A 69,701-nucleotide genomic window follows, 5' to 3' on the forward strand; every position below is an offset into this window, starting at 1 on the left:
ATATTCATTTAATTAAATGTATTTATTACTTTAATTTGCTCAACAGAAGCTGGCAAGAATTATTTCATTTAATCTCTAGGCTGCACACCCACACACACTTTGCTGCAAGAATTTTAGATTTAATGTCAGAAATCTGAGATCTTTTTAATTGCAGAGGGTCATGAATATTGTTTCTCCCCTTTAACTGGCTCCCGTCATCAAAGAAGTGTTGAGGGAAGCAGCTGGGACTGTGAATCTCTCAGGAATAGAAAAGCAGTACTAGGGAGTTGTAGTGAATTTATATTTCTGAGTGATTTGGGGGTAGTAAAGACCTTCCTTTTAAGACAGCATGCATACATAGCTACATCCAGAATTTGATTTCTGAAATGGATTTTTTCATTGCACAGTCATGAAAAATTTTGACCTCTACTGTTTAAAGGTTCTGGCACAGGGACCATTTTGCTCTTCTGATCATTCCTTGCACAGATACTGTAATGTCTGTCATTTTCTGAAACATGAATTTTCTTTGTGTTCCTGAATATTGTCTTTAGGCACTTAAAATGTGAATCCATCAATGCTGTTCTACTTCATAGATACATTTTGAGAGGATTTTTTTAACATTATTAGAACTTTCTACAATGCAAGTGTTTATGTTCATTTATTAATTAGTTTGACTCTGTCCATACCATGGCATTTTAACAGCCTGTTCTCAAAGCTGTGGTATTACATTATTGGCTGATATTTCTACCAGTTGTAGAAAGCTGGTAGAAATGAATCCTCAGTTAATTTTTAAATACACTTGCTAAAAGCCTTGCTTTATTTGCAATTTAGAAGACAGATTTGCATCTGACAATTAGACAGGTCAGGTACCTGTAAATGCCTAATAAACATCCTTATGGCTCCCAGAGGAAGATCCATTATCAAAGAACCTTAAAAAGAACATTCAAAGGGCTCTGTCAGTGACCTAGGGTGGATTTCACCAGACTGTGCTCTGCTTAGTGCTCCTGGGAGGCTGTGCAGTAACCTTGACAGAGAAGCAAAAAATATAAGCAACAATTCCTTTTGTGCCATGGGAAGTAACTATGGCCCATCTGATCAAAGGGAGTCCATAGGACTGCTGCTTCTTACATGTCATAACACAGGCAACGAAGGGGTTACATGTCATATTTTTTCCTAGTTGCTGTAAATGCGGTTGGCTAAGGATTCAGGAAATATCTGCTATAGTTCTATGCCAGCACCTGATTGTGAAAATCTGATTAGATTGAATTACAGAATGTATTGTCTGATTTTCATAATAAAACAAAGAAAGGACACACCCTTCTAATCCTATACACACTTCTGGGGCTGTGCTGCATTTCTACACTGAACAGATTTGCAGGTCTTCTACTTTCATTTTCTGCCCTTATTCGGTGAAAATATAAGTTGTACTTAAAAAGCATGTCACCTTATTAAGTATGACTTTAGCTCTAGTGCTATTTTCTTCTAGCCAATCCTAAGGTTATCTACCCCCAAGCTATCATGTTCTTACACATCAGTGCACGATTTACCAACAACAGTGTAAAACATCATTCTCCCAGCCTAGACAAACCACAGCAACCCAAGAACACCTAACTAAACTTCAGCCTGGTTTTATTTTACCATGACAATATTAAATATAGCTCAAGAAGAAATCTGAATTTTGTCAGCTATGGGGAAGTCAGAAATAAATTGTGAAAAGACTTTACTTTCTGGTTGCTTTCAGCCTCTCATTCTCTCTTGCATGAGCACAGTTGGAATATGTTTTCACAGACAGGTTTTCTGTTTGGAGTCAGTTACATGTGAATGTATTGCACCAGTCATTGCAGACATGTGTGACGCTCTGGGGAGTTGGGCTACAGTGTAAAAATGGTGCTCTTTGGGACATAAACCTATCAGCTATTTGATGAATATACTGAGCCTGTTAGTTCATCTTGTAGTTTCTGCTGCAAAGTGCCGTGCTATCTCAGTGAAGCTGCTACTTTTGTCCCTCTCATTTGTTTAATGTTTCTTGCTTCCTGTCTCGTAAAGGCAGAGCTGTGTCTGCTGTGATAACACAGATCAAACATCTTTGAGACAATGAAGAAACCTAAATGTGCAATGATTTATTTTCAATATATGTGATTCATAATCAAATAACTAGGAAGTGGCAGGTACAACTGTCAAACTGTAAGATTTGAAGTGTAGTCTGCTTTATGTAAATTGAATACAAATAACAAATGAAGCTGGGAAGCTGCGGCATCCTGGAATAAGTACCACAAAGCCAGTCACTTACAAAAGACAGCAGTAAAAACCATAAATGGGTGGAGACAGGAAGAAAATCCACTGATGTGAACAGAAGAATGATGTGCTTTGGGGCACTGAGGTCATTTCATCAGTTCAACAGGACAGAATCAAACCAGCGTGAGAAACCTTGCAGGAAACTCATCATAACTGTAAAAATAGGAGCTCCTGTAATGAAGACTGATACAGTCCAAATTACATCAGGGAGGGAGGAAAGCAAATGGGATTGGTGTCACCTGTTGTCAGTCAGCTCTACAATAGAATCAATAATTTTATTTTTTTTTTTTTTTTCCAATGGACTGCAAGTTAAAATAACCATAGAAGGTCTGACACACTTACAGACAATAGAGCTGTACTCTATGGTCATAATTGCTCGGTTACCATATAATACTCATTTTTAAGGTTCAAATCAAAAACTTACAGGATAAGCAACTTCTAACATTCCATTGCAAAACTTGTAAGGGCACAATGGTTAGAAAGAATCACAGAATGATTCAGACTGGAAGGGACCTCCTGAAGTCATCTAGTTCAACTTTCTGCTTAAAATAAGTCCACTTAAAGCAGGTTGTTCATGTTCTTGCCTAGCTGAATCAATCTCTGAAAAAATGGAGATTCCACAGATGTTTTGGGCAACTTGTTCCAGTGTTTGACCACCCTCATGATTAAAAATAAATAACCATTTTTCTCACATAGAATCATATCTTACATATAATGATATCTTACAATCCTCACATCTAGAAGAAAATTCTCATCTACCAACGTGTGCCTCTCATCTCAAAACCCACGTGTCTTCAAGAGGAGTCTCACTCCATCTTCTCTGCAAGACATCTGCTCCAGATAGCATTAAGAACTCCTCGGTATTTTCTACTCAGAGCTTTCAGCTCACAGTTGGATTTGTTCAAGCCCAGACCTCTCAGCTTTTCCTCATATATTTTGTGCTCCATCCCCTTGAGCATCTCACTGGTGAGCCCAAAATGGGTGCAGTACTACAGAATTGATTACACAATCAATTCTTCACTTGGTTTGCTGGCTACAGTCATGCTAATACAGCCCACATGCAAACGGCCTTCTTCAGTGTAAAGACACTGGCTGGTTGATGGTCAATTTGTTGTTCAACACAATACCCAGGGCCTTTCCTCTAAAGCTGTATTCCAGCTAGTCAGCCCCAAACTGTATTGGTGGACAGCATTATTCCATCCCACATGCAGGACTCCGCACCTGGTAATGTTCGACTTCTTGCGGTACCTGCATTTCTCCAGCCCACAAATATCATTCTGAAGAGCAGCTCTGCCTGCTGTCATTTGCTGAGAGCACAGCAAATGTCCTATCTCTGCCTCATCATTCAGTTGATTAAGGCTGTATTACGCAGAATCAGCCTTAGAACTGCCCCCCAAAGGACATGTTTTGTAAGCAGCTGTCAGATGGACTCTGTCCCATCGATTCCTCTGAGACGAGAATGACAGGCCTAAATGAAAAAACGGGCAATTATGGCTCTTTCACTGGCTGTGACTTGTGAGAGCGGATGATCACATTGGCAGTTTGTAACGCTGACAGCAGCAGACTGTCCCAGGGCAGGAGCTGCTGGACAGTCCTAGTCCCCAGCTGTGTGTGAGGGAATGAATCACCCAAGAATGATGAGAACCACACTAATCATTCATACGATGCCACACTATTCATTCAAAAAAACTAGCCCCAGCTGAAGCAGGGAAGCTTTCTGCAAGCTGTTACCATTTCCCAGCAGAGACCCACTTCTGGGTTACATCATGTAATGCAGCCCTGCAAGTTGCAAGTGTAACACCTCCGAGCAGAGAGCGTGCTGGTAGCATGGTCATTCCCATGGAATTCTAGGGGAGCACTGCTGCGGTAACACTGATCACAGGAAAAGGGATACATCAGTACCTGAGATACCCACATCCTAGGGGTATGCACAGGGAAAACAACAATGTTTTACATAAAATGGTCTTACAAGACCCTGGACAGAGGCCACCTAAGGAGGAGCTAGACAATGGTCTAGGTGTAACAATTTCATAGTTATGATAAAGTCCTGCACTTCGGAGAGATGTTTGTGAATTGTAACACACTTACTCTTTGTCAAAAATAGTGAAATAAAGGACCAAATAATTCATTGCATGAAGAAGAGGGAATTGTTTTACTACAACAGACCCACAAAACAGGGAATCTGAGTTCTGTCCCCAGTTTTATAGTAGACTTCCTATGTAACATTAATCAAGCCTCTCCTGAACCATATACTCTGTAAAAATCTGTCTAAAAATGCTATCATGACTTTATTGAGAATTCCAGAAAGAGAGAGAAAAATAGAAAATAGGATTACTTCTTTCGTTGCATGTTCCACATTTATTAAATTCTATTTATTCTTATTAGGGAACACTTGTGAGTCTAATGGTATTTGCAAGCGTTTTGACATATTTGGCAGAAAATGCAAAGTGTTACTATTGTTTCTTCATCAAGTAATGTCAATTCTTTCATAGGGTATTTAGATAGAGGCATTGACAAATCTCCAAACCAACTTCCTCCACACCCCAGCTCTTCCCCTGATGGTGCAGGGCTTACAGTGCTCCCATCAACTAGGCGGATCCTCTCACCAATAATACGATTGAAGCCATCCAACATTTCACTTTGAAAAAGGAAATGCATTTTCCTGAATATGCGCCAGAATCTACTCCACCCCTAACTCTCTGCACTGCTTAGTTACATATAGTTAAATAGCATGAAAGCTGCAGAATTAGTGATTCATTACTACTATATCAGTGCATTTTCAGTGACAATGACTCACTTTATTGCATTATAAATGAAAGTATGAGAATGGGTGCAGCAGTGAACCGTGTACATAAATGAGCCCATGAATCCTAGGAGATTCTAAAACTTTTGTTTGCACCTGAAAAATAGAGAACCAATAACTGAAATGAGATAGGTTGTGTTCTAAATATGAAGTATTCAAAATAATGTGTGGAAGAACCACAGAAAACATGCTTTCTATATAATTGTATATAACTTATCTATGATGACAGCTTTGTAAGTTCTACAAAACTAAATTAGTAGATACAGTAGCTAAGATGAATATTATTATATCCAGGGTAGACCCTGTAAATGGCATACAGCAATGAAGTACTTATACAGATCCATGATAACATCTAGTAAATGAGAGACATAAATGCATCTGTCATAATTCCTCTATGTTAGAAACCTTCCAAAAAAAACCTCAGTAAATCTGGAGGAGTTATTCAAAGAAATTATAAGAATAAGTAGCAAAGGAAGTTACCACCATTTCTGAATTTACCTCTCTTGTTTACCTAACAACTAAGCCAGAAGCTTTCTGAAAATATCAATTACTTGTACAACAAGAGTGGTCATTATTCATCAATAATGAATACTATTGATGACTACATTTTATTTCACATCAAACCAAAGTGCCTGCTCATTCTCAATTATTTCAGAATGATTAAAAAAAAAGAATACTTCCCCAAACATTTAATTGAATGTGCTATTCACCCTATTTTTAAAACAGGACCAAACTAAGTTTCAAAATGAGAAGGTTAAAAATTTCATTTGGAGAAGAATGACAAAAAAAAATTTTATATTCTGAATTTCTTCCCCTCTGCCACAGTGTTTTTCAGATAAAACTGCATGCCAGATTCAAAATTCCTGAAAATACAGCCAGAACTCTTTTACCATCTGGTTTTTGCCCTCTGCTGAGGTAACATCCTTTATGCAAATTTCTGTCAGCAAAGATTATATTAAGACATATGCTGAAAAATGTAATAGCTAATTTTTTGGAGATGCTAATCTTTAAAACATTTAGTCGTAAGAGTAAAATTTAAGTTAAAAGAGGTAGGTTGTATTTTGAGGTCTCCATATAAATAGAAAAGGATTAGTATGGCACTATCCATCTGGGGCACTATTGTGAAGTTCCGCTGACTGGGTGTTAGGAACATTATCTTATGAGCTGTATATTTCCTCCTATAAGTAAGGTTTCTAAAGAATAATTGCATGGGAGAAAAATAAGAGAGGCTAAAAATAACTTTTTTAGTAAAATATCCTTAAGCTAAGCACACACCAAAAGGTTAGCTGTGTTTATATCTTAGGTATATTTTAAATTACAAAAACAAATTCCAGGTTTTTCTACCAATTATTTATGAATTCAGAAAATTTTCTATTGATTGAAAACTATTTTCTCTAGGCTTTCTCACCAGATGCATAAGTATGTCTTGTCTTAAGGCTACGTGATTTAATCAGGAACTGTGTGTAATACGCTTCACAGAAGTAATTAATGCGTGATCAATTTTGTGATTCAAGACTTCAGCTCAGTAATCCATAACACAAGAGAATCTAAAAGAAGGCACTTGTAAATGAATTCTTTGCTTGGAACACACCTGAAATTACCACATTGTTCAGCATCTTTTTTTGTGGAAGAAAGACCAAGAGGGTTCATTTGAATTTTGATGAGCACTTTGTTGTTAATTTTCATGCACAGACATTTTGCTCATGAGTTTAAGACTCAAAAAGTATCGGACTGGAGTTTTCTAGTGGTTTAAATTCCTTTAGCCCCCTGGACAAGATCCCGCTTTCAATCATCGGGGCATGGATACAATGAAATTTAATTGATTTTCTCTTTCGTTCAGAAGATACAAGGCTACTACTACCTATTTATGTTTCCGCAGATGTGTCCTCTTCTTCAGTCCGTATGGGATTGGAGGAGTCTGGACACTTCAGGTATTTTTTTCTGGCATCAAGTAATGCCATCATATCATGTGTTTGAAAAATCATAGAATGTCTCTTAGATTCACCTTGGTGCAGTGAAAATCTGCCCACGCTTTTATCTCTGGAAGCAGACATTCTCAGTGATTCAGGCTACAGTTAACACAAATCATCTCAGGACTGAAAGCAGTAACATTTTATGTACATGGCAGTGGACTGCATGAGCTTTGCACAGATCCTGCATTTCTTAACTTCATTTACATTGGTTTGTATTATCTGTGCTTTTCTCTTGGGCACGAAAATCCTCCATTACCCAGAAAACTGAGTGTTAATTACAATTGGTTCTCAAAGGAGATTTGGTTTTCCAGCTCACAGGCACACCAGTGGCAGATCACCACCTCCATCTCCCAGAGCCTTCATCTCCTCTGACCTTTGCATCCCAGGGATCCTAACTAAGCATCAACATTTTCAGCCCAAAGCAAATTATAAATTTGGTCTTGTTGCTGCAAATTTTACACATTTAGATCATTTCACAGCTATTACTACTTTCAAGGAAGTTGACAGCTGTCATTGTCCCTTAGTAGCACAGACAAGGCCTGAGAGACTCCAAGACTCAGATACCACAGGTTGGAGGCAACTCTGAAAGTGACTGAAAGCAGTAAGTCACTTTGCAGAGTACAGAATACCATTGCAGCTACTAATGTAAAGATAAAGCATGTGGTTTGCTATAGCTGCAAGACTCCTGCCACATAAAGACATTTGCTGTTCTTCTCATGTCACCAATAACAGGAGACAGGTATATGACAGCACTTACCGCTGGTTGAGGGGACAGGTAAAAAGAGGTAAAAGGGAGAAAGACCAAAAAATGCAGCTATGTAAGCAATGCTTGAAAGAGGTAGAACTGCAACACTCTTCTTTCTCAGAATTTATCTTCTTTGCTTAGAAAAAAATGTAGTAGCAGCAAACAAAACTAAAATAATTCATAGTCTACTTTTTTTCTAGTTTTGCAGTTTTCTTACTCTTCCATATTCCCTCTGAACAAAACCTACATAAAACCCCCAAGAAACATTAGTGACAGTCTTTGATGGATGCAGTTATGAATTATAATGAATAATTATGAAGCAGTCTAGATTTGAAGGTTTTATGTACACAATCACTGCAGAATACCAACAAGGTCATTATTAAGGTCCTATTTAATTTGATGTTTTCATTAAGGACTTCAGAGAAAGAGAGCATCCCACACAAATGTAGGGTTAGCTAAAGGCCAACGTATGAAAGCATCTGGGGAAAGTGATCCAAAGAGTAAAAATGACATTTCTTTCAAAGAAGGAATGAGAATCAATTCTACTGAGCAAGTCCGATTTGAACCTCATCAAGTCAAACAGCTTTTGTCTTAACTTCATACCCCTCTTTAAAAGACTATGCCAAAGTTTTTATTTTCTTTCTGTTTCTTTCTCCCAGATTTCGATATTTGCATACAGTCCCATTAGGAACATTTTCCCTAAAATTTATAGGGACAATTTAAGAATGAACAGAAGTTTATGCTGGATCTTTGACAAACCTTTTCCTTATGATGCAACAAATAGCCAGAATATCAGTCTCACATTTCATTCTGCCAGCACTCAGAGTTGTTAATAATTAAGGGAAGAAGGATAAAGGAGGCAGAGTTAATCTTCTCTTTGATATGAAGTAAGTTTTATTCTGATTTCTCCTTGCACTTAGCAATGGAGACATTGTCTTGTTCAGTCACTTAATCCAGGGACTGGTCCCAGCTACCCTTCATAACACTTTAGGTGTGTCCCCTAAGCCTGTTATTCTACTTCTGCGCACAGGGTATGAAGAACTGACATATTTAATTAAAAAGTTACAAATTCCTCTTTGCTGTCATTTCAGCCAATTTCCTGCCTGATGATAACTCCTCTTTCTTCCACAGCCTATGCAAGTGCAGTAACAAAAATATGTTTTTTAAGATATGTTTGTGAACTTTAAAAAAAAAGATATTTTTCCCCAGAGAGCATGGGTTGTGTTATTGCTGCATCAGCAGGTGCTTACTTCCTGTGATCACCAGGCAAGAGGCAGCAGCCACAGGCAGAGTAGCTCCCAAAATCAACAAACAGTTAAGCTGATGGTTAGGATCTGGTCCGTCTGGTTTTAAACTAAGAGCAAAGAATGGAATTGTGATTTAAATCAGAACTAGCAATAAAAACGTGGAAGATCAAAGGGGGATGGGAATAGACTCAAATATCTGGGGACCACTATAATAGCTTTCATTCTAGTGTGTATTGAAAAGTACCAGGTCAGCTGATAACAAGAAAATATATTCTAATCTCATTATTGCTGCTGAATATTGAAGTGGGAATAAACTAGGTAAGCCTGTCTCAACCTTCTCATTTTGTGTCATCTTAACATGTCGAAGACAGAAGAATTAAAGGCTTGTCCTTGAATAAATTACCTCTTCTGCACATAAAGAAATGCTGTATAGGTTACTGTCTGTCTCATTTTCTCTTCCAACCATTCTTCATCACAATCACAAATCTATGGCTAATCTATAGATAATTGTCAAATGACATCCTCCATGACTAATTAACTACCAGGGAAGCTAACATTCCCAGAAATAAAATGTTTGATGGGGTGTTTCCCTCTATTTCACATTCAAACAGCCTGTTATAAATTGATGATACCACAGCTGACTTTTCCTTCAAATGCCAAAGCCTTTCCTATGTAATGGAACGTGAATTTTAAGTAGAAAGACATCATCCTTTATGAACCATATCACTGCAAAACCATAAATCACTCTTCTAAATGATTTCTCTGTTACATGAGTAAAATGCTGAACCTATCAATCCCTCTTGCTTTATGAGTCTTGGGACAGCTCAAAGGCGTGAAAGCTGAAAGAGTACATATTAATCCTTCTGAAAACTCAAGACTCAGCTAATGCAAAGAAGCAAGTATGCTTGACACTGCTCATTTGAAACCTACAAAATGAATAACCCAAATGGGGAAGGTCCCACTGTCACATCCTCACAAGGAAGTATAACAAATGGCAATCTAGTGAATATATATCAACAAAATCTGATAATGCTAGTAAAAACATCTATTGTGGACCCATCAGCACAGGAAAGACATGAATCTGTTCAAGTGGGTTCAGAGGAGTTCACAAAAATTATCAGAGGGCTGGAGCACCTCTCCTGTGAAGACAGGCTGAGAGCTGGGGTTGTTCAGCTCAGAGAAGAGAAGGTCCCAGGGAGATTTTACAGCAGCTTTCCAATATCTAAAGGTATAAGAAAGATCAGGACAAACTTTTTAGCAGGGTATGTTGCAATATAACAAGGGGTAAAGGTTTTAAACTGAAGGAAGGTTCATTAAGATTAGATATAAGGAAGATATTTTTTTACAGTGACGGTGGTGAAACACTGGAGCAGGTTTCCAAGAGGGGTGGTGGATGCCCAATTCCTGGAAACATTCAAGGTCAGGGTGGATGGGCTCTGAGCAACCCGATCTAGTTGAAGATGTCCCTGCTCATGACGGGGGGGTGGGACTAGATGGTGTCTAAAGGTGCCTTTCAACCCAATGATGATTCTATGATCCTGTGATCTTCCTTAATATATTTAAATGGATACTCTTGGTTTGCCCTTTCTATTAACTGGTAATTGTACAATGCTGTCAGGCTCTATAGTATTTAGAAAAGATTATTACATCAATATTTTTAAATTGTTAGCATTTTAGCATTGTTACTAAAATTGATTATCCCTTTATTGGACAAGCTGGAGAGTTGGTCTGATTCCAACGGGATGAGGTTCAACAAGGCCAAGTGCTGGGTCTTGCACTTTGGTCACAACAGCCCCATGCAGCACTACAGACTGGGGACAGTCACTGGAGAGCAGCCAGGAAGAAAATGACCTGGGAGTTTGGATTGACAGGAAGCGGAACATGAGCCAGCAGTGTGTCAGGTGGCCAAGAAGGCCAATGGCATCCTGGCCTGGATCAGGAACAGTGTGGCCAGTAGGACCAGGGAAGTGATTCTTCCCCTGTACTCAGCACTGGTGAGGCTACACCTGGAGTACTGTGTCCAGTTCTGGGCCCCTCAGTTCAGGAAGGATATTGAGGTGCTGAAACAGGTCCAGAGAAGAGCAACAAGGCTGGTGAGGGGACTCGAGCACAAGTCCTATGAGGAGAGGTTGAGGGAACTGGGTTTGTTTAACCTGGAGAAGAGGAGGCTCAGGAGAGACCTCATCACTCTCTACAACTACCTGACAGGAGGTTGTAGCCAGGTGGGGGTTGGTCTCTTCTCCTAGGCAGTTATCAGTAAGACATGGTCTTAAGCTGTGCCAGGGGAGGTTTAGGTTGAATATTAGGAAAAAATATTTTACAGAGAGAATAATCAGACATTGGAATGGGCTGCCCAGGGAGGCGGTGGATTCTCCGTCCCTGGAGGTTTTTAAGATAAGACTGGATGCGGCACTTAGTGCCATGGTCTAGTAACCACAGTGGTAGTGGATCAAGGGTTGGACTTGATGATCTCGGAGGTCTTTTCCAACCCAGTTGATTCTATGATTCTATGATTCCAGCCTCAAGGCTTTGGGTCACCTCTTTCACCCAAAAGTGAGAGAAGGAGATGCATACCCCACAGCACCTTTGCCTCACTGGAAAAACCTATTTAAACCTCTTACTTATGTTTCAGAGATACCCCTTGGATATTAGCTACACCAAAACCACGTCAATAGTGGAAACCAGACTTGTAAGCCAGCAGCTATTAATGGTTAGCATACTTTAAACATTTATTTTAAATATGCCCCTACCTTTCTCCAAAGAGCACCCAAGGTTGAGTGAAAGGTTTTGCTTTTAAAAGATATTATCTTTAACATTCTAGTATGTGGAATCAGCATTTGGTCAACTGCCAACCAGCTTCACAAAGCAGTTCCACTGGTGTGTAACTACATCTAGAATTGAAAGAAGCATTATCCTTGTACCTCTTTCCTCAAAGAACCAGAAGAGAGAGTTGACATTTTTTGAATGAGTTTCATTAAGTTTAATAAAATAAATATCTAGATAAATAAATAAAACAATGGCATGCTGCTGAGCAGACATTTCTCTTGGTACACTACAAAAGTTGAATAGAGCACTCCACAGCCATGTAAATTGCAGACATCTGTCAGAAAGTAGCATGTGTGAATAGTTTAATTTCAAATTGGAAGAGTGATACCATGTATCTACTGATCAATAGCAATCTGATAAACTGATGAAGTTATTTCAGCTTCTAAATTACGCAGCAAAAAAAAAAATAGACTGTATAGTGAAATTTTAAAAAACATTGAGTGATATTCTAATGCCTCTGAAGGCAACATGATTTTGATTTCAATGCAAACAATGTGAATTCTCTTCATATTGCTTTCTAAGAACACACATCGTGAAGTAATCAATCCAGTTACAAATCTGTTTATCAGATAATTTCTAAAGCATAGTCTCATTTACTGCCTGTACCATCACAAACTTTGAAACCTCTAGTAAGGGACAAGACTATCTCATACTTTTTTGGATTTCATCTTATTTTTAATGTTCAACAATCTGGAAAAGCTAAAATGATAGATATAATTTTTATACTTTAAAATACAAAAATGAGTGTGCTGTTTATTGATTTTCTTTTCACCTCCACAACTCATCTAGAATAATTATCAATGTACTTAGAGAAATAAGAGTTGACAGAACCTAAGAGACAAGTAAGCCTAGCAAGATGAAGAAAAGAGTAATTTGATATTTAAAGTTCTTAGCAAATTCAGGTCCCCTAAAACAAGTCAATATCTATCAGCCTCAGAATATTACTTTAAAAAAACCCTCACAACACAGACATGAGTAATTTCTTATACTCTCACAACACAGACACAAGCAATTTCTTATACTCTCTGACAAATTAGCGCTTCTGTTTAGTTGGCACAAGCATTTGGATTGATTAATTTCCTAGAAATATCTCCATTACAGTTTGATGTCCATGGCTGAATAAATCTGTCCCTTAAATAGAACATACAGATGAGCTACTATCAATATACACAGAGGCATAATTGTCTCCAAAAAAATCCTGACTAACCACAGCCTCTGAACTCCACAGTGCCCCATCAATATTTGTCAGCTTATATTGGCTTGCTAAAGCATTTGGAGTTTTTTGTAAGAATGTTTGTCATTATATGCATTGCTCCTGATTTTCTAGACAGAAAGGTCAGGTGAAACTGCTTATTTGCATTTACAGTTCAAATTAATTTTAATTGCATTTATACAATGCCAAAGAATAAGAGTATGCTTTGGTCACTGGTCATTAGTTCATTAATACTTTTTTTTCTTTAAGTCAGAATAAGAAATACAGAGCCAGAAGATACTTATTCAGTAATTCAGTTTACAAGGAAAACCAGAAAAAGTTTATTAATTTCCAGAGTTCTGGGAGTCAACTTTTAAGCAATGTGCATTTCATATAATTTAGCAAAAAGTTTAACTTTGGTAGTAACCTACCTGGCCTACATCTCCAGATGGAGTTTCTTGCCCTGAGTCTACTTAACACAAGAGAGATCCTTTGACGTTTAGAAAAAAAAAACTTCAAACAAACAAACAAAAAACCCCAAACAAACCAAAAATTAAACAAGTACTTTTACTTACATCCAAGTAACTCTCTATTAGTAGAGGCAACAAACCTCTCAGTATTTTGCTTTCAAGCTATTCATGCACATAGGTGATAACAGAAATTTCCATGTAAAGTAAACATTTGTCTGCATGTTACCATGTTGCTTGAGAGTAATTCACAAGTGCAATCATAGAGCCTTAAATGCTCCTTTGAACTATCCGAATTTCTTCAGCATCCTCTCCCACACAGACATATGAATGTGCAAACCATACATACACAGAAATGGATAGACAGATTGTATTTCAAATAAAAAACTCAGTAGGATTACTGCTTTTAGTAGGTTGGCTACCTGGATAGGAGAGGTGATCTCTTTGGAGTCTGCATCCAATCCCTTGCTTACTTCACTCCCTCCCCTTAAATTACTCCCCTCAAAACCTAGTGCTTTGTGTAAAAATTATTTTCCTTTCCCATATGTTTTATCCAGTGGTCTTCTGTTCTTTTCTAGTTGTTCTGCCAAGCTTACTGAAGCTCAGAGAAATTAAACAACTGTGCAAGGTCACATACATGTCAGTTCAGCCAAAATTAGCAGCAAGATTTAAAAACAGATATATAACTGCATACAAAATAGGGAGAAAAAAGGTGAAACTTTATCACTTTAGGGGTTGTTTTCTGGTTTTTTTTTTTGCTACAGGTAAGCTTAGGCAAATCATGGCCCTATCAAGAAGAGGTTCTCTTCTCTCCTTTCTCCTGGTAGATCCTTGATTGTGCCATACAACCACCTTTTTGCATAGAAAGAGCAAGGTTCATAACTGCCCTCCTCTTGTAGCACTTCTGAGGGACAAGCCGTAGAAATGGACAATACTGTATCCAACTTTTAAAAAGGGAAAGGTATAAGTAGCTGCTGGTACCTATATCAAACCCTCTGCTGGACAACAGTGACCCAATATTTGTTATAATCTTTTTTGGAAGCTGAGAGAAAAACAGTATACTCGTTCTTTAAAGTGAAGAAAATTAGCATCTTTTTCTGTCATGATTTTTAAATTTTCTTGCTTTATACCTATAAAGAACTGCAGTTAAGAGAATTGTGCAATGTATACTAAGAAGACAAAGGATTTTATGAGGTAATGAAATATTTTCTGCATTAATATTACTGTGTGCCTAAGAAGAAAAGTAGTACATTTGAAAAAAAAATGCAAGTAGGGTCACTGAGTGAGGCATGGACAACCTTCATTTTCGCTCAAAAGGTGTTAAGATATAGTTCCACAACAAAAAATGCATTACTATTAAGAATATAAGAGGATATAATAATATACTATCTTCCTACTAAAGATAGATGAGATTTTAATAATATATCACCTCTATACATTATATGAAGGATTTTAGTTCTTGTCATCTTCCCAAGCTGCATGCCAACTGCATCATGATTATTTATGTGTGGTTTTAAGTCTAAGGTTTGAAATTTGTCAAAGGTCTGCAGAGGAGAAAAAAATTGTGCTCATCCTTAATTTCTTTTGTATTTCCCCTGCTCTGTAAAATAGCTCATGTTTAAAATGAAACAGTGGCTATCGCCTTCTATCAAAAGCATAAGCATCTGTTCCCAACAGATTCCTACAGAAAGGAAAGGATTTTGGTTGATTACCACATTTTCACAATATCTGCCCTCTCAAACTAGAATTTGAGATTAAAAAAAAAAAGTAATAAAAATTACTTCTTTTACTATATAAAAGATACCAGTTTTTTCTTCTTGTAATAGTATTGACAAGCTGAGATCCAAATATGGAACATTTTCAGTTTTAGCCTTGAAAGGGAATAGGTGATGCAAAGGCATTTATGGTTCTATACGCATGAGGCCCCAGATTTTCTTACACCTCCCAGTGCTTCACATTTTTCAAATATCCTTTTAGAGTTCGGAAATCACTCATTATGCACTTACTACTTTTAATTACTTCCCACCACTTAAAAAAAATCTTTGGTCAAAATCCCTGGTGGTTTTCAGTTTCTCTCCTCGAGAAAAAAAAAACAACTTACAGTATTTGACATGCCCTTCAGCATTAGTACTTTTGGAATAAAATACATCTTCCCTTTGTTCGTTATCAAAATCTATTTATATATTTCCATTGGGAAATATCTGAGACTCATAAAGCAATGAGGAAAAGCACTAATCCATTCATTAGCTGAGTATTTGATCTTTTCCAAGACTATTCAGGACAGAAAAATTAGACTTCGTTATTTTTCTCCTAAAGCAATATAATCTTTAAGAGAAATGTAAGAACCAAAACCCACAAAGCTGGTTTCTGATAGATCTTTGAAAACATAAGTCTCTGAAAAAATCTATAGAAGCAAGTTGCAAAATGCCTCGGAGAATAAACAGATATACAGGCATCAAATTATGAAGCTTAGACATTAGGTACATGGGTATTATGATCAAATTCAGCCAAACACAGAGAAAAAAAAAAAGGACAAAATCCCTGTAATGTAGCGTTAATCTTTACCCAAGATGTCTCCAACCCCCCAGTAGTATTTCTTCTCTTTTTTACTTGCATATAAAAATCGAAGGATGAAAGATGTTTTCCTCCTTCCCCTCCTCCCTTTTTTTCTTCATTTCCCCCTAGCTATTTCATCACCTCAGCAACTTAAAACAAACAAACCAACCTCCAATACAAGAATTAAAATCCAACATGAAATAAATACATCAGTATGTTACCAATCAATTATAATGATAAGCAGGTAAAATTTTCTTCTGATACAAACTGATACGCAGATATTTCTAATATTTTCTATGCAGTTAAATATGCTTATGAAGCACTGCTTTGACAAACACAGGAGAAAGAACATAATTTCTGATTTGCTCTTGTTCTTCTTATGTGCTGAAATATTTGTACTACACAGACTCTGTGTTGGTTCAAATAAAATGTCTCTCTCGGATATATTTTTCAAAGCTTTCAGTGTTTGAATCTGAAGCAGATCTTGAATTAATTTTAACACTGGCTTTGCACTAAAAAAAGTACAGAAGAGGTTCATGAAAAATATGTTAGATGCTCCAGCTGGGAACAATCCTTTGCCTCCAAAATGACAAATTATTCACTGCTCTGTTTAATGTTTCACTAAAAAAAAAAAAAAAGTAACACTTTCCACAACAATGAAGTAGGTATTCATCCTTAAAATTCCTACTGACCCCAGAACACAGAAACAAGAATTCTTAGACAGGATTTCAAAATTTACAATTTCTCACCCAGTGTTAAAATATATAAGTATAAACAGAGTCAGATTAAATACCCTCACAGTTCAATATTCTGTTTGTTCAGTTAGAACCCAACCCTGGAAAAGATGATGAGCACAGTAAAAGCATAAACAATCTGCCCAGACACCCTCCTAACCATCCAGCACTATCTTTGCATTTAGCAGAACCACAACAAGTATTTCTAACATATGAACTTACTGTGTTCTTAGTACCTAAAAGATCCCATGAAAAGGAGCTTCCCACCTCAAGACCAACTGTGTGAAGCATATCCTTTCTTTTGAACCTCTTCCTCCTACTTTTCCTTTTTCCCCCTTAGATCTATTTTTGGGAGATACAATGACAGGAATCATAGATCCCAGTTCACACTCAGTTCATTAGCCACCTGAAAAAATTTCATTGCCCTTGGCCAGCAGCCTGGGGCAACAGTGGGCTGGTTGTGGTGATCCTGCAGGTTAGAACTCAGGGCAGGTAAAATGTGATTAGTAGCATCAGCTGTAAATGGAACCTCATTTCTCTGACATATTATTCTTGTTATGACAACTCTTGAGAATGCTTGTCTTAAATCATTAAGACCCTTAAGCATTAACACCTGCATGGAAGATTCCTACAGAGACTTCTAGAAACAAATACTTCATCTGTTCTCTCTAACTGTAGGATAACTTCCTTCAGCTTGCCAAGCAACAACCATTACCACTGCTGAAACTAGACAAGGATTTAACCCAGAGGCCTTGCCTGGAGCATCTTCATGGGGCTGTACGAGCACTGGAGCAGCTGACAAGATGTACAACACTGGTCAAATGATGTTTTCATTGTTGCTTCCTCTTCTCTCCCACATAAAGGGATAGAAGTTATCTTTGAGTCACATGGCAGGTTTTAATATGAATATCCCACACAGCAAGCCATGTCAGAGATGCTGCAAGGGCAGCTGGGGAAAATTACACCAAAACAAGTGATTAAAGTGACAGGAGATTGAGCTGTAAATGATCAGGCAGGGTAAAGTGTGGGGAGGAGAAGTGTCAGAACTAAGAGTCAAAGTGATGAAGAGCACCGCCAGCTCTACACGCTGGTATGCCCTCAGGTAGGCAGGTAGATAGGTAAGCATGTGAAGAAGTGTCAGCATCGTAAGGCATAGTTTTCTTCCTTTTTTTTTAATAAAATCATTATTTAAAACATTGCTAATCTTCAAGTAGATTTCCTTGCACTTAAAATATGTATTTTATGACAGAAAATAAAAATACATCACAGTACAATCTCTGTTTTAAAAGAAAATTATAAACTCCTTTCATCAAATTTGTCTTCTAGAAGCTCAAAGCTATTATTTTTGTAGCTATTTTTCCTTGCATTGCACTGTACATCACATATTCTACGCTACCAAGTATTGACAGTTTTACAAGAACAATAACCTTCCAATGACTGAACACATCACCTAAAGTTTAAAAAGCAAATTTATATGAAACTAAGCAGTTTCCTAACTCAGTCTGTGTAAAATGGAACTTTAACACTACTGGAGAAGCAGAGATGACAAAATTGGAAAAAATTCTACCTCTCCCTCCACAAAAAACCCTCTTAGATCCCACCACAAGTTTAATTCTGATACATTATAAGTAAATTTGTACAAAGTAACTAAGTAATTTGAGTACCAGCTAGGAGGCATGATATCTAAAAATCAGTCTCTGCTGATTAAAATTGTAACTAGTTCCTAGAAGGATAAATAATTCACTGAAAAGTTACTTGAAGCAAATTTTTATGTATGTTGTATGCCTTTCTCAGACTCATTAAAATTGTTTCTATATTTTCGTAATATATCACTTTCAAATGACACCATCATTTGTGTATTAAATAACTACACCCTAGGACAGATTCTTATCTTTAGCACTGATCTGTTTGGACATAATATATGCCACTGAACTAGATTAGCTGTACTTGAACAAATCTCAAGTGTTGATTATTTTGTTGCAGTTCCTTCACAATCCTTTTACATTTACAGTTGTGCAAGAAGGATTTGGGATTTTGGGGTGGCTGGAGGCAGGGATTACTTCATTTTCTTAGGACAGACATTTTCTGTCATTGAACTATGCTGTTAGCTGATCTTAAGAAGTTTCCAACTCATGTCACCAGTACATTAGGACATCAGTGAAAGTAATACTTAGTATGTATATACAGCTGTATTACCTCTTACTGTATAAGAATAAAGCAATATAATAAATTCATACATTATTGAATTTTTAGAGACAGAAAGTAGTCTTTAATGATTACAACAGCAATTACTGTTTCTGAAACGAATCTTTCAATCTAACATTCTGCTTCTTGACTATCCAAAGGAAATTGTCCCAAAATTAATTAAACCTGAAAATTTATTGAGGTCAATGTTAATTTAAAGATTTGACAGTGCCTTTTTTTTTTTTTTTAAATGTAAGGAAATGCTTTCCAAAATTTAAATAAATTTTTTTCCTAAATACTGCTTTTGAAGAAAAGTTAATGATCTAATTATGGGAGGCCATGGCTTTTATTCTAAGCAATAAATTATCTTCATAAGAAACCTGGATATACAGTAAATCAAGTACCAAAAGATGACAGTAAGGTTATCTTCACTTTCATTATTACATTAACGCACAGAAGTACATGATTCTTTGATGAACCATCTTAACTGTTAACTGGTATGAAGTTAACTATGTCAATATTAAATTTCATGTAACTGCCTGTTACCAGATAAAAAAATTTCTCACTGAAAATACAGCAATAGTAACAATTTCTATGCTTTTATAATTTTTTTTAATTTGGATTCATCCACTGAAACTGAAAAGACAAATTAAGAGAAAGAAAACTTAAGGGGAAGTTAGAAAACTTGAAACTGGTCAGTGATTGTCACAAATGACTGACAAAAAGGAACAAGTCTGCCATGGACCTGCACTTTGGTATCGTTTACCTTCACCATAGTGTAGAAAGACAGGAGTCTCTCAGAACACTGCATTTCAAAACTTCATGCTCATGAGAACTACAGAGTATCTTTGAATTTGTTGCACCATAAAGTTTTGAAACTGAGACATTTAGAGATTTCAGCATCGTGAGACTGACTGAAAACACTGCTTGCATAAAACAGTTTAGGTAGCTTTTCCATTATCACAAAATGAGACTGTTTAAACCAGAAACAGTTTTGCTTCAGACAAGATCAGGTTTAAGGAAGGTTAGAACATTCAAACGTTTGTTTATTTTCTTCTTGGAGTGATACAGGGTAGACAATCAGGGAAGAAAGGTGTTCTGGAAGAAAATAAAGTATGCTTTTCAGTGGAAACCTGAGTTTGGAGTAGTGGACACACCAAATAAATTCCAACCAGAAACTGAACAAGACAGCTGCTGTTTCCTGATGGAAGTAGAAAGCTGGGGCAGAGGAAAAAGGGAGATATTTTGTGGGAAACCAACACTGCCAAAAATCTCTTCAGTTTGAGAAAGTGGTGTTTTCCTTTCTTTCTTAGCTTAAAGGAGTATAACTGAAAAGACATGTGAATTAAGAAACAGATATGATTATGATCACATGATGATAGATGCCCTAGTGGTTTCACGCAGAAGTCTGGAAAACACATTTGAATTACTTTCTCCATCTGTATAAGCAATATTTCCTATTTAAATAGCTGAAACCAACAGGGGATGCTTTTAAAAACTGCTCTTCTTACTGCAGCAGGCTCAGTGAGAAACACCCCATCACAGGGACAACAAAACTGGATTGCAGCTTAAAAGTCCTGTAAATTAAAGTTAAGAAAATTAGACAAATGTTGAGCAGACGAAGACATAACGTAACATTTACCATCACACACAGTTGCTCCAAAGTTTTACAAAATTGTCTTATTTTTGCTACAGTTCCTTTCAGCAGATGATGAGTCTTCCCTCAGCCCATAACTACCCAAATAGCCCTTGAGCTGTCAGTGTCAGGAGCAGCCCGGGCTCTGTAACACATACGTCCTTTATGTGCATCTAAACTTACTCATTGTCACCCACCAAAAATGAAACACATCACACGTATCTTTCCTTCTTCATTTTGTGCATGCAAACATTCCTTTATTTTTAAGCTTCTTTCATGAGGGCTGGTACCGTGCCTACCCAAACCCTCAGCAGTACCATCTCCAAAGTTTGCACTTGAACAGATTCAGGATACGGACCTGTTGGAGCAAGTCCAGTGGAGGGCCACCAAGATGATTAGAGGGCTGAAGCATCTCTCCTACAAGGAAAGTTTAAGAGAATTGGGATTTTTCAGCCTGGAGAAGGCTTCAGGGTGACCTAATTGTGGCCTTCCAGTACCTGAAGGGAGCCTACGAGAAAGATGGAGAGGGACTTTTTACAAGGGCATGTAGTGACAGGACAAAGAGGAATGGCTTTAAACTGAGAGTAGGTTTAGATCAGCTATTAGGAAGAAATTCTTCACTGTGAGGGTGGTGAGGCACTGACACAGATTGCCCAGAGCAGTTGTGGATGCTTCATACCTGGGATTGTTCAAGGCAAAGTTGAGAGGCTCTGAGTAACCCAGTCTAGTGAAAGGTGGCCCTGCCCCTGGCAGGGGGGTTGGAACTAGATGACCCTTAAGGTCCCTTCAAACCCAAGCCATTCTATGATTCTATCAGTTTGGACTGAGAATCTGATCTGAGGCAGACCACCACCTATTTCTCGGTCATTCCTTAAAACCTAACAAATGACCATTGTTGCCACTCCCTACAATATCCTATTCCTGCTTTACACGGTGTTGACAGGAAAGGATAGTTATTACCTTAACAGAATAAACAAAGAAGCACATATTGATGTTGCAAGAGATGATAAAATCCTTAGCTGAACCTTAGCCTTTAAAAAGGAAAAAAAAAAATAAAATTACAGACTGCAAACAAATTGTATGTGCTGGAAGAAAGTGATAGAACATTGTTTCCTAAATATTATGGACCTCCACTGGATCTTACAGCTTTGTAAGTTTTGAGGTCTTGTCTTAATTGCAGAGGATGACAATTCAGCTCTCCACTGCTGAGCCCTACCTTGGTACCTATCTCGGTATTATCAGAAATACAGCAAGCTTTCTGTGTCAGGCAGTGCCTTAGCCTTTCTCTTCCACCCACAACTAAAAAGATGATTGAGTGTAAGGCAGAAATAATTAGTGTTGTAGGTATCTTGACTATAAACATTTCAGCCCTGCCTGGATCATGCTAATTTTACAGGTGGCTGAAAAATTAATTCTTACTCACCTTTCACTACTTACCATGGAACCATCTTAGGGTGAGCTTATTCTTCACCAAATTTCTGGAGTGAATAGAACAAACAAAGAGAAGAACATCAAGCTGACCCAGTAACACAACTCCTGCAAGATCCCCTGTGCACTAGGGGAACAACCACCCAACATACTGAGCATAAAGCAATACCAGCCCCAGCAGTAGGAAACAAGAGAATGTAATTTTCTCTAAAACAGCAAAAACTATGAATTATTTCTGATTACTGTTTAAGGACTTAAGTTACAGGATACATAGAAAAGTACATCATTGTGGACAATATGAACACTAGTGACTTCCTACCAGGGCTAGGTTTTTAGTTTGGTTGTTTTAAAAAATGAAACCAAACAGCCTCCCTGCCCACCACTCAGTTATAACCAACACCTAAGGAGCTGATGGTATTTACTTGAACTTGAGTAGTGAGTCCAAGTCCCAAACACATGAACAATTGTGCATTTCTTTTACAACATAGAAACTGTTTATCTTGGATCTTCTGGTTTATTTGTGTGACTTCCCAGGGTTTAAAATTTCACTCCCTTTTTAAAGTGAATCTAAGACAGCATCAAGAGAACATCTGAAGATCAATACCATACATAACTTTCTCTTTGTGAGCTAAATAAGAACTATTTGCTTGCTTAGAAGGCAAGAGATACTATGATACCTTTGAGGTACATCTGGATGACGTAGAGGCTTTTGTTACGAATTCTGTGCATTTTTAATGGAAAAAAAGCCCACGTAAAATTATCAGAAAGTTAGCTTACAGTACTTATGCAGACCTTTCAAAAATCATATTCCAGTTAAGTCCTGGCAAATTTTTTTTGTTTTCTTTGAAAAGCAGAAATTAAAATAATTGGTATACAAAAATATTTTGAAAGTCAACAAGCAAAGTTTAAAAAATATATAGTTTAAACTGTAACCATTAAAATTTAAATGTTTGAGTCAGATGCCCAAATTTTACAATGTCTCTCAGGGTTTTTTTTATTTTAGAACATCATTGAAGTATAGAACACTCCACAAATCATTTTGTGAATGAAATTTTTATTTACACACTGTATCCAGAAGCAGATACATAAATCCTTATACAATTATTTTTCAAAAATGTGCAAGAAATTACTATAATTTTGTTTACAAACCAAAACACATTAAAATCAATGGACTTTGGATAATTCACTCTGTGGTGTGCTTAGTACAAATAGTGCACACCAGGTCTGAAACAGAGAAAAGTGTAAACTACAGCAATCTGGATTGCAAGTATTAACTTCATGGCACTCCATCATCACTATAAAAATTCTTTAACCCAACAGGTATTCATAAAAAGTTCTTTTAGAATTTTTTCTTATCTGTGTAGAATTTAGAACACTTTCCAGATACAATAATGCCATACTTTTCATATTATGACCTATCATCTGGGGCATTTTTATTTATAAAGAATGCCTATAATTTTTATTCTTTGAAGTCATTGAAAGATTTTATGAAATTAAATTGGCAATCATTAATGTATCCATAGCTTAGCTCAGAATTTGAAAGTTCAGTAATAGAGAAATGCTTCTCATCAGAATCATAGCCCATATATTGCTGGTATGCTGTTTTAAATTTATAATTCCAGTATTCACATAGATGAAATGCATCAAAACAAAAACTGCACAGATTTTCCTTAGCCCAGCAGTCAATATTCGCAGAAAGAAATCGGCTTTAACAAAATGCAAAGTCAGCTCATCTGAGAACAGTGAGTTTAATTAATAATTGCATTTCTGATCCTTCTGACAGAATTACATTTTGATAAAAAGATGGCATTCACTATGTCAACAGCAGGATAAGTGCTATATCCTTCAAACAGATCAAAGAATACACATTACTTTCAGTTGTTTATAACACTGGCTTACAAAACAAACAAACAAATAAAAAAAAAACCACAGAGGAAATTGTGCAAATTTATTATTTCCAAATACATGTGGTTTAACTCTTCTAATTGGTAAAACAGACAATGCTATCAATAATGTCAATCCTTTCAGATGCTCAAAAAGTTTTATTTCATAGTTTCATTTTTAAAAATATTTTTCCACAATTCAATCATAAAAAGCATACTTTTTGAACCCTTAAACTGTTGTGCTGAATAAATAGCCATATTTCTACTCTATAAGGATCACAGTCAGTTAGCTTTTATTCCTAGTGTATCTACTTCCAAAGTTCCCCAAAATATTCTCAATCATTTTCCTTTTATTTGTCAAGGACACTTTGTTCCTCTAATTTTCATGAAGCAGAAGTCAACACAATTTTTGTGGTTATTCTGACTACTTCTAAATGGACTCATAACTAAATGTTACTGTGTTTCTTTTATATTAATCTTTATTATAGGAAATTGTAAGTATCTTTAATGTTTTCGAAGTATTTTTTCTGGGTTCCTTCTCCTGGCTGGCCAGTTACCTCGGCATGAAAAAATACAGTGAGGTTCTGATTAAAGAAACCTGAAAAATAAGTATTTGTGTCTACTTACTACTGATTTAAAGTATTTTGAGCTTTGTAGAAATATCAGCGTCATTTTTTTATTCAGAAGCAAAGTGCTATGTGGTTCTCACATCCTATAGCTCAGCCACTTTAAAGTGTTCCTTTTGTGGTAGCTTTATAGGGGGGTGGGGAAATGACAAAGTTAACTTGACCTCATTAAGTTCACAGATGAAGAACAAGCAAGGAAGGCAACTCAGAAACTGGATAGTTGAAACAGTTTAAAGAAAAAAAAGCATCAACATTTATGAGTGAACAAACCGAAACTTATAAAGGTATGAGCAAGAATTTTAACATGTGTGTTCTTGCACATCTTTCAATTCAGCAGTAAGACCAGGATATTACAGCTTCAAATATTTAAGTTTCAATGCAATGACTGCTAAATTAATGCATGTGGCACAGTATAAACATATGTTTAATGCATTCAATAATGGTATTAAATGGCAAAGAAAATATTTAATATACTATAATCTTTCAAAGATTCCGTAGAATGCATAGGCCCTCTAGTATGGGGAAAGAATTTTTAAAGTGAAGAAAATGCCAGAGGCTTTCTTCCAAAAGAATCCACAAAAATTATTTTCTTTTTCCTCCTCACAGACAGAATCAGAACACTGTACCATACAATAGGTTATTGTGCCTTTTTGAATAAATTTAGTGATCCTGATTCAGAGGAGGGGGGGACGGGGCATGACTGGATAGGGGGAGAAGTCAGTAGAGATAAAAAAAGAAAACAGAATTCACACTTTCATAGATATATCTCCATGGCAGAGCCAACAAATTACATGTATAGACTGCTCTAGATTATTTCACTTTTTAAGTTTAAAACTTTATCAGACTAAAGAGGAAATCCTTATTCTCCCTCCCTTAAAAGCAAAGGCAGTCTTTATCTACCTTTGATTTTCTTTTTTTTATTTTTTAGTTAAACATTATGGTCAAAAAAATAAATTAAAAAAATATAAATTTCGTCTATCAATTCAGGCAACCCAAGATGTAGTGCTACTGCACCACCTTGCAGCAATGTATTCATTCCTAAAGACTCATTTGAGGGGACCAAAAGGCTAGATTAAATGAGGAGAAGAAAATGACCTAAACAAGAAAGCTATATCCAAGATGAACAGCCTTTTTTTCTAAGGTGATGTTTACTGATTAGCCACTCCTACCAGAGACAGGGAATATGACATTCTAAAGTACAAAACAGGGGGGCAGAGGCAGACAAAGCAAGCCTCCCTCCCAAATTAGCTATGACCCTTTTAACAAATAACTCATAAGAGTGATCGAAACATGGGAGAAAGAGAAAAAAAACCAATAACTAAAACAAAACAGGAAAATGCCATGGGTTAACCTTGCATGATGAAAATACTACAGTGTAGAACCTGTACTCCCCATTGAAAGTCTTTTTTTCCCTACAGAAGGTTAGAATAACTGTAAGCTTTTCAAATGCCAGAATTTTTGACAGATGTCACAAACATTTACTTAATTGATTCAATATTTCATATGTCAAAACATATTTCATGACAATAAACTGAACATTTCCTGTGGTCACTGTGTATCCAAACATCTTTTCTCAATGATTTGAAAGATGAGAATAGAGCTTTAGAGATGCATTTTAAGCATCTTCCATACAAAATGTTATCAGTCCATTCCTTCCTCCCCAAAGGATATACAAAAAAAAAGAGAAAATGATCCAAAGGACACTAGTGTATTACTGTAATTTCTGAAGTGAAAAAAAATGCAGAAAAATGAAAAAGAATAAAATTTCAAGTAGCTTGAATATAAATAAGGTAGAAATCATCCTATTAAAAGTTTTATCCCATCCCCAAAATGGCTTATAATTTATGTTCCCACAATAACAATTCCTAGAATCTTCCTACAAATCCAGGAAATTCCACTCCCCTGCTCCCAAGATGAGGCGGGAAGGAAAAGGCCAAAAAGAGGGGACCTGGTAGGTGTTCATTTATTTAACTGATGGCATGATTAGAAAAGGTAATATTTGACAAGATTCCAATATCACAATTTCCTTATAGGTATTATTTATTGACTTTCATCGACTTTTTTTTTAAAGGCCATTTTTAGAGGACAAAACACTGAGACAAGAAGAAGGCTGAATCAACCTTCTTGAACACAGGAGTGTACAGACAATACAAGGCTTAGGAGGAAGGCATTTGTTTTTTTTTCTTAAAGATATGCTGCATAACCATGTTCTTATCACACAGCTCTGTCTATAAATTAGGGCATATCTCTATAGGAATTTTCTAATTAGGACACTAGGAAATAGTTATTACTATAGGTGTAAATTCAGTAATTTAGAATACCAATATCTTCCTTATCCATGATAATTTTTTTCAAGAGGTTGTTTTAAAGGAAAAAAAATTCCATTCGACAAGTTTCATTTGACTTTTACTTATCGTTGAATACACATGAAATGTGCTTTCAATGCATAAAAATCACAGTGGATAGCAGCAAAGGACTTGGGGGAAATTAAGGAGAATTTGATCATTCACATTGTGATTAATCTGCACATTGATGAAAGATAGCTATTTCACACTTCTAAAAATAAACTGAGATCATTCTTTCCAACAAAACAAAAAAGAAAGCCTCCCAAAATACACAAAACCCCCCAAAACAAACATAAATCCAAATGCATTACTTTTCTTTTACACACAAAAATGAAATATTTTTATGGCAGCAAAAGATTTTGATAATAATGAAAGTCTGTAAACTGTAATTCAATCTCTTTTTGTTGTTGTCGTTCCCAAAGTGCAAGATGCAAGATTCCCGTAAGCTTTCAGTAGTGCTTTTCCTGTAAATAATCCTTCATTTTGTTTGGCAAAGGCAGTTTTTGAATCAGGTCTATTCTGGTGTACTGACGTATTACAAAACGACACAGGTACTGCAAAGAGCGCACCTGCATAAACCGAGACACTGGATTTGTCAGTCTCACTGGGTAAGTGGCAGATCCAGGCAGCCGGGATCTCGAATAGCAGAAAGCTCCATTTTCAGAGTCCCTGATTGAATGTTCAATTAAGTCAACTATAGATGTATGTCCCTCCACATCTGGCTGTTCATAAAAACTAAACCTACCATTTGAGTGTTCAATTCTAGTGTGAAGAGTTTTTCCATGGGAACGAAAACTCAAACTTAAAAGATAACGATCATCAGAACTATCGCGAACGAGAAACGAGCCATCAGGCACATTAGCTAATTTTCCCTCTGCCTCCCAACGTGTAATGGGGCCCCAGTACCATCCTTGTTTTGCAAGTTTTTTCAGTTCTTCTGTCAGACTTGTCACAACCATAGGACCACTGTTCTGTACAGAATCATAGACTCTTCCAACTCCTGGGGCAGTGTTAGGATCAAAATTCAAATGGCAGCGCATACTTTCAGCCACATGGGCATCTGTGCCATTTAATCCATTGAAGTTCCTTTGGATTTGATTATTCTGCATTGGAGGTAGCAAAGGTGAGAGTGGAGGGACATCGCTGTGATTAAGCCTTGGGCTTTGCAACATGACTCCTGTGGTACCAATCAACAAACCATTCACCGTCTGGTCCACAAAGATATCCGGTGCAACGACTACATCCTGATCCACTTGGTTCTCGTCTTCATGGAAAGCATTTCCCCCCACTTGAGAAGAAACAGTTGAAACTTCCATGGGTGAGGAACTATCCAGACAGTAACTACGTGATCCTTCCAAAGGATACATTCCCTCATCTAAAGGCACAGTATACTGAATGTAGTCCTGAGGCATTAATCCAATAACTACAGGCACATGTTCATCAATATGAAGATGCAAGTCTCCGTTCTGAGATTCTGTATTTTTTAATGCATTGTTTTGTTCCTGGAACACGTTTTCTGACTGCAACTCATGGAAGTCCTTTCTAACACCATTCAGTGCTGGGCTTGGATTAGAGGAATGGACCAAGGCCTTGACTTTCACTTCCATTTTGATGCAAGTCTCTTCCGAATTTGTAGGTCGAAGGGGCCACGGAGTTGGACTGTAATGGTGATTACGGAGGGAAGTAGATCTCAGAGGTCTTTGAGCTCGCACATCTTTGAAGGTTATTGGAGCAGATGAGGAAGAAAAGGTGTCATCATCTGCAGAGCTTACAGATGGTGTGCTGCCTTTGCCTTTCTGTTTTTGTTTTGCTGAAAGCCTCCTTTTTAATGTACCCATTAAACTTTCACTTTTTGATCTATTTTTGCCTCCTTTTTCATCTTCACTATTGACTTCACAGCTAGCCAAATCTTTACCATAGCAGCTGCCAAACAAGGAGTCATCTTTTCCAAATTCGCTTAAGGATGGTTGCTGAACCACTACAAAGTCGCTCTCGTCTTTACTTTTATTTAAGTTAAAGGACTTGCGAATTGTTTTCAGACTAATTTTCTTCATTATGACAAGTTAGCAAATCTGGCTGATCAGCAGTGCTTGTGGTGATATAGCCCTAACACATGCAGAGCAGCTTCTGCTTCATTTATGTGTCTTATCCAGCCTCATTTAACTTCAAGAGCCATTTCCTGGAAACAAATAAAAAACAATTAACTTCAAAGAAATATTTCAAAAGTTATCTATAAGGGTTTCCCCCTCTCTAAACAATACAGCAGTCGCAATACTTAAACAATGGGCATCAAATAAAAGTAAAGAGAGAGAGCTGACTTAGAAACCAATCAGGCTCAAAAAATGAATCTGCTACATCTGCCTTGGAGATTTCCACTTTTTTCTGCTATCAGCAGGATATTTTTTGAAACATACACACATGCTACATCACACTCACAGGCACATATATTTAATCCATGTATACATGTTTTCACGCACAGAAACGCTCCTCTCTTTCCCAAGGCTCCTAAAAAGTCCCCACATAAATAACTACAGAAGATAAAACTACAGGAGATATTCAACAGGATTCCGACAAACTGGTTAAACAGTCATTGGTCCTAAAAACATGGTCTTATAAGTTCATACTTTCTCTACACAAGTTGAGGAATACTCAAAAGGTTACATAATTATAGGAAAACTAATGAAAAAATAGAGGGACATTAACAGCAAAGTAACATATGTTTACAACAAGTCCCCTCCTGAACTTCTTTGAAAGAAAAGTTGATTTCCAAACTGTTTTAGGCATATAAGACCAAGTTACAGGCTCTTATTGCCTAGAACTTTGAGAATTTTTATTCCTCCAGTTCTTCTGCCAAGACCTAGTGGACACAGCTGCTCAAGTCCCAGTCAACTGCTCCCACCTGGCATCTTGCAGAGTCATGTACCCACAAACTTAACCTTTTGGCTTGTGGGTTTTTTTTGTTTCAGGTTTGGCTGTGCTTGGAGGGGAGCTTGGTTTGGTTCTTTTTAATGTTAGCTAGACCTTTCAAAGTAAACAGCTCTGCAGAGAGAAGAACACAGGAAAGAGAAGAGAGAGAAGTTGCCACTGCCACAGAAGTAGGTACTACCAGTAGTAGTAGCCATTATTCCACGTACCTCCAAATACGTGTGATGTTAGCAGCACAAACTGCAGCAGCAAGCCTGGCTCCAATCTAAGCATGGCAAGCTCAATCTTTCAAGAAATCTTCCAACCTTGGTGGACTGAGGGGAAAGTAAAACAGTCCTTATGTACATACTTCCCACTTCTCTCCCATAGCATCACAATACAAGCAACAGAAAAAAACTGTGCAATAAACTGAAATAAGTTTTTCAACTAAACTATATGGTTTTCTTAAATAAGCACTCAAAAATTGCATAAAAACATGTGAGGAGAATGATTACTATAACCAAACAGCAGTCCATTGGCTATTACTCTTGTCCTGTCCAACTTTTGTGGTCCTCAAGTACACAAAGGCTAAAGGATCATATTCAAAGCAAACTAAAAGGCAATGCGAGGCATCTGTGGATTCTGAACTTCAAAATACCCTGAAAAATTTGATGTAAAGCCCTGCTGCTGGAGGTTGGACACTGCTTCATAAAAAGTAAAGCTTGATTTACTTAGATTTGTACCCTAGTCCTATCTGCAAATTCCCTAGACTATCTGCATCTTCCTGTTTCAAAGACCAGTTCTGACTTTGTCATAACCTCTGATATTTCACAAGTCCATCTTTAGAGCATGCTCAGTTCCTCCCATTTCCTTTTCTTAATTACCAAACTAAATAGCACTTTCCTTACTTTCAATGGGGAGAAATTAAAAGGTTTCTGTAAACTGATATACCTCCTATCAGCAAAGAACAAACATACCCAAAAAAATTGTTCCCTAAACAAATAAAAGGCTAAGAACCAATTTCTTGCTATAAAACAAATATTAAAACCTTAAAAAAATAGAACCAGTATTTTATCAGATGTTCAGATTATTTTCTACTTTTAACATGATGCCTGTTGTACCAAGAGTCATGAAACCCTAAGACAACATCTTCCACGTAAATAATTTGAAGTAGATACTGAGATACAGGTATGATTTTTCAAAGGTTAAAACACTACTTTTACTTTCCTACACGTACAGATAAAGGCAGAGTTACATGCCAGTTAAGAGGAGACTCAAAATGTCTTGCTGACCTTCTATTCTTAAACCATTTGGATTTTGCCATCTTACCAATTTACAGTACTCTTTTCATCATAGGTAAGTAAATGAACCTACAAAATGAGTGAAAATTACAACTTCAGGATTCTACGCTGCTCCTAAACCAACAGTGTTGGTTCATTTGATAAATTTAACTGTGCTTTTGTGTATGTAGTACCGGAAGCCTGGGAACCCTCATATCAGCTCCACCTGTGAAATCCACAATGTTCTCCAACTGCTTCTGACTGACACCCACAAGCTGACACTATTTCTACTTTTCCAGAAATGTTCCCCCATCATTGTGGAAACTATATTATACTGTTGGCAATTCCTAAACCCCAAAAAAAAAACAAAACAAAAAACCCCCCAAAAAACCAACCAAACAACAACAAAAAAACCAAACAAAAAACCCACAAAAAAACCAAACAAAAAAACCAAAACAAAATAAAAAAAAACAAACCAACAAAAAAAAAACCAAAACAAAAAACAAAACCAAACCAACAAAAAAAAAAAAAAAAAAAAAAAAGATGCACCCAGCCAAAAAAAAACAATGAAGGACAAAAAAGTAAAATCTGTCTTCCAAGCTAGGGAGAAATTAAAAGAGCATTATCACATTGCTGACTAGGGAAAGAAGATGCCCCAAACTGTATGATTCACACATCTTTTGTCATTGATGTGTTTCAAAACAATTAGTTACCTAAAATTTGGCTGAAGGAACATTGTTTTAGCTTTCAGCTTTTCCATAACTAAAACATTAAGCCAGTCACTTGAAAGAACAGGTTTTTATCACGTGCTAGTCTTTCTGTATCAAAATGTGGAGTTTTTTTACAAATGAAAATCCAATATCTAAAAATAATCTCAACAGATCAGTCTCTAAGGCAGCACCCAGAGCAGTCAAAGCTTTTTACTCAGAAAGCAACTACTGAGCCTGTTTGAGCAAAAAAGTGTTTTACGTCTGTCAGCCTACCTTAGTAGCCAATATCTTTATCAAAAAAAATGTGTGACTGTCCAAATGGGACTCTTCCAAGGAAGTCAACTGCCCTTGTCCCTGTGAAGGACTTCAATTTGCCAGAAATCAACTGGAAGCATCATACAGCTGGCACAACCCCAGTCAGAAGATTCCTAAAAAACCTGGATGACAACTTTATGGAACAGGCCCTAAGACAGTTGACTCAGGAAGATGCCCCTTCTTGATCTGCTGCTTGTCAACGAAGAGAATCTTGCAAGCGAAGTGGAGATTGGTGGTTGTCTTGGCCAAAGCGACCACAAAGTGATTGAGTTTAAAATTTCTGTTGACAGGAGGAAAATTGCCAGCAAAACCTCAACTCTGGACATGAGGAGAGCAGATTTCAGGCTGCTCAGGGAACTAGCAAGTAAAGTCTCCCGGGAAGATGTTTTTGCAGCTTTTTGCAGTTTTTAAACATCATCTCCTAAGGGCACAGGAGCAGGCAATCTTTTCCAAAAATGGAAGGTGTATGCCCAATGGAAGCAAGGTCAGGTGACATGGGAAGAATACAGAGATTCTGCTTGCCACTGTAGGGAGAAAATTCGTGCAGCCAAAGCTCAGCTGGAGTTGCAGCTGGCCAGAAATGTGGGGGACAATGAAAAGAGTTTTTTTCAAATACATCAATGGCAATAGGCAGTATAGAAACATCATTGGCCTGTTACAGGGTGAGGATGGCCACTTCCCAACCAGGGACAGAGACAAGGCAGAGGTGTTTAACTCTTTCTTTGCCTCTGTCTTCAACACAGATGATGGACCAAGGGGGTCTCAATGCCCTGAGCTGGAGGACCATGACTGCAAGAATGATCAACTCATAGTCAACACTGAAATTTTGTGAGATCTGCTCCTCCAGCTGGACCCCTACAAATCTATGGGGCCTGATGGGATTTGTCCAAGAATCCTCAAATTGCTAGCTGATGTCATCACAAAACCTGTCTTGATGATTTTTGAGTGGTTTTGGGAATCCAGACAGATCCCAGCTGACTGGAAGCTGGCAAATGTTGTCCCAGTTTTCAAGAACGGAAAGAAGGAGGACCCCAGAAACTACAGGCCTGTCAGTCTCACTTCAGTGCCTGGCAAAGTCATGCAGAAGATTTGTAAATGACTTGGATGCAGGACTTGAAGGGATACTAAATAAGTTTGTTGACTACACCAAATTGGGAGGAGCTGTTGAGTCCCTCAAAGGCAGGGAGGCCCTGCAGAGAGACCTTGATAAATTGGAGAGATGGGCGATCACTAACCCTATGAACTTTAACAAGGGAAAGTGCCGGATTCTGCATCTGGGATGGGCAACCCTGGTTGTGAGTATAGACCAGGGAATGAGAGGTTGGAGACCAGCACTGCAGAAAGGGACCTCGGGGTCCTGGTCAGTGGTAAGTTCAGTATGAGTCAGCAGTGCCCTGGCAGCCAGGAGAGCCAACCATGTCCTAGGGGGCATCAGGCAAAGCATCGCCAGCTGGTCGAGGGGGGAATTGTCCTGCTCTGCTCTGCACTGGGGTAGCCTCACCTTGAATATTGTGTGCAGTTTTGGGTGCCAAAACATAAGAAAGATACTAAGCTCTTAGAGAGCATCCAAAGGAGAGCCACAAGGATGGTGAAGAGTCTGAGGGGGAAGCCTTATGAGGAGTGTCTGATGTCATTTGGTTTGTTCTACCTGAAGAAGGGAAGTTTGAGGAGAGACCTCATTGCAGCCTACAACATCCTCATGAGGGGAAGCTGAGGAGTAGGCAGTGATCTCTTCACTCTCACAACCAATGACAAAGGCCCAAGGAAATGGTATGAAGCAGAGTCGAAGGAGGTTTAAGTTTGGTATCAGGAAAAGGTTTTTAAGCCAGAGGATGGTTGAGCAATGGAACAGGCTCCCCAGAGAAGTCATGACAGCACCAAGCCTGACAGAGTTCAAGAAGCACTTGGACAACGCTCTCAGGCACATGGTGTGATTCTTGGGGTGTCCTGTGTAAGGCCAGGAGTTGGACTTGATGATCTAGATGGGTCCCTTCCAACTCAGTATATTCTATGATACGCGTGACTCATTATTTGTACCCTTGAAAATTCCATATGAGGATATAAGAAAGATTTGATGCTCAAATATAAAGCACATAAACAACATGCATCTATCCAGAGTCCAGTTCATTCACACATGAGAAGTTGATAAAAATCTAGTGAGTGACAGTCCTGGTCAAAGCTCTCCAAAGTAAACTGAATACACCCACCAATGAGAGCAAGTCTCTAAACAAGTCTTCCATATGAGATACACTCTATGATACCTCCTACACACATTTTATCCAAGACAGGAGAAAATAAATACACCCTGAAGTCAAATACCCGAACTGACCCAGATACTCTCCTTTCTTTGCACATACTTAAAGAATATCAGTAATTCTGCATTGCATATCAGTATGTTTAAAAATGCTATATAAACAGCCTTCAGTAGATGATACTCTCACACTTGCAAGTATAGAATTTTCCACAGTCTACATATAAAAGTGCTGAAGCCAAAGAGCCCAGCATGCACCCCTTCCTGGAATACATTAAAATGAACTATACAACTTCTTCACAACCCTCAGCACAGCAACAGTTACATTAGTATTTTGCACAAATTACGGCATCACTGAAGTCTCCCACTGATGTGCTCTTCCAGTGCCATCTGCTGTACAGTGAATTTAGACAGCCTAACAAGCAACACCTCTAAAAATTTTTCTGGCAGGCATTTGCCACTATAAACAGACTGAACTATGCCAATGTACTCCCAAAGCCTTGTGGCTATGTACGCAGAAACACCTGGAACACACAGACTGAAAATGAGAGATTAATCAAATCCAGAAAGAGAATGAGATCTTAACACATAGAATAACAAGGCAGAATGAGATTCTGACTTATGAACTTTCATAAGAAAGTCTGCATCTTGGAATCTTTAATATCATGAAGGTCGACAAAATACAGGCCTTTGGATAAAAACTACCAAATTACTACCCAGCAAACTCCATGCTCCCTTTCTGCATATAAAAATAATGAAAACTAAATTTGTACACCTCATTTTGAAGAACAACATTTATTAATCACACACAAATGTGAAGTTATTAATTAAGATAATTAAGGCTAAGACTTTACTTTACAGGCTGCTTCTCAGAAATCTGAAGAGCAGGTCATCCAATCATATATTAATTATTATGGTGGCCAGCACTGATGTATGAAAAATTATGAAAGTTTTAAAAATATATATATATATATAAATCAGTTTCGGCAAATCTAATTTGAATATTCCAACACTTCAGAGTAGTTTCAGTTTGATGTTACAAAACAGTTTCAGCAGACTGTAACCACATAGCTATCTGGAAACAGTGTTCACAAAAGTACATCAACAAAAAGCTTCACTATATTTATAGGGTTTTTATTAATTTCTTATCTTTTTCACACTTTTAGGTTAGGCATACTCATTTCCTGAGATAAGTGCTATAAACAGTGCTGCCAAAATGCACTACTATAGAAATAAATCAGGATTAACTTTAAAGAGTTGTGACAGAAAACATCGTACTGGAAACATGCAGCCAAATACAACTCATGGCTGAACAAAAAATTGTCCTTAAAATGTTTAATAAAAATACCATCATAAAAATTACTTGGAACTTTTAATCAATGCTATTTCAGATAACCTTCCTAAAATAAATGTTAATCTGCTTACTTATTTCCATAAAGTGAAGTAGTTGAGCATTGAATTTGATTTTTTTGAATCCAGAGATGCATCATTCCTGAAAAGTCTGGTTGTCCCTTAGAAATATATAATCTTTATTCTTACCATATCATAAAACTTACACCATTTACAACTTCAATTTACTATATTTTAATATAATTATTAAGAAAAATAAAAATATCTTGAAAGTAAAAAGGTTTCTGCATTCCCGGGCATGACAAGCACCAGGTTCTCATTGCAATCACATAATGAAGCCTAGTCTAATTATCTGCAGAAGTATGAGGTGTCATTCTCCTGCTGCCCCCAAATTCCCACTGAAATATATTCATGCATTCTTTGGAAGAGCATGTCAAAAACAGCATCTTAATAATACAGATTTCAAGTGATATACTTTGGAAATTCATAAGTGTCTAAATTTTCTCCAAAGTTCATATAATTATTAATATGAATTACTAAGAAGTTGTTCTCCATACCTGTTCCCATCAAATTTACTTCAATACTGAAGTCAGTATCACTAGAAGTTGTCTTCAAACCAGTACAGAAAATACCAAACCAAGATATTTCCTTCTACGTATTTTCAGTTTCAGTCTATATGAGTACAGAAACTACACATAAAATACTCATTATGTGAAGATAGATTCAATATCTATTTCAAACACCATCAGTTTCTGATAGAACATACACACTACATGGCAGCTTTTGGTTTTTTCATTATACATGCCCTTATCATACTGAAGATGGTGAGGTTTTTCCCTTCCCTGAGCTTCAAGTAAATTCCTATGTTGTATTGCATTGAAGAGTCTTTAAATGAAGCAATCTAAATTCCATTACATACTCATATACCTTGAAAACAAAAAAAGGTAGATTGTTTTAGCAGTGGTTTGCTTACTAATGGATGAACACTGTCCTAATATGATTGCAAATTTTATAAAAGCCCTTCTGACTTGCATACCTGCTTTTCTAGTTAGTGAGAAGCTCAGATGTAAACCTTCACATAAAATTGGAACAAGGAAAAAACAGAGGAGAAGCTCATCTGACAGTACATTATACTACATCATTATACTTACATACTTAAAGCCTCCTATTTTTAAGCTAACTAATCAATAACCTTAACACAGAGTAGATGTTATTCACCACATATTTAAATTTTTACCATCTAAGATTTGAACAGTTGAGAAAAGTATGGTCAGCTTCTCTAGAGGTCAATATAATTTAACAGGTTTTACAGTGATTATGATTTAAAACAAACCAACCAACAGCATGTCAGATAGTTATAGAATTTCTCCTATTTTTTTTCCTCTTTTTACAAAGCTTAAAAAGAAAACAGTCCATGGGCACTAATGTTCTAACACAGTATAGAGTAACCCTAATCATGACTAGCAATCTTTAGCAGAGAATAAGCAAAGTACACCTTTGGAAATATGTAGGAAAGGGGGGTAAAATAATAAAAACTTGACACAAAGAAATTATTCTTCACCACCATTAGTGGAATTAAATGTATGCAAAACCAGGAACAGAGCCACTGAAAAAGTCTAAACACCCTAACTGCTTGTCTCTGGCCTGCTGTTGAAAAAGGATGCCCCTTAACATCTGGATTTCCCTGATTTTTTTTTATTTTTTTCATTTTTTTTTCTTTGAACACTACTTAATCCATGGCTGCTTGCAGTAAGTCCTGCTCTTCTTTCCCATATTTGGCTGCAGGGCAGAATATTTCTATCTGATTGGTAGTTTTCCTCCGGGGAATAACTAAGAGTGTTAAATGGCATCTCTGTTATGGCTCATATGTGTATATACAGTCTTGTAACTACAATAATTTCATCACGACAACAGCTAAAACCAGTTACTAAGAGTAACAGACCTCAGCCAAGGTTACATCTCCCCTATCCAAGGATGAGTGACTGGGGTGCATGTCTACTTCCGAGCTATCGCAGACACCCTAGCCTGGGGTGTGTTAAACTGAAGTCAGCACCAGTTGGTACTGGCTCAAGAATCCATACAGCATCACAAAACCAGAGATGCTGTTGGAGAAGGGAAATTCCAGGGGAGCTGGGTAGATGACAGCCAGCAAGCACTTCAGCCATTCCTGCTAGATCTTTCACAAACTAGGAATCAACAACCAAACAGGTAACCAAGTAGATTGTACTTTTAATACACTTACTAAAAGACGGGCACAAGTACCACTTGTCATCACTTTCTTTTAAGTAGACATATGATAATAAAATATACTACTAATAAATTTTTTCAAGCATGCTGAAAAAATACCAGGAAAAAGAAAGCCATAATTTGGCTCTAAGACCCCGATGAACTCACAGTGAGGAGCAAAGAAGCAAACAAAAATAACCCAGCAGGTCGATGTATGCCAAGTCACTGAAAAAGATAAAAGTGGAACATTTTTGATGAATCAGCTGAGAGAAGTCACTAAAGAAACCTGATGTGTGCATGTGTTTCATTGCAGGGAATCACATCCATTGAGTGCAAATAAACCTTCACTTACAGTGTTCACACAGTTGCGCAGAAGCAGACGAAGAAAGAGAATAATGCTCAGTCAGTCTCTGCTTTCATTTTTTACTATTTTGCAAGACTGTAGTAGCCAGCCTTGCAGCATGCTGTCTATCAGCAAAAATTTAGTTCCATAAGCAAAAATTAGACTTCCTGGGAGGTGATGCATATGACAATTCCATTCTGAGTAAGGGTCCATCCCCCTTCTCCATCCTGACGGACGCTGGATACACCAAAATGTTTCTTCTCCGTTGTCAGGTACAGCGGTACCCTCAGCATGATAACAGGGAGATTTTATGCTTATCCAAGATATTTATGCAATCCTCTTAAACCGTAACACAGTTATGTTAGGAGTCTGAAAAGTTGTAAAACTACAATGCTCTCTCTACAAACTACCATGCATTTAGCAATACGGACCAACATCACGTTCTGTAAAAAGGAAAAAAAATTAAAACACTTTTGCTCTAAGATTTGTGTAAAGCTATTTGTAGAAACCAGTACACAGTTTACAGTAATAAACTGCCTTCGGCAAGGAACAGATTCTGTGCCTACGTATTTGAGAACAAGAAAAGCATTTGAAATTAATATAGTGAAAATGAAAGAAAGAATGGAAAAGACACTCAGTAAAAACAAAAAAAAATTGCACTTCTGTGCTTCTTTCTATAAAGACGTATGCACAAATGTCTAAATCCTGGAACATGTGTTGAAAAGAACATAACCTATTTAATTGTATGGATGCAGGTACCAAAACCCAATTCTGAATGCAGCTTTGTTTGTAAATGCCGATGCATTTCAAAGCATAAGTTTAAAAATGCTGTCCATTCATTCAAAGCATACACCAGAAAGACAGAAATAACAAAACAGACCATTTTCTCAAAGTGATTTTTGTGGTCAGCAATAATCTGACCATTTTTAATATTAGTGACTAACTAATATAATTGTGAGAAAGAGTTTTCCAGTCCTTCCCAAAAAAGGAAAGAAAACACTCGGCAGACATGCAACAGCTAAATATTACCTCTTCACATTGACTTATATTGATTTTGGTTTCACTTTCCAAGTTCAGGCTAGTATTTCTACAGTAAGCAGAGAAACACTGTCCACTGCGTGCAATTTCAAAACACAAACAAAAACCAGCTGAAAAGGGACTGCTGCCAAGAGATATTTTGATGAGGGGAAAATAAAACAGGTACCATGAATGATCTTTCCTACAGTGCTATCAGAACAGATATTCGACGTCTCAGGCCAAACTTCTGTCACTGATCAACTCCACAGTACACAGGGTATGTACCAAAACAGGCAGTACAGAAATACACCACTCAGTTAACACGTGTACATGTTGCATTATATGTTCATTTCCTGCATCCAGGGGAAAAAATGCCAGAAAAAGAAGGAAAGACACTGTGAAGGGAAAGAAGAAAATACAGAAAAAGTAAAAGAAAGAGAAACCTTATACCATATGGTACCATTGTGGGCATGATTATTCTGTGAGGTATTGAAAAACACCTGAAGGATGATGCAGTCATAAGTCAAGCACAGCTTCATGGGGTGAAAGTCCTGCTTGTATAACCTGATTTCCATTTATGACAAGGTAACCCACCTAGCTGATCAAGGGATGCCAGCTGATGTATTTTTTTTTGGATTTCAGCAAAGCTTTTGATACTGTCTCTCACAGTATCCTTCCGGACAAAATGTCCAGCTCACAGCTGGATAAACACATCATGTGGTAGGTGAGCAATTGGCTCATGGATTGAGCACAGAACATAAGAGTGAATGGGGTAACAACAAATCAGTGACCTGTCACTAGGGGGGGGTTCCACAGGGCTCCATCCTGGGTCCTGTGCTCTTGAACATCTTCATAAATGACTTGGACACAGGACTGGAAGGGATAGTCAGCAAGTTTGTAGATGACACAAAACTGGGAAAAGCCGTTGACTCTGAGGACTGGGTAGTCACCAACCTTATGAAGGTTAACAGGGGAAAGTGCCGGATTCTGCACCTGGAATGGGGCAACCCTGGTTGTATGTATAGACTGGGAAACAAGATGCTGGAAAGCAGTGCCACAGAAAGGGACCTGGGGGTCCTGGTCAATGGCAAGTGGAACATGAGTCAGCAGTGCCCTGGCAGCCAGGAGGGCCAACCGTGTCCTGGGGGGCATCAGGCAAAGCATCACCAGCTGGTCAAGGGAGGGGATTGTCCTGCTCTGCACTGGGGTGGCCTCACCTTGAATATTGTGCAGTTTTGGGCGCTTTCAACATAAGAAGGATATAAAGCTATTTGAAAGCATTCAGTGGAGGGCTATGAAGACAGTGAAGGGCCTTGAGGGGAAGCCATATGAGAAGCAGATGATGTCACTTCACCTGTTCAGCCTGGAGAAGAGGAAACTCAGGGGAGACCTCACTGCAGTCTACAACTGCCTTGTGAGGGGGAAAAGGAGGGGCAAGCACAATCTCTTCTCTGTGGTGACCAGTGACAAGGACTCAAGGGACTGGCTTGAAGTTGTATCAGGAGAGGCCTAGGTTGGATATTAGAAAAAAGTTCTTCACCCAGAGGGTGGTTGGACAATGGAACAGGCTCCTCAGAGAAGTGGTGACAGCACCAAGCCTGACAGAGTTCAAGAAGCATTTGGAAAATTCTCTCAAGCACATGGTCTGATTCTTGGGGTGTCCTGTGCAGGGCTAGGAATTTGGAGTTTGATGACCTTGTGGGCCCCTTCCGAATCAGAATATTCTGTGATTCTGTGATTCATATTTCTCCTGAAAACTATAGTTTTACACAGCATCACCATGTCACTATCCTACTAATTTTTAAATACTGCCAGTCCCCCTGAATTACGAGTTGTTAATTTGTTATAGTCATCATGTTTGCTTCTGCCTGTCCCAGTTACCTGACATGAAAATGAAGACAGAGGAAGTAGTTTTTGCACACTATAGCACCAAGCAAGCATGACTGATACTTAAGATGCATGCTTTCCTTAAGGTGCAACATGGGATACTCTCTTCTTGAGCAAAAATGAAAAAACAATGTATCAGGAGAGCTATAAAGTCACATTCACAGGGGAAAAAAACCCAACAAAACCTGACTTTTATTTTAAACACCTCACTAGCCAACTATCTAGCCAACAGGTGGCTTCATAGCCCGTGTTTGTAAAACAGGTATCTTACCAGCAAGTGGTAAACTGATCACCTTCCCACTTACATTTATGCTTATCTGACAGACGAGCAAAACTATATGTAATTGCCCTTTATTCCCATAAAATCCACCTGGCATGAAAGACATAAAAAACAGAGAGGAAAAAAAATTGCACAAATTATCTCAAGGTAATATGATTATTTTCAAAATATCCAAAAAGGAAAAAAAACCCCACCCTTGTAAAGATACCCCAAAAACCTGGTAATTAAATTTTTCAAACAATAATCCAAATTTAGTTATCTAAAATATTCTACTAGAAACGAAAGAAATATTGTTAAAATCTAAAAGACAAATATATTTGACAGATATCTGTCTAACAAATACACAAGCTGAAACTAAAGCAGCTGAAACAAGTTTTCAAAATAGAGACTGGCTTGAAAATTCACTATATAGAAAAAGAGGATTCCATTTTTCTGCTATATCAAGCACAATCATGTACTGCAACTGGAGAACCTGTGATTGAAGGAAGATGCATTTTCCTATTTTTCAGCTTTCCTAGAAGGTCTGAACAAATAGCAGTACACTGCAGTCTTACACTTCCTTGTACCTACCATTCTGCCTTGGATCTCAAGACTGACTCTGGCTGCACCTGTGGCTTCAAAGTAGCCTCCTCTGGCATAGTTTCTGACTGAGGCTGAATGACCCTTTAAATTTGTATGACCATGTAGAATCTCTGATGTTTTTGCAGCTATCACCCCACCACTTTCACCATGTCATTTTCAATAAGAATAAAAGCTCTCTTTCATTAGAAGATAACACTCTATCCTCTTAATTTAAGCTAAGATGCAGCAATCCTTTATAATGCAGTTAACCCACTACACAAATGGAAGGATTAAATGAACCTATTTATGGTCTGAAGGTCAAGAGCACAGTGTCATGATTAAAGTAAAAGAAAAGTGGAAAGCTATCTCCCACAACATCTGTACAGAGTTCACCCATGGCGAGAAATCTCCAAGCATGCTGAGGAGGAAGAAGCAGCTAATAAAGAGCAATCCTCAGAATCACAGAGAAGAAGGGACTGACCTCTGTTTTGGAACTTTCTTCACTAAATTATCAAAGAGAAATACAATGTATTTGATACACGGATGCCACAAAGATCCCTCCATTCTCCTCCAGACCGTACAAAAAGGTTTAATGTCAATACTTCATAATATTTGCCTTGTATCAAGCTCTTTGGTTGCCCTATAACTGAAAGATTTAATGTTTCAAACCTGCAGACTTCTACCTCTATGGTTTTGCTTTTTTGTGTACATGAAATCAGTTCATACCTTTAATTTCTAGCAGTAGAAAGTTCTGACAGAATACAAACACCAACAAGCAATATTATTCAGCTGTGTACTGTAAAAGAAAAGTAACTTTGTGAAATTCTCATAGATTTCATTCATTCATTCATTTTTTTTTACTAAAGACAGTAACATTTTTCCAAAGTGGCACACATAACATACATATAATTTGAAAGTATATGCATCCATTCTGTAGAATTCATTGAACACAGAAATAGACATTGAGTGAAATACGGAAGTTCTGGGATAAAAAGACATTGGCTACATTTAAATAATAATTACATTTAGTCAATCAAGGTCATTCTAATCCCTGAAATAACAACAACTAGGAAAAATAATGTAATATAGTGTCTCATATAAAGTACAGGTTACTAGTCAAGAAATCAAGTTCCCTAGTCACTTCTCAAAAGTTCAGAGTTAAACTCATATCCAGAGACTATTGTTTGTTTCAGCATTATTTCCTATAGAAACAAAGCTCAACCATGCAAGGTTCTGTCTGTATGCCCTGCAGTCTCTTTACGTGTTATCAAATAAGAAGATAGGTAGCGTCCCAACTAAGGGAGCAGAAATGGCAAAAATTCTTATATTCTTATACATAAAAAAAAAATCCAAGGACATTTCTAAATTCAGGAAAAGCTTTCTCTGGAACTCAAAAGTATTTAGAAAACAAAGGAAGAAAGTGGCACGAAACAACGCAGAGAGACACTTTTTACAAAACTGTTTCATTGTAACATACAAATGTTTACCTCCAATCTTCAAGATACCACACATGTCATTAGAAGCAAAAGTGGTTTGTCACTGTGACTTTTTCTTAATTTTTGCTTAGGTTTATGAGATAATTTTTTATATCACTACAGTAAGAAATCACTAGCAAAAAACATAAAACCTAAAAAACATTTTCTGTGTATCATGTTAATTAAAAATTAGAGAGTCTTTATTCCTGAAGTGATCAGCAAATTCTACTGACAATTTTACTTCCTGGAAAATTTAAAACATTATCACTAAAATAATCAGACAACTTCTCTCAGTAAGTAAAGTCTCTTGTGTTTCCCTTCTTGAACATACTGAGAAAAATAATTTTATAACCTTTATCTGAACCATTTATATAGGAAACATAGTAGATGATTTCATTAAGGTTCAAAGCCTAAGAACACAGAAGTTGAGAAAAGCCAGAAGAGTTGCCTGACCAATTCTCTTTCTTGTCTCACATATGGAACAAAAATGTTTACATTAATTCTACTCTCCAACATCCTTTAAAATGTATGGTCCTACCATTTACTTACAGTATACCAATCAAACTCGAAATTCCAGACAGAATTATTGGTTTAATTAAGGAAATTTTTGCTGTCTCTATGTTCGACACTTAAATGTTAGTGCACAGGCACTCGATGCTCTATTCAACACTCCATGAGTCAGAACATAGAGAGCTTAATTTCCATTTTTTAGGTGCATTAATAAGATGAATAATATGCACCATAAGGTGAAATTAAGGTAATTTAATTCTGAAACCTAAATTCTGAATTTTCATAAAGTGGAATGATGGGCGCAGGGGGGTGACCTGTTGGGGTTTTGGGTAAATACCTACCGACTTAAATCTGAAATCTCCCCCATGTCTCTACGATGGCAACAGAACAAGCACAACTCCAGTAGCTGACTGCAGCAGCAAACTGCCACATGCTGCGAGAGTTAAAGTTTGAGGTCCCTTTCAGGGGTTTGCTGACAATGGAGAAGTCAAACACAAGACCTCGGGTTTCATCATTCTGTTGAGACATACCCAACCTTTCAGTATACCTTCTTATCACTGTCCTCTAGTTAGTCGTGATTCAGCTTCCTGAATTTCTTTAAAACTTCACAATTCAGCAGATATTTTACAAAGTCCTTTCAGCCCAAGTGTTTTGTTTATCAAAGCAATAAGTGAATGAATAATCCATGTTACAGTACAAAGACGTAACAGGTAGCAGGATGAGGAGCAGAAGACCGACAGTGGTATATATCTAAAGAAGTTAAAAATATGCAGAAAAAATAAAAGCAAAACACCAAAGTTATGGAGGAAGGTAAAAACACTAATCTCCTCCTCCCCACCTAAAGAAACTCCCCAAACCAAACAAAAAACACATCGACACACACCCTTCACGGTTAGTTCTTAACTAATAATTAAAGTTTGACCTGCAAAGAAAGTAAATTCAGACTAACAAATAGGCCAAGGCCCAGACTTTAAGCTCTGTATGACACAAACTCTGAGTTGGTTAAACTGGTGTCTCTAGAAAGGCACAAAGCATTCTCACAACCCCTATCACATTTTGCTTGCAACAGAACAGATCTGAGGTTGATGGCCTGCTTTCCAAAAATACAGTTGAAAGCAAAGTACATTCTGACAAACTGCAAAGGTCAGAATTACAATCATCTTACCTAAAACAGACATAAAAGATCTAACTTTTGTCCAAGTTAAGATTATTTTTTTAGTACCTAGGCATAAGCAATCCCTCTAAAAATCAACAGGAGCTGCAAGTACTTTGGGTATACTAGAACAGTCAGGTTCCTTAAAACTCACAGACATGAGGACCTTAAACTGTTTTCCATCAAAAGCCTTCTCCTTTCACATACCAGGAGCAGCTTAATCCAGGAAGTACCAGAATTTCAGAGGGACTTTTTTTTTTTTTAATTAAGAGCTTCTCAGTAGTCCTTAGCCTTATTTTTTGCATATAAAATGAGAAGTACTTAGTGTTAAAAGAACAGTATCAGTGGCTACCTCGTGGTTAACACCTTCACCTGCCTCCTCAGGCATGTTCTAAAACTGTCCATCATCACTTCACAGAGCGATGCCGCACAAAATTCAGTGGCAATCGCTTCTTTTTATGGACATCATGAGAAGTGGAAAAATGATCATAGCATCCCTCCAGATATTAGGAGCTTGCACCAATGGAAATCAAGCTACAAATTATTTGGACAGTGGTCCTAGACACTGTGAAAGGGAGATTCTCACTTATTCTTAAGATACACTACTGTGCAGCAACAGTTTCAGATGCAGGATGAATTGCACAAGAAAGTCAGTCTCAGGTTTTCCCTTGACAAGGCACTTGCTTCCTCCACTGAGATGAGAAAAACATACCATCTCTACCTAGCCTATCCTTTTTCAGCTCTGTTTATCTTCTATTGAACAGCTTTAAAAGAAGGACTAGAAAACTTTTCACACTACGGAGCAGTCAAAAGGCTGCTGTTCAAGGTAGTCCTCATACAGAAAGAAGTGGAAAATTACCTTGGCTATCTCACATTCTGAATGAGGGCTCTACCTAACAAGCTGTTACATCCCATATTTTACATCACTGGGAAATGCAGCCTGTACTGCTTGCAGTTTGTGAAACCTGTACATGCAAATGACAAGGGAATTTTTAGCTACATACTTTTACATTTAATTTTGTATTTCACTGCACACACATTTTGTCCATCACATCGATAGGCCCAATGTCCACCTATTAGATGTTTCCAAATAAATAACAGTGACAACCATTATTTCAGTCTTGCACACTTGGGAATCCGTTTTAAAGGCAAAAGAGTATTTAATACAACAAGTGTAAGGAACCTACCCTTACATAGCTGTATCTCGTTTCTATTCTGGAACATCTATGCTATTTAACAAGATACAATTCAACTGAGATTGTCAAACAGTATCAGCTACAGAAGATCAGTCTTTCAGGATCAGGAAAAGAGATCCAGTCAGTGAAACAGAAAGTAAGGTTTATTTTGCAGACATGCCAGTACAACACAACAAACCAGAAGGCAGGAGGTGGAGAGATGGGAAATGAACTTCCTTCTCCTTGTTTAAAGATTGGGTGATCTTAAGTCAGGTAGGTGGCCAAGGGGAAATCTTCTTCCTCATTGAGTACCTCTGTAATTAAGCAGTCTCCCCTAGAACATGCTCCAGCAGCAGAACCTAGATCAAGCAGAAGTCCCACCTCATGTGTGTCCATTGACCCTCACATGTTCAGCCTGGCTGCCCCTCCAAGGTCTTAGGACCCACTGCAAAGAGTAATTCAAGTTCTGCGTTTTGGAAAGTGAGAATGTAAAATATATCTTATTTAAAATACTTCCCTTCCCATTTTCACTGGTAGGAGGCCTAATAAGAACAGAGTAAATTAATTAGCTTCTTTATGGTTTAGAGTCTATCCATATATGGGAAAGAGGAGACGGCTGTGCAAAAAGTACTGTTAAATACACAGGGTAAACACACCTATAGAGAGAATATTATCTCCTAATCTGACAAAATTACCTTAACATTTTGTTTCCCCTAAAACATACAGTGAAATATTAAATAGATTTCTAAATTCACAGTTCTTTTAAGTCCAAGGAGTGCTTTTAAGAAGGCACATACAATAACTCTGTACAGCTCAGACACTGACCAGAGTGGGAACAGAATTTTGACTGCATAGGCAAAGCTGCTTAGCCATCTTTTTCATGAAGTCCTGACTTGTCAGAATAAAACCTTTTTACAGGACTATACCAGTTCTGACAAAGCTAACTCGACATGTAAATTTTCTCATTTTGGGTCAAAATGAGAGAGACACTTAATTATTCATGATTAAGATCGGGAAGTTCTTTTTTTCCTCCTACACCTACGCTCTGATCACCTGCAGACAGAAATGGCTCACTACCCCAACTAGCAAATCTGATGGAGAATATTTTAATTAAAGTTTTTAGACAGACGCTGTTTTGTCCTGATGCACATGGGAAGATGTTTGGGTCCAAGGTTCTTTTGTGGTGGTCGGTTTTTTAAAATAAAGTTCCACAGAAGCAGAAAATCATTTTCAACTTAGCCCTAAAAAATCTGATTTTGCTAATGTCCTAACCCAACGCAGATTAATTAATTAATTGTAAGCAGACATTTAACTCAATGGGACTGTTCATTGTAGGTTATGTTCAGCTTGCACATAAAAAAATTGGGCCTTACACTGAGCAACTTCACATTGGTGTATAAATTCTCATACGCAGGATCAAAAATAAAATTTTCACTATCTCTATGAAGTAATATGCTCTATGAAATTTACACAAACTCAGACCCCTTAGGATAGCTATCTCCAGAGTAAGGTCAGATTTCTGCAGAGCCAGGAGTATAGAAGCCCGGCTGCAAAAGCTAGCTAAGCTTCAAAGTTCAAGCATGAAAAAAAGAGCCATGTACAAACACACCGACTTTTTTTTTCTCCTGTTCACTCTGACATAAATTTAAACACAAACTATAAATAAAATGAAAAAAAAGTATTAGCCCAATTCAAAAAAAAAGGGAATAGAGAGAATAGATGCGTACTTTTCAATGCTGATACATTGAAATTCTGTTCCTTTTTTCTCTGTCAAACAACATTTAAAACGCTGCAGATTCCAAAAGCACTAATTTTTGTAATACACGGGACATCTGAGTCAGTACTGATGTAACAACTTCCCTTCACTGTCTTCTGATCACTGCTGGATTAGACTGCAATTAAGACCAGTGCCATTGGTCAGTATAGATTCTCTTTGATCCCTGCAGTAAGGGACTGCAGAGTATTTACACTTATATGTAACTATTTTCCCAAGTAACTATATTTTTTGCACAAAATCATGCCAAAGGCCTATGGCTAATACTTTATTACTTCCCAGCATTACTTACTACTAACCAGCAGCTCTCTTCCTTTCAAAAGCCAAAAAGAGGAGAAAAGTCAGTGTTTCAGAGTGCACTGGATCAGAACTGGTTTTGCCTCTACTTTCCACTGAAGAGAAACAGAGAGGGAAAGGAACATAAAAAGCCACCAGGCACTTACCCTGCACAGACCCAGATTTAAGCTCTCACACATAACTAGTGACTCCTACCTCTGAATACACAAACCGACTATTCTGGAGTCAGTCTCCTCGGGCTGACCAAAATTCCAGCTTGGAAATCTTCCCTAGCACAGGTTTCACCCAAACCGGTATTCCTGCACAAATAGCTTCTGTTCATTGAATACAGAGAGAATTCCTCACTTGCTCAGTTCCCACCGGCTCCTGAAAGAACATCAATCTGAAAAGCTGCCTACCCTGTTTTTGGAGTACAGCTTCCATATATCTCATCCTCGAAGGCACAACTTCTGTAATCAAAAACCTTTACCCTGATGCCATTCATTTCTGTTTCTCTGTTTTATCAAAACTCTTAATCTGATACCTGATTACCAACCCAAAGGGATTCCAAGGGTATTAAAACCCATTACTGATGCCAAAAACATAGTCGACTGTCATGGTTTGAATCTTGTTTTCCCCCAGAGGCTAGAAAAGTGGTAGACCCCAAGGGGTGGAAACCCCTGGAAGTTTTGGAGTTCTGTCCAATGGGCGCTCCTGCAAAAATGTCAACATCTCACAAGCTCACCGGAAAAGAAGAGTTGTAGTTTGGGTTGTTTTAGGAGAGGTGGCCATGTTGTAGAGCCACGAGGAAGGGGCTCTGAGCCCCTTGGGCCCTCTGGGCCCTCCCAGCCCCTGGCTGGGGGGGGCTGCAGGGACCTGGAACAGCATAAAGCTGGGCTAGGTGCCTGTAGTTATGCCGGGAGATGTTTTCTCCATGGGCGCAGAGCAGCAGCCGGCTCTGACCAGAGAAACGGTGGCAGAGAGCCAGAGCAGATAACACCTGAACTGAAGGAGCAGCAGAAACAACATGCAGCACCGCAGAGAGAAGACTCCTGGAAAAAAAGCCGAGGAGAAAGAGAGCCAGCAGTCTGATGAGACAGAGTTTGGGGTAAGACTGTACCAGCCCCCCAAAACTCCTTTGAGATCCCTCTGAGAAAAGAGGGAGATGGACTCCTATTTTAGAGGAGCCTTGGAGTATACAGCACCAGAGAGAGAGAGGAGCTGAGAAGCTCAGAGCGTCCCGGAGCTGGACCGGGACGACCAGAGGAATGCGGGGGGAGTTGACCTTGCCTCCCCCCCTTGCACTGCTGCCACGGTGGCAGCCTGAGAGACAGGGCACAGAGGCCCTGCAAGGAGCTGAGTCTCCTGGAGATACCAGACCGTCACGAAGACCCCCCTGTGTCTTCGTGATATGACGTGGTGATACGACCTTGTCTGGGGTTACGAAGCCCACGGAAGACCCCTCGGTTGGAGGCGATGGGGCCGAGAGAGGCTTGAATACCTCCCTTGTGGATGCTGGCAGAAATCCAGCTATCAGCTGCTGCATGTGGAGAAGACAGACAGACTGCTGCCTCAGAAGATGCTGCTGCTTAAGGACTGGAAGGGATCTGTCCTTCTTTCCCTCCTGGACTTTTATTTGGAGGAGAGAAGAGATCTGGTCCACTGTAAATACTATATGTCGTGGTAGAGATAGTTGTGATCGTGTGTATAATGTGATGTGGTATTTATTTGTATAGTCATTGTAATATATTCCCTTCCCCCACTTTGAGTCTGGTGTGTTTTGTCTGGAGAAACCCATCTCACATTAGGTTGAGATGTGGGAGGGGGGGATGGAGCTAGGGATTGGCTTTTGGGACTATCTCAAACCATGACATCGACATTACAGTTTGTAATTGCCCAGTTCTGTAGCACTTACTGAGGCAAAGCCAGGGAAGACAGGACTCCCTAAATCAGAAGGAACAAAGAGAGAAAGCAAGCTTGACCACTGTATTGGAGACATCTTGGGACCAAATATGTTTCAGAAACATTTGGAATAGCTTACTATTATGTTCTCAACATATTTGAGGAATGCAGACTGCTTTGGAAAAGGAAAAACAATCACCTACTCAAGACTCCTACAAAACTACTGTTTTAGCACATTTACCAGAAAACGTCAAGACTAATTAAGAATAAAACTACTGAAGAAAAACAAGAGATCACACACTGTAAAACTAAGCCTGACTGGAACCTCATTTCCAACAATTTTGTCATCCAGAGTAGAACTCAATGTACTGTTTTAAGCAATACAAAATATCCTTGAGGAAAAATACCAAAGTTATTAAGTCTGCAATCTCAAATGCTAAAATTAATCAATCAATTTATCTGCCAGATGCATTCACCACATTAACTCAAGACCATGAAAACCTTATACAACTCCACTTACAGTTCAGTATCATATATATGATACAAAGAGTTTCTGATTATACACTGCACTGAGAAACAAAGAAAAATACCACATATCTGTATGATTTACTTAACAATACACACAGGTTCATTTTCATTGTTTAAATTTTTAACTACCAAACACTTAATGAACTCTGAAAAAAATCACTAACATCCATTATTTATACCTTCACTGCCAGAGAAAATGGTTCTCATGCAAAACTATTTTACAGCAGTTTACGGTATGATTATTTAGTGTTGATAACAAAAACTCACACACTTTACAAACCTGAGAATTTTTTAAACTGCCAATCTATTGCACTTGGCACATTACAAAAAGAATGTTTCACAGAAGACAGAGCATGAGAGGCTTTCTATGTGCCTATATATACGCAAAAAGAAGCAATGTTAGGGGAGCAGCACCTGGACAGAAATGCCAATATACAGCATCCTTAGCAAGATACCAATATACAGCATCCTACAAGCAAGAAGACTTTTTTTTCAAATTCCTTCAGTAGCGTATAAAGTCAGAGGTAGAACAAGTCAGCCAATGTCCCCACATCCATGCTAAACAAATAAAGACTTACATTTAACTTACACAGTTTTTTTGGTGATGTAGCAAGCAAGGAAGAATTTTTTAGGTAACATGTGGCTTACATCCTTGTCATAAATGAAGCCAACTGAGTTCCTCAGAGCCCAAAGTGTTATGTGAACAGTTAAGGACACAGAAAAGGACCAATAATTTCCGAAGTATTTTATCTTAATATTTTCCAGAAGAAAATTTCATGAGAGATAACAGTTTATTAATCTTTATAATAATAAAAATATGTAAAGATAGGTTCTTAAATCCACATTACAGACTAATGAATAGCAGTCAGATTTGCAAAGCCATACACCTCAAAGCTTTTTGAAATTGTCTGGAGTTGCAGATGCTTCTTGTTTGCATGCCTGTACATGACAAAAGCAGGAGTCAGAAGACCATGAAAACTGGCAAAAGAAAATAGTAGGAGCAACTTTTATTTTAGCGAGCTTAAGGAAGCAGAGAACTAAATTTCTAATGCTTTGATCTGAAAGTTAATTTTCACAAAAAGTAGACTAAGCCCGATTCTGCTCCATGTGGCCTTTTTCAATTCAATCTGTGGAGACTCTAGCAAAGTTTGTGTACCCTTCTTCATATATTTGACATATCAGTCAGCACTTTACATACAGTCAGGTTTCCATTTTCATCCAGGGCAATAATTCAAGGTCAGCTGGTTTTGGTTTTGGTTTTAATCACCAGGAGAGGCTGAAGGAGGTGTCAGGTTTTTGTGTCAATAGCCTAAGATCATTCAGCTACTGTGGGGGAAAAACCTACTGCAACAAGAACCCCAAAGCTGTGAGTTTTTAAATGTTTATTTCAAAAGTAATGTAACTATTTTTAACCCAGAAATTTATTCAACTTGCATAGTACAGTGTTTTAATTCAGAAATCAATTATTTCCAGAGGAAAAAGCAAAAATAATAATAAAAGAAGGAACCCATTGTGTTTCATGAATGTTTATATACTGCTGTATCAAAAACATATTTGAGTGGTATGAAGCTGCTTTTTAAACCTGGACAATAAATATCCCATTACAAGCACAATCTTCTTCTTTTCTAAAAAAACATACTGCTGTATGTAACTTGTCATCTGAAATGGCTGACAAAAAATTTCAAGAATTATTTTCTTACAAGAATACTTCCTTGTCTGCTACTACAAATTGATTGGGAGGCATCAGGACCAAGGCTGTGAAAACTTGGGGCCTTTGCATCAAGTATAACTACTGTCTTCTGAAGATTGGTATTTATTTCCAAAAAATTAAGTGTACACTAAAATGGAATGAAATCAGATTTTGGAATAAACATAAGGATAAGGAACATTACAGATATAATTATTTCTCTTCTGAAAAATAAAAAACATAAAAAAGAGGAAACTCTAAGTTTCATATTTCTTTTCAGTTTACTACTTGACAGTACAAAACACACAGTTAAGTCGTATAACAAATTTCCATTCTGTTTTTCAGTCCAAATTCTATCCAACTTATACTCAATATATTTTAGCATTTGCATTCCTAAATTAGATTAAATTCACTTTTATACTACTTGTATCTTATTTTTCTCCTTGGAGCATCACGACTGCTCAAGCTATCCCCCCTAAATTATTGCTAACACACATTAAAGCCCTGTCAACAAAACACTGAGAGACACACCAGCAGAGAACAGTCTCCTTTCTATCTACTTTATGTTATCACATTGTGCTACCCAAACACTACCAAAATAGTGCTCTGTAGTCCCAGGAGGGTAGTAAAGTGACAGCAAATAAGGCACTTGAGTAAGGGATTACCCTGGACTGTGGCCTCAGTTTTGCCAACAATAGCAGAGCAAATATGTAGTGAACTCAGGGCAAGGCTACCAAATGAAGCCTTTCAAACATTTATGTTCAAATTTCTCTATCACTATAGAAAATTTCATAAGAAAGAGAAGAAATAATTAACTTGCTTCATAAGAAAAACTTTTAGTTAAGAGTTCACTGTCTCACTCCACCACTTCACTGTACCAGGGAGAGTTATGACTTGTTATCTACTTGCAGAACAATGCAGACTAGTTACCATTTCTTCAAACCATCCCTCTCCAAGACTAACTGAAGGTTACCAACCAACTGCACAAGCTAGGATCAAAGAAGTTAATACGCAGATTTTATAGATATCGGTATGTCAAGTTCTCATGAAGTTTAGAATTACCCATCATGTCTCCCAAATCCATGCAAACACTTTGATGCTGTATACACGGAATGCCATGAAGTGATGCTCACAAAACCTCTGGAAACGACCCAGTGCTTCTCCCTTTCTACTCCATAGCCCTCTAGCTTAGCCAGTGTAGGTATCTCCATATAACACTATACTGTTATTATTCATACTTTTAAATATTAAGGCTTAATTTCATTAAATTTTAATTTAAAAAAAATCTACTTACATCTCAAAACTCAGGATATAGGGGATACATGCCTGATATAGCATACAACAGATGAATCTGTTTTAAGTAAAAGCTCAGTTCCAAACACAGTGCAATGCCACAAATCCAAGGAATATCAAAGTGGAAGTGAAGACTCCATTCAAGTATTGTTTAACACTTCATAAAATCAAGCATTTTGAAAAAGCTGAAATTTGCCTTTCATAAGTTACACATAAAACTGTGAGTTATGACTACCGCCTTACTGCAGAAAACTCCAAAAATACCTACACATTCTCCAGTGGTTTAAAGTCTTCCAGCCAAGCTGTGACATTAAGTAATTTATTTCGTAACTACACCAAAGCTTCCATATTTTCTACAATCCAAAGATGTGGTTGTTAGCATAAAACAAAACTAGTGCTATTTTTTCATCCAGAGCAGAAATGCCTTATTCCTCAAGCTTGTGCAGACATCAGCTCTCTAAGACAGGAGGCCTGCAGCACACATCTTTTAACCACAGGTGTATTAAGAGGCTGGACATGGTGTAAACGTTCCTGGCAGGTAGAAAAGAGGGGCTGAGACCTAACGGTAAAAGGGCACAAGAATTTATTAAGTGAAAGAGAAACTTTCCCTGACTGAAGTATATCCTGTGACCAACTTCTTTAACTCAGTAAGCTACTCCACAAAAAAATCATGCTCCAAACTAAGATGATTTTGAAAACATAGGAAAATAAAAGAAAAAAGAAGACAGGACAGACAAAATACCTCACATCACAGAAGCATCATCCTCTGCACCTCTCAAAAACATCGTTGTTTTGTAAAGGCTTTTTTCTTAAGCAATCGGGTTGGCACGGGCCAGGACCAGGTGTTTACTGAGAGAAGGGGCATCATTAGGGAAAGAGAGTGTAAGAAGCAGCTTGAAGAACCACGAAAGCGAGTAAAGTTTTGGGATTTGATGCTGCTTTTTGTTTAAGCCAAGTTTTTAAGTGGTGCCTGTCACAGAAAGGCGCCTTTCTCTCGCTCGCCCCTCCGGGAGCCCTTGGCGCACCCTCACCTCGCAACAACCCTACACCCGCGGCTGCTCCGCCGCCGCACCAGCCCCAGCACCGGCAGCCCAAATCGACACCTCCGCACACCCGCCCCGCCGGAGACAGGGACCCCCCCAAAGCCGCAGACGGAAGGCGGGTCCCAAGGCGGGCTAAGGGGAAAACAGCCCAATTCCGCCGCCCTCGATAATGGCACCGGCAGGCGCGGGGTGCGTTCGGGCAGCGGCCCAGGGGAGGCGTGGGGGAGCCCGGCGGGCCCCGCCGGGACTGGTGCGGTGAGAACCAGGCCGGGCCCCGTCCTGTCCCGGCGGGAGCCGGGCAACACCTCGCCGGCCCGGGCCCGGAGCCGCTTCCCGCCCGCCCTGCAGGCCGCGCCGCGGCCCCGGTGCCTCCTTGGGGCCTGGCACCGCGGCGGGCTCGGGGAGCCGAGCAAACAAAGGGAGAGGAGGCCGGGGCCGCGGCTCGGGAGGAGGGCGGCGGGCAAGCCGCGAACCGCGCCAGCCCCTTCCTCCGGCTCCCCGTGCGCCGCACCAGCCCCCCGCGGCCGCCGGGGCCGGGCGGGGGAGCGGGGCCCGTTGCCCCGGGGACGCTCACCCAGCGGAGGCCGCGCTGTCCCGCTCCCGGCGCGGGCCTCTCCTCGGGCACCTCGGCCCGGCCTGCGCCGGCACCCGGGCTCGGCGGCGAGCAGCCTCCGGGGGCGGCGGAGCGGTACTCACCGAGGAGGAGGAGAAGGAGGAGCTGGCTCTGCTGTTGCTTTCGCGGGGCCCGGCCCGGCTTCGGCTCTGGCTCCCTCCCTCGCCGTGCCGCCGCCTCCCTGTTCCTGGCGCCGCCGCCGCTTCCTCCGCCTCCTCTGCCCCCACCCCTCCGTCCTCGGAGGGGCGCAGGGGGGCGGCGAGCCCGCGATGGCCGTCGCCTGCTGCAGGCTCGGCTACGGCTGCGGCGCCCGCACACGGCCCGGCGGGGGCAGCAGGGCCGGGAGCATCCCCGCTCGGTCCCCCGGGCCGCCCCCGCCTCCCGCCGGACACCACCGGCCCTCCACCGCCCGGGCCGCTTCCTTTCGCCGGCCCTGGGCGCCTCACTCCGAGCTCGTTCCCGCTCGGCGGCCGCGGGAGACCCGCGGGGGGCGGCTGGGAGCCGCGCTGGGAGCGAGGGAGGAAGGCGGTCGGGCTTTGTTAGCCACGGCCCTTTCCTCCCTCCCCCACCCGCTCTAGTGTGTGACCGCTGCGCCCTGGGCGACAGAAGCTCATCAATAAAGTTCATAGGGACCTACCGCCCCTTTTCGTTCTGGCGAGGGGCAGCCCCTCGGTGGTAGCGCCCGGCCAGAGGGGTCCCCTCCGCCGCCCCCCGCCCTGGAGGCTGCGCTGGGCGGGGAGGGAAGAGGGGAGGTTGTCTCCCCCTCCGCTCTCCTCCGTTTCACCTTCGCTTACACCTCCTCTGGCGTGGAACCGACGCGCCAGAACAGGCATATTATTTTTGTGCTTTGCTTCACAGATATCTCCACGAGAAAAGTGACACTAAACTTCAGGCACATCAGCTGTGCAGCAGCAACTTCAGCCAAGCAGGCTGCCTCGCTTGCTTATTCTCTGTTTTTTAAAAATAAAGTGCTAAGTCGAGAGCAACAAAACAATTCTTAGTTTAGGATGTGTCAGACTGACGGAAGTGACTAGCAGAGGGTGAAGAATTAAAATCTGTGGACAGTGTGGCTCTTAAAAGTTGTCACAAGTTGTATTTGCTGATATGGAGACTGATATGGAGATAGTAAAATACTACCTTTCTTTCCTTCTTGTGGTATATAACTCATGCAAACGCAGTATCTGAGTTGCAAAGATATGCATAATTTGCTTACCTATGTAGTCACATGAGAGTCAGTGAGATTATTTGTATGACTCGTTATGAAACTACTGATTTCAAGGTTAAAAACAATCTGTTGAAACTCAAGATTATGAGAATATTCATACAACTTCTACTTGAATTCTTCTACTGAGATCAAAGGTATTTGTGCGTTGAGGTCAGTGAATTGTTTAATTACCAAGGTTATTTGAGGTCAGAATGTGTCCTGATTTCTTTTACATTTTTGTATCTCAGGCATTTATCAAGACTTAAAGGCTTTTCTTGAGTCTCAGCCAAGGCTCCTATTCTTCATCTGATCAACCTCAGTTTCTGACAGTCCAGGACCATTTCAGGAGATGATAACTCTAATCAGAGTTGCAAAAAGAAATTATTTTTTTCAAATATAAAGTTTGGCTTTTTCATTTATGTGTAGAATGATTTATGTTTTTGTTAAGTGTTTTTTATTAAAACTGTTTTACAATTATGATTACATGTTGTCAGTGGTGTATAACAAACAAAGCTAAGAATAGCTTCAAGTGGATCATTTTGGAAACCTTATGGATTTTAATTTTTGTTTGTTAAGTCAATACTGTTGGTATGAAAAATACCAGTGACTTTGTAGGTTGGCAGCGGTGTTCAAAGAAAGGAACAAAATTAAATAAATAACAAAAGACCAGCTTGCTTTTTGTTTTGTTTTTTTTTTTTAACAACACAGTTGGTTCCTTCTTTCCTAGATGAACTGTTGTAAGTTTAGCAACCTTGTCAAAAAGAGGAATAGGAGAGAGCCAAGTAAGCAAAAATGGCCCTGACTGGGAAAGTTTTGGTTTAATTTTTCAGCAGTTCAGTCATTTCCTCAAACAAAGAGCTTTTCTTTATGTGTATGTTCTTACCTTCTTCTCAGGCCTCCTTTTCCTTTTGATACATGCATTTGAACAAGTAATTATGCTAAGGATCCAGCCAATACTCTTGATTGACACGTATATGTAGTAGTAACTTCAGCAGTGTTTTCAGCAGCAGTTGCAGGACAATAGCAGTATGTGAAGAAGCCATCTGGGCTAAAAATGTTTTTCCACCCTCAGCTAGCTTTTACCATAGACAACTTCTGCAGTAGTCTATATTGCATATGAGACAAATTTTCAAAACGGTCTTAAAAATCTTATTCTACAACCTCCTACACTGTTAAAAGAAATGAGATTTTCCAGCCCATATGTTGACCAAAGGTTTCCATGTGTCTGAAACTGCCCCTTGTCAGTCTTATCAACCAAACAACTTAGCTTTTTGCAGAAATGGGGCTGACAGACAACCTTACAGGAAGGCTGAAGGAAAGTAATGCAAAACACTTGGTAGCTTTTTCCCCCAGTTTGTCTTCCATATCTTAACTTTCTCACGAGGGATAATGTTAAATATGGCTTAAATTAGCATCGCTACTCCGAGTAGTGACCTTGCTCATTTTCTCTCCATCTCCTTCCCTCTTCCTGCCCATACACACCTTTCATTTTTTTCATAGTGATTCCAGTCCTCATTGGAGTCCTCTAGATAGCAAAAGGTAGTTCAGGTAGCAAAGTTCATTTACCTAACAATAAATCATGACATAAAGTAGAATAGATGCCTTATTTCTCACTCCTTTCATTTAGAAAGTGTCATCTCTTGCTGTAAGAGTTCACAAGAACCGCATTTTCAGATAGTTTTAAGCAGTTTATGAGAAACCAGGATCTTTCAAGGCAGATATGCAAACTGAATAAACAAAACCAAACAGTACTTTCCAGCTGGATAAGTAGCTGATGTAGTTCAACCTGTTATGAGGTGAGTATCGCAGCCTACACAAATAAAAGAGGTAGTTTGTGTATTTGGAGTAGTATTAGAGGAAATGGAAGGAGGATTGAGGGTTGCAGTGTGCAACCAGTTGAGGTTACCAGTGTGCTGTTTGCTTGTCTCAGTCTTAGCATATAGCTTCATGTTCGGGATAGACTTTTCCCCATTGAAATGTGGCAGCAAACAGCCATACCCCAGTAAGACCAACAATTTATCACCAAGTCTGAACTCACAGAAGTGTGCTACTGGTGTTGCATCTTGGATGGCAGATGAAGAGAATGGCAGATGAAGGAGGATCACTCAGATCAATTTGTGCTTGGCTTAAAAACACATATTGAACTAAATTGGGCTGTTCATACATTCGGACATCTTGTTTTAATGCTCTCTGTATGTATCACCTATCAGACTTGCCTTACAGTTGCTAGCTTTTGTTTAAAATGATGAGAACTATAAATTTGGTTTTAGTAATAAAAAATTTAAATCTTTCATATCTGGTGTCCTTATATGTGGGAGCTTCTAAAATCAGGAGCTCCACACCCAGTTCTAATTACTTTGAGGTCTACATGTTGATGAGTTCTCTATTTTTATATGCTTACGTCTTTTTTTTCTCATTTGTTGTACTCAGAAGCATGATTACAAATAATTTCACAACTTTTAAGACCAAAATGTATTTATACAAATCTGTACTTCAGAGGGACAAGTCAGAAACCTAAAGTATGAGTGTTCATAGACAACAAAGCCAATGTTATGTTTATCATATCTATTTTTATCTTATTGCTACCTACTTGCCTGGCATAGGTTATCATCATCTTGTAACAACTACTCTGGCCTTGGCTCTTGGGCTTGAATTGCAGCAGGAAGTTAATGCCTTTGTCTTCTTATTGCTCTTTGCAGGTGAGTAAGTGTATGTGATTGCATTTTAATTGCATTGCAAATGCCTTCTTTTCCAGTTTTGTTAAGTATATTTCAGAAAGGGCATTTCTCATAATTTTATTAAAATTTTCAAATTATTGTAATGCTTTACAGGAACTTGATCTTTTGGATGGCAAATGTTCAAATGGCCTTGGGACAACATATGCTTTTAAGGAAAACAATTTATACAAAATCACTCTAGATTGCTGATAATTTTTTGTAACTATGGCTTAATTTTCTGATTTTTTTAATTCCTGAAATCTTTTTTTATTATGTGGATTTTAAATATTCCTTTATTTGTATTTTAGATAATATTGTATATTTATATTCCTCTGTTATAATATGTATTAGAAATCTTTATATCAAATCATCACATATAGTTTTTTGATACTGTAGTTCCACTTTGTTTTCTCATAGATTCTTGCACATTTTCTGTTGGCAAATTCCATTTCCATTATAGAAGTTAATTTATGCAAATATTTTCAAAGTTGGTTGGGGTTTTTTCCCTTTTTTTTTCAAGGGACTTGTCCCTCCAGTTTAATAGTAGCAAAAAAAAAAGCCACCAAAATGAGCTGAAGTGTGCAGGAAGTTCTTTCACATGAAGTGTGCAGGAAGTTCTTTCACACACATAAACTCTCTATCTCAGATTGAAGTTAAATTGGCATGGTTTACTGGCACAACTGAAATCAGTTTAAGGTATAGATGGCATTAAAACCTCATTATAGCTACTAAAAAACCATCCATGAAAGATATATATAACTAATGTGCTACATTTTAATCAGAATACTGCTATTGCTTCTACTTCATACTGTGGTTATGTTGTGATATACTATATCTGTTATGCTCATGCCTGAAAAAACAGTGCTTATGTACTTGGGGATTTTTTTTCTAAAATACACATATTTAGAGTGTCACTCTTGCTTTTTAAATTTTATTTCATTTCAAGAGGAAATATATTTTAAAATTATTGATGAACACCTGAAAGTAAATTCATTACAAAATTTTCAGTTGATTATACAGGTTGTTCATTTTTCTAGCAAGAGCACAGCTCAATATTTACTTAGATCAAAGTTTTCTAACATATTATCATAGACAACAGAGGATAGCAAAATGACATATCTAATAACAGCACAAGAGGACTAACTTCTAATCTGCTGAGTAATGGAGAAAGGGAGGAGTCATTTTAATTGCTTATGGACCAAAAGCTGAATAAAGTCAGAGTAAATTTGGCCTCACAAATTGATTTCTGTTAAAGTCAGGGAAATAAAATACCACTTTTCTTGTTGACGAAGATGCACAATAAATCATGACTATAGTTAGCTGCAAGCAGCTCTGTACAGTTCGCTCAGCTGAGGCATCTCACTCACTGATTGCCCGTATTGCCTGTGCACTCGCTTGTAACTTATTTCATGTCTGCATTGAGTCATGTACATCTGGAGTTGCAGAAAGATAGACAAGGTGGAGAACTTGTCCCAGCTCAGGTCTCATCTGTATAATCACTGTTGACAGAACCAGTCTGAATTTCTTGGCACAGAGGACTTTGACCTGAAGCAGGACATAGCTAACAAAGACAAGTACTCAGTCAGTACTCTCAAAGCCAATGCACCGGTGTACATACAGGCTTATTTCATCTGTTTCCCCATACTAGTTCATCAAAATAATATATATAGAAGGCTATGGTCATGTTTTTTTCTTAAAACAGAAGAGCAGAAACTTCACAGAGATTTCCTTCTTCAACTTGTAAAGTTTTTTCTGTTAAAATGTAAAGTATACATCCAGTAAGAATTTTTATGGCTACAGGTGTAACACTCTTAAAAAAAATAAAATAAAAAGTATATTTTTATTTGGAACATTATATTCTGCCCTGTAGCCAACTTAAGTATATTCATTATCTGAATCATCCTTTAGAGTGCAGCTCATGAGCTTGGCTTTGCAGCCCTTACTTCAGTACTCACAACTGACCCAAGGAGTATAGAGCTCACCAAGAGACAAGCATTTGGCAAAGAAAGTGCTGAAGACAAACCAAAACCACTCCAAATATCACTTTACTATACTTAAACATTTTGAACTTCTGGTCATGGGTTTGCCATAAGTCTGAAGGATCAAATGAGATTTGTGTGATTTGACTGAGATTGTGGCAAAGGCGTGTGTTGCTCTATCTCTATTTTCTGGTTTCCCTGTTTGAGGGAGTGAAACTGGTCCACAAAACATTGCACTTAAACTGCTTTTTTCAGAGTAGAGTTCATGACAAAAGTTTACCCCCAAACTTTCAAATATAAAACTGGTAATTTAAAAATAAACAATTCTATTTCTCAGAATTTTATTGCTCTTAAGCAGGACTACTGAAAAGGAAAAGAAGCTGTAGTTTATTTTGTTATCTTTAAGGGGAAATAGAAGATGGAATAAAAAAAGTGAAAAGGAATTAGAAGATGACTTACTCTTAACTTTCACAAGCATAAATATTTTTGAAAACTTAAGAGGTAATATTACTTCGCATTTTTTCATCAGCCAGCTCCTGTTAGAGTTATATGAGGATTAAGCATACAGATGTAGCTAGAATTTTATTGAAAAACCTAAAAATAAAAGTTGGTTAGACATCAAGAATCATACTTAGTTCATTAGACCACATAAAAGGGTGCACAGTGTAACTCAGAATGTTCACTGCAAGGGATTATATTAAATTTAAAAATGTCTAAAAACAGGAGTAGCAGGTGTGCCTAGAAATTAATGTTGGTCTACTTTCTGTGCAGCGGCCAAGTGTTCCTTTCGGCTTTAAATGTTGCAGCCATTTCCTTAGTTATGGAAAAGAAGGTAAAATGGATTCTTTTCCATCCTCTTCTTAGGAATATCCTTTTAAAAACATGCATAAAAGCAGAATAAATACTTGATTAATGGGCAAAAGCATATTAAAAGTAAACAAACGACCCTGACCCCTAAAATGAATGTATGGTTGCAGGATGTCAGCAGATTTCACAATGCCAGCTCAGCCGTTCTAGTCAGGCTTTGATTGTCCTTTCCTTACAGTTCACAGAAAAGATCCACATTTACTTCAGCATTGTGAGGCTGTGCCTGTGAAGCCATGAGCAATTTCTCTTGATTTCTTAACTCCCACTGACTTCAGCTAGATCCGTGGCTGCTACAGTATTCTCATTTCTCATGTGCTTATCGTTACACAGTGTACTCTCAGCTACATCAAGAGTTGCCCCGATATTCTTGTTTCTAGAGATCTTATCATTAGAGGGTGCACCTGCAGCTCCTAGTTTTAATTGAACATAGTTTGTAAACAATTTTAACCCATATTTACTATATTTATAAAGCTCAAATAAAATAAATAAAACCCAAGGAGACTTCAGTCAAGCAACACTGTTAACAGCCTTCTGGAATAAAATTTCCTATTGTTGCAGAAACAGTATTTAAATCTAGATAGCTTACAGAGGTACATATGGAACTTTTCACATTTAGGTCACAAGTTCAAACATGGTCTTCATTACCTGCAAATTAAACCTATCAATAACTGACATCTGTTACATACTGATATGGAATGAGTTGCTTTCTAAAGTGGATAGGTCAATAGACTTGTTTCTAAATGCACTCTAAACATGCACATTTAAAGATGTTTCTTCTCTAAAATGAAGAATCTTATCTATCCAATAGAATTCAACAGTACCAACCTCTACAATTTGGCAAAATACCGTTTTATTACTCTTACCTAAACAAATAATAAAATACTGACATTAAAAGTTCTGTTGTATCTGAAACCTACTTTCTCAATGAAGTCAGATCTTTCAACTGCAGTTCTTTACACACGCACTGATCTCTCAGTAGAGGCGAAGCTGGCTGGCAAAGCAGGGTGGAAAAGCCCTCTGCCTACACTACACATTTTCAATGAGGCCTTGATCGCAAGTCAGATCACTGTAAGATCCTGAAATGGCATTGCATTCATTATGAAATAGCCTACTGTGCCTTTGCAATAACTTTCAGAAACATCCTGAGAACATATATGAAGATGTCTATGCAAGTGTAGACCGCACTGAAATATGGGTGACACTTAAATGTGAGGAGACTTTACAGTCAGTTCGTTAAATGTGGGTTGTTCTTCAGAAGTAAGTTTGTCAAATTCGTCACATGAAGTACCTTGAACATTTAAAAAATATGAGAACGAGATTCAAAAAAGGTGAAAGATCCTCAGAAAATGATTGGGTGTGCAGGTTGTTTTCAGTATGCAAAACAGTGAGGAAATATCCTGTCAGTCTCTCTCTCTGCTAGTTGGTGACCAAAGACAGAGTTGCAGTAGTAACTGAATGATGCTTTGTATAAGCCTTCTTCATCCACAAAAGCTTTACAGGTCCCTTAAACATTTCAATACTTTTTATTTATGGAGCAGTAAATTTAGTCACCGTTGATTATAGCGTAGCAAAACTCTTTTCAGTCATACTACTCTGCTCTAGAATTATGTGACCGGAGGCATCTTTTAAAAGAAAATTAAAAGAATATCTCAGTGACTACAACCTGGACATGCTGAAGATCGTATCACAGCTCTCATTCCTTTCATGCAGGAACTTTATAAAAGAAAAGAGCAGTGATGAATATGCAATGTGTTGTTTCAAAGCTGGAAATTATTACTGATGTAAAATAACACAGCAGCATCTTCTTTCCACCGCAAATGTAGTGGATTTGAATGTGCTCCTCAATACACCACTAAAATCAACACCAGTGAAGACAACACTAAGAATGATATAATCTTAAACCCCAGGATTGAGGTTTTTCAGCTGAAACTGATAAATAAGGCTATTTTTTTAGAAAAAAGGGAGGTTAATATGTTTGCAAAACGTGCTTACATAGTGAATACACAAACATAGTCTCTTTTGTGGGTAAAAATGAGTCTTTAGCTGGTTATCAAATTTTGCTCCAGAAAAGAAATTGATTCCTTTGATGGAAGCAATGCTGTTCTACTAAGTAGGATGCATTCAGAGCAGATTTTCAAAGACATGAAGGGCACTTGGATACATCAGTTAGGTGCCTCATGGATCTTCATGCCTTTGCTCTGTTAGGATTTTCTTAACATAGAATTTCTCTTCTTTTATGACTCACCTCCATCACATCTTTGCTGTAAATAAAACATACTCTTGTTTTTATAAATATGTTGATAGGCAGCATGGAAAACATTAATCACTGTGAAGCTGAAGGGTACTTAGCAAAAGTGAAGTGCATGAATTGAGAAACTGAGAAATGTTGGTTTAAATAATATTCAATAGCTACAAAAGACTCTATGCAATCTCACTATGATCACACTGGAAATGCTGTTTCATCATATGGGAAAAAGAATAAAATCTCTATTTGTATTATTTGGAAAAAAAAAAGTCAGGAAACAAAGCTATTAAAACCCATATTATTTAAAAGTAATTTAAGAAGCTATAGAACACATTGAAAAATATAGAATACTTTTTTCATAATGATACTCATTTTTCATAAAAATAAGAAGATGCTTAAATACTGATAATATGTAAGTGTGTACCTAGTGAGAGCCATTTTTATATGTAGATAGCTAAATGTTTCTGTATCAATCAGCATATAATTTTTTAGAGGCAAAAATTCAAAACAACATCTTTATTCCATGTAAATCCTTAGCAAAATTGCTGTACACTTCAGGACAACTGTGGCTTCCTCACTCTTGCTTAAATGCTTACTAGAATAGCAGTAGTATGTGCACTACTGAATGGTAAACCTTTCCTGTAGCAATGTAAAGACAAAATTAATGGGACTTCATTTTAAAACTTTCCTGCTTCAGATTCAGAGGAAATCAAACTACTTTTTTAAATTATTAAAAACATCAAAATTAGCTACATGGAACATCAAAAGCAAATTAATATAAACAGAAATGACTACTTTTGTTGTGTTAGCTCTTGCAAAAATTCTCTATTTAACTAATGCTCTAAAATTTTGAGAATTTTTTTACTATTATTGATCATTACATCAAATTATTGCTGGCTGTTGTTCATTCTTGGTTGAACTGGTATCAATAAATACTGATTGTTGTACAGTTCAGCTTCTTTGTCCTCAGCATTCAGGTTCAGCACTGTAATTTAAAAACTGTCCTTATATATATAGTTTCAATTTAATCTACTCATTATCCCACAGTTTCTTTTAGGTGTATTAAATCTTAATCAAGGACTTTTTTCATAGTAAGATCAGTAGCAATCTATTACATTAATACTATTTCACTTAGCAGGCAAACTTGAGACTCACAGAAAGTTCACTTCGTTTGATGAGACCTATGTGTAATAAACTTCAGATGCTTGGCAATACATTATTCTCTCTTTTAAGACTTCATTGTCCAAACCTAGGCTACTCATTTGTTGTAGTTTTTTCTAGCCTTACTGAGCACTAAGAGAATCTCTGTGGCTGATAACACTTAACATATATGGAAGGCAAGGAGAGGAAATTTTTTGGACTACAGTTAGTGATGAAGGCAGCATTTTAGGATTATCTGTTCAAGTGAAACCAAACTTTTTTTTTTTTTTTTAATGTTTGACAAAGATGGTATAGTAACAGTGCCTGTATGGTCTCTGTGATGTGGATTCTGCAGCTCCTTCTTGAGCTTGCACCTGTCAGCCTGGGAGGAGGGCACCCTTCAGGAGATGTGATTAATTTAACTTCCTACCCAGTCCACAGTCTGGGTAATGCAAATCCAACACCCACAAACAGGGTTGTGATTTTGAAACTAGTTACAGCAGCTATGTGTGATTGGATGTGTCATAAACACTTCAACCAGTCAAATCTGCAAACATTTCTTCATTCTCCATTCTCAGCAGTGTGTCCCTGATGTTTCCCTTCAATTGAGACTGGAGACTGTGCTGCTGCAGGGAAGAATCAACTCAATCCCTTATTCATACTCGAGGTCTGCCAAGGAAGGAGCTGGGTTAGTTTTCTGACAGTTCAACAAGCTGATCCAATTAATAATGATGTGTGTTTACTAGACCCATACAAGGTTAGGAGGAAAAGAGGAGGATCACCCATGTATCAGCAGCCCACAGTCTCACCAGGTGAACGTAAGCTAAAACCACACTCATAGTGCATAAAATCCCTGATTTACTGAAACTGCAACGTGAATAGGTAAGACAACCAGAGGATGAGTAGAAGGCATTGTCTTGACCGAAGTTCAATAGGACTTCAGCAGCAGACAGCTTTTCAAAGTGTTTTTTCATCGGTCTGCTGTTCTGGTTCTTGAATTTATCTTCCCTACCAGGTAAGAACTCTAAAACATTTACAGAAAAAGTCCTATAAAAATTCTAGAAAGAACTTCATTCATAAACATTGAAATAACTACTCTTGACTAGTCACTTTATGCTAGAGGAGGACTCTTCTGGGAATGCTCAGTGATTTCAGATTTTCCAGTCTGCTTGTGGAGGTGTGCTAAGTGGCTGATCTTTGATGAAAATGGTTTCATTTCAGTGCAATTACACCAATTGGTATTACAAGTTTCTAGCCAATCATTTACTAATTAGTCACTGGTGCAATAGAAAGTGACTTGCCATGAAAACTTTTAGATTACTGGCACATAAGTGACTATGGTGACTTTATTTCTCCACAGCAATTTTTACTGCCTTTACCTATCACTACCCTGTAAGTCACTAGATTCTTTCATTCCATATTGTGACTATTTATATGCAGGTAGTTCTCACCAGCTCTCTAAGGACTCCTTTCATATCAAAGTTTAATTTGTATATGATAATTCACTGTTAGATTTCTTAGCAAGACTGCCCTGAGCAAATAGGCGATGCATCTAAAAAGGGTCATTTTTCTCTTAAGAATGAAATTTAATAGAGCATTACTTACACTTTAACATTCATCTGATAATCAAAACGTATTTCATCCTTGTTACTTTTAGATATCATTAATTCATAGGGGAAACTTAGATGTTTTTTCCAGTCTGTGACTCTTATGCAGATTCAAAAGACAAAAGCTGCATTGTCTGCTTCTAAGGAAAAACTGCTGGAGGCACTTCTTTTGTTTTTCTAATGAACACCATATGAAAACAGGAATAGAACAACTATTTACTTACATGCAGTGATCTACTAAGGTCTCATACATGGTCTACTTGCCTCACCATGGCACTGAAAACATTGCACTGGTCAGTCTATTTATAAGACTTTTCCTTTTTTCCTTACTTTTTTTGCAATGCAATATTTCCTTTATTATTTTGATCTGAATTTTTAATGATGGTTCTCTGTGTATGGGTGAATGATACTGTTATGTATAGTTTACCAGACTTAAACACATCAAGGAGCAATAATATTTCATAGTTTTAAATGTTGCAAAGTCAGTCTTGCTCATTTTCTTATGTCAAAGTTCAGATTTACTGTTCAATAACACCACAAGTTTTATTGTTCCTAGTGCTAGAAGTTTGTCATTTGTCTGGTTAAGAATGATTTGGAGAGCACGTTGGAAGAGGAATGGATGTTTTTATAGACTTTCCTGTATTAAACAGCTATGGTTGAATATGGTTTTGGTGATCGGATGTAATGATTTACAGACTTACTTTCCAGCCTAGCATTTTCCTCTGCATTGGTTCCATACCAGGCAATGTATATACTTTCCTGAGTCTACTGGCATAACAGCACTAGCCATGTTGTAAAGTTGTCAGACCTTGGCCTTCACTATTTTGTTGCAAAACAGAGGGAAATAGTAGCTGTATGCTAGGCTACTATTGAATGGGTTTTTTAACCCTTCACCTATGTATGCAGGTGCATACAATTAGCTGAATACAAGAACAGCATTTTTTTGCAAACAGAATACAGGTACAGACATGTATATATGTATTTCCACATACATTCATTTTTCTGTACAGCTTATTTTCTTCTTTTTGTGTAACGGAATTTCTTATAGAAGAAAACCTGATCTACTTGTTTTAGTAAGTGTAACTTTATTTTATAATGAAAAGCAACTTCTAAAAAACTTTCAGCAGGTCAAATAGCTCCCCGTATTAAACCTTATGTGAGAAATAAGAATACTTATTCCAGGAGAGACAGGGTGAGCAAATGCAAAAGTATAGAAAATGACTTAAAATTTTACAGTTTCTCTGAAAGCTTCAGAACAACTAACCACCACCAGCTCGACATTACCAAGCTGGCTACTAAAGACATATCACTTTCATTCAGTGAAGAATGACCTGTAGAACACATGCATCAAAAGCCAATGAAGTAAGGCAATGATTTATTTATGTGCATCCCAGTATAGAAAGCGACTTTCAAAGGTAAGAAAGGTGTTCTGAAAAAAATATTGCCCCTGCTTGAAAAAAAACTATGCTTTCAATTGAACACAATATATTAAAACGAAATAGTTAACAAATATATCTGAAAGTGACTGCACAAATATTCTGTTCAAAGAAATCATAGGTCACTGGTAGGCTGTGATGTGATGTGATCAAAGACTTTTTTCTTGTGAAAATGAAGAACTTGATAATTAAAGACATAGTTTGTACAGGATAAATAGCTACAGGTTTTTTTCACATAACTATAAATTAAATGCTTATTTTCTGTTACATAAAAATATTGAGATCCACCTAACACTATGAAATAAGAAATAGCACTTACATTGCTGGAAGAGCATTGGCAGGAAAAACATTACATGAAGAGATATTTTAAGTCTTGCTTCTCCCTACTTATACCTATTCTGTCTAAGATTGTAACTAATGGTGTGACATCTGGCAACCATGTTACCTCAGGCTGTGACCTTGTCAGTTCTTGTAAAACTGTGGGAAAAGTTTCACAGTGTAGGCATCAGGTTTGCATTTTTTTTTAACTGTCTAGAAGAACAGAATCAAATATAGACACAAGATATTAAGCTCTTTCATTTCTAAATGGCTAAATCTGCTTCCCTCACAACATATTCTTTCAAGATTTGCAGTTAGATCTTTTCCAGGCAAAGAAACTAAGTGGTTGGCAGCTATAGGAGGGAGCAGTTCTTAAAGATTACAGGAAGTCTACTTTATATTCCAAATTGATTTATACCATCCATCTTGAAGAAATGTATAGTAAAAGGAAGGTGATTCTGCAAAATTGTGAAGTATTACTGCCAAATTTTGTAGGAAACTTTTTGCAAAGTTGTACATATTTGAAAAGGATACTGATTTCATTACCAAAGTGTTAATATTAAGAATTAAGTGCATTGTTCCCTGACTACGTTCAAAATCATACTTGTATTTCAATCAAAAATATTCTCTCTTCCACCTACTGTCAAGCTAGTAATAAAGAGAGGATAAACCAACATCCTTAACTGCTTTCTGGCAGAGATCACTTTCTGTTAGAT

The 69,701-nt window shown here is 38.0% G+C and overlaps 1 protein-coding gene across 7 annotated transcripts; it reads right to left on the reverse strand.

Annotated features, from left to right (window-relative positions):
- Positions 1-23,041: 23,041 nt before the first annotated feature.
- On the reverse strand, positions 23,042-56,082 carry SOCS6 (suppressor of cytokine signaling 6). Of its 7 annotated transcripts, none has more exons than XM_051774457.1 (3): positions 55,556-56,082; positions 30,054-30,158; positions 23,042-29,098 (listed from the first exon to the last, which is right to left on the reverse strand). In XM_051774457.1, the coding sequence occupies exon 3, from the start codon at positions 28,971-28,973 to the stop codon at positions 27,369-27,371; it is 1,605 nt and encodes a 534-aa protein (XP_051630417.1). In that variant the 5' UTR covers positions 28,974-29,098; positions 30,054-30,158; positions 55,556-56,082; the 3' UTR covers positions 23,042-27,368. The 7 variants fall into 7 exon arrangements, with proteins under 7 accessions (XP_051630417.1, XP_051630431.1, XP_051630434.1 ...); XM_051774471.1 differs by lacking the exon at positions 55,556-56,082 and adding an exon at positions 55,434-55,533; XM_051774474.1 differs by lacking the exon at positions 55,556-56,082 and adding an exon at positions 54,559-54,774.
- Positions 56,083-69,701: the final 13,619 nt, after the last annotated feature.

The sequence above is a fragment of the Manacus candei genome, unplaced genomic scaffold (assembly GCF_025592945.1).
Source record: "Manacus candei isolate 608988 ecotype Guabito, Panama unplaced genomic scaffold, ASM2559294v1 h1tg000008l, whole genome shotgun sequence".
NCBI lineage: Eukaryota > Metazoa > Chordata > Aves > Passeriformes > Pipridae > Manacus > Manacus candei.

Bases quoted from the DNA above. Each gene is read 5' to 3' on its own strand.
- SOCS6 (XM_051774466.1), bottom strand. From the start codon at position 28,973: ATGAAGAAAATTAGTCTGAAAACAATTCGCAAGTCCTTTAACTTAAAT.